This window comes from Notothenia coriiceps, unplaced genomic scaffold (genome assembly GCF_000735185.1).
Source record: "Notothenia coriiceps isolate Sejong01 unplaced genomic scaffold, NC01 NC01_scaffold00013000, whole genome shotgun sequence".
Taxonomy (NCBI): Eukaryota; Metazoa; Chordata; class Actinopteri; order Perciformes; family Nototheniidae; genus Notothenia; species Notothenia coriiceps.
Genome location: NW_011345701.1, coordinates 1 through 54,912, shown reverse-complemented (window position 1 = coordinate 54,912; position 54,912 = coordinate 1). Strand labels below are relative to the sequence as shown.

The 54,912-nt window shown below is 40.0% G+C and overlaps 5 protein-coding genes across 11 annotated transcripts; 3 read left to right on the top strand and 2 right to left on the bottom strand.

Moving 5' to 3' along the window:
- Positions 1-11,343: 11,343 nt before the first annotated feature.
- LOC104947761 (endothelin-3) lies at positions 11,344-19,377 on the bottom strand. 2 transcript variants are annotated; one of them, XM_010773850.1, is made up of 4 exons: positions 18,950-19,377; positions 18,603-18,819; positions 15,024-15,182; positions 11,344-13,628 (listed from the first exon to the last, which is right to left on the bottom strand). In XM_010773850.1, the coding sequence occupies exons 1-4, from the start codon at positions 19,014-19,016 to the stop codon at positions 13,574-13,576; spliced, it is 498 nt and encodes a 165-aa protein (XP_010772152.1). In that variant the 5' UTR covers positions 19,017-19,377; the 3' UTR covers positions 11,344-13,573. The 2 variants fall into 2 exon arrangements, with proteins under 2 accessions (XP_010772152.1, XP_010772154.1); XM_010773852.1 differs by lacking the exon at positions 11,344-13,628 and adding an exon at positions 13,851-14,309.
- A 6,964-nt stretch (positions 19,378-26,341) lies between these two features.
- Positions 26,342-31,342, top strand: ttll9 (tubulin tyrosine ligase-like family, member 9). 3 transcript variants are annotated; one of them, XM_010773846.1, is made up of 14 exons: positions 26,342-26,448; positions 26,816-26,862; positions 27,165-27,257; positions 27,340-27,451; positions 27,579-27,764; positions 27,856-27,924; positions 28,011-28,101; positions 28,237-28,277; positions 28,363-28,450; positions 28,832-28,890; positions 29,096-29,292; positions 29,682-29,795; positions 30,082-30,206; positions 30,386-31,342. In XM_010773846.1, exons 1-14 carry the CDS (start codon positions 26,434-26,436, stop codon positions 30,454-30,456), a joined length of 1,308 nt encoding a protein of 435 aa, XP_010772148.1. In that variant the 5' UTR covers positions 26,342-26,433; the 3' UTR covers positions 30,457-31,342. The 3 variants fall into 3 exon arrangements, with proteins under 3 accessions (XP_010772148.1, XP_010772149.1, XP_010772150.1); XM_010773847.1 differs by having other exon boundaries at positions 26,420-26,448; positions 26,987-27,257; XM_010773848.1 differs by having other exon boundaries at positions 26,427-26,448; positions 27,217-27,257.
- fam217ba (family with sequence similarity 217 member Ba) lies at positions 30,679-34,528 on the bottom strand. The gene is made up of 4 exons (XM_010773849.1): positions 34,057-34,528; positions 33,844-33,943; positions 33,647-33,711; positions 30,679-33,544 (listed from the first exon to the last, which is right to left on the bottom strand). The coding sequence occupies exons 1-4, from the start codon at positions 34,161-34,163 to the stop codon at positions 32,089-32,091; spliced, it is 1,728 nt and encodes a 575-aa protein (XP_010772151.1). The 5' UTR covers positions 34,164-34,528; the 3' UTR covers positions 30,679-32,088.
- Positions 34,529-34,722: 194 nt separating this feature from the next.
- On the top strand, positions 34,723-36,927 carry ppp1r3da (protein phosphatase 1, regulatory subunit 3Da). 4 transcript variants are annotated; one of them, XM_010773845.1, is made up of 2 exons: positions 34,723-34,903; positions 35,360-36,927. In XM_010773845.1, the coding sequence occupies exon 2, from the start codon at positions 35,374-35,376 to the stop codon at positions 36,295-36,297; it is 924 nt and encodes a 307-aa protein (XP_010772147.1). In that variant the 5' UTR covers positions 34,723-34,903; positions 35,360-35,373; the 3' UTR covers positions 36,298-36,927. The 4 variants fall into 4 exon arrangements, with proteins under 4 accessions (XP_010772147.1, XP_010772146.1, XP_010772145.1 ...); XM_010773844.1 differs by having other exon boundaries at positions 35,348-36,927; XM_010773843.1 differs by having other exon boundaries at positions 34,724-35,035.
- Positions 36,928-47,572: 10,645 nt separating this feature from the next.
- Positions 47,573-54,661, top strand: LOC104947762 (uncharacterized; the record flags this gene model as incomplete). Its single annotated transcript, XM_010773853.1, has 10 exons — positions 47,573-47,720; positions 48,376-48,537; positions 49,083-49,241; positions 49,556-49,709; positions 50,423-50,760; positions 51,563-51,844; positions 52,009-52,060; positions 52,871-52,999; positions 53,679-53,872; positions 54,567-54,661. Coding segments are annotated over exons 4-10 (1,169 nt in total), but the record flags the coding sequence as incomplete, so codon positions are not given.
- Between the last annotated feature and the right edge of the window lie 251 nt (positions 54,662-54,912).

Sequence of the window (54,912 nt, the reverse complement as noted above, 5' to 3'; positions counted from 1 at the left end):
CGGGTTATGGGGGGGAAAACTCTGACTGTTGTGTGTGCTTATGCACCCAACAGCAGTTCAGAGTATACGGCCTTCTTGGAGACCCTGGAAAGAGTCCTGTATGGGGCTCCTGAAGGGGACTCTTTAATCTTGCTGGGAGACTTCAACGCACATGTGGGCAATGATGGAGACACTTGGAGGGGAGTGATTGGGAGGAACGGCCCCCCTGATCTGAACCGGAGTGGTGGTTTGTTACTGGACTTCTGTGCTAGTCATGGATTGGCCATAACAAACACCATGTTCGAACATAAGGATGCTCATAAGTGTACGTGGTACCAGAGCACCCTAGGCAGAAGGTCCATGATCGATTTCGTTATCGTATCATCGGACCTGAGGCCGTATGTTTTGGACACTCGGGTAAAGAGAGGGGCGGAGTTGTCAACTGATCACCATCTGGTGGTGAGTTGGGTCGAGTGGCGGGGGAAGCCTCTGGATAGACCTGGTAAGCCCAAACGTGTAGTTCGGGTGAACTGGATCTGGAGGAGGCCCAAGTTCAGGAGGCCTTCAACTCACACCTCCGGCGGAGCTTTTCGGGCATTCCTGTGGAGGTTGGGGACATTGAACCAGAGTGGTCGGTGTTCAAAGCCTCTATTGCCGAAGCCGCGGCGGGGAGCTGTGGTCTCAAGGTCCTAGGTGCCTCAAGGGGCGGTAACCCTCGAACCTCCTGGTGGACACCGGTGGTCAGGGAAGCCGTCCGACTGAAGAAGGAGGCCTTCAGGGATTTGTTATCCCGGGGGACTCCCGAGGCAGTAGCAAGGTACCGACAGGCCCGAAGGGCAGCAGCCTCAGCCGTGGCCGAGGCAAAGCAGCGGGTGTGGGAGAAGTTCGGAGAAGACATGGAAAAGGACTTTCGGGCGGCACCAAAGTTGTTCTGGAAAACTGTCCGACACCTCAGGAGGGGGAAGCAGGGAACCATCCAAGCTGTGTACAGTAAGGATGGAACGTTGTTGACCTCAACTGATGGAGTGTTAGGGCGTTGGAAGGAGCACTTTGAGGAACTCCTGAACCCGACAACTCCGCCCTCTATGTTAGAGGCAGAGCTGGAGTATGACGGGGGATCAACACCAAACAACTTCACAGTGGCAAAGCCCCGGGGGTGGATGAGATCCGCCCAGAAACGCTGAAGGCTCTGGGTGTTGAGGGACTGTTGTTTTAGGATTGTGTTAGAGATAAAGGAGCCATTTGAATTGTAAACAACCCAACTATTTATGATATTAAAATCACTAAAAGGTACATATTTAGTTGACTGTAGTATCCAAAAGGTGTTCAATATAAGAGAGTCAACCTGATCTGAGAGGAATGTGTATTTTCAGAAACAATAGGTGAGGACTAATGCAAAAAACAACATTGTAATACAGTCAAAGGTGTGAACTCATAAAACTGCATTGAACAAATCACATTGAATGGATATGAGATGGATCAATTGATCCTGCGGTTTTCTGACATGAAATACATAATAATGTTGTTTATTAACAGTTTGTTGTATAGGTTTTGGCATTATTATATGCATTTTTATGTTAATGTTTTGACGGTAACTATACTTTTACTATATGCTTACGGGAAAAATGATAAGAGACCGAAAAGATAAGACAGAGGGTTATGACAGGCAGCCAGGTTTGTCATCTGGATATAATCATCTGTTGAGCTGGAGCATCTAAGTCAGTGCAGCGTTCATTCAGTCCTCATCTGCACACTCCAGCATGGCCGCCAGCTGTGTTCCATACGTGAAGTAGATCCATATGACTATGGGTAGCAGCCTCGAACTAAAACAAATATGTCTGCGTGCTTATTTTTAAAAATGTGTTTCCAGACGCTGCTATTCCTTGCTGCTACTCCCTTGAATGGGGATGAGAGGGTATGAAACGCAACAAATCCCCTGGCACTCAGAAACAGGTGCAGAGCGAGTGTTACTGTGAGTTTATGGTTGAACTTTGGACTGTCCAAGGAAGAAGTTTTCAAGTTAAATGAGATCATTCTGCTCTATAAAAGCAAAAAAAAGAAGATTTATAAAGATTGATGTGCTGTTGTAAAGCACAAAGCTCTATAAACAAGTTGATCATAAACACACCTGCTCTCACCCTAACCCCCCATTCTCACACACACACACACACACAGACTCAGCCCCCCTTGAAGCAGTGAGATCCTAAAGTGAGGCACTGTAAAGCTTGAGTGTCGAGCCTTCCCCCTGGGCGGCCGGGCCTTTAAATCCAACCTAGTGCTCTCTTCCTCCTCCGAGGAAATGTGCTCAAAAAGGCCAGCCTACATATTGAGAGGTGTGAAACATCAAAGATATCCTCATCTTTTCTAAACGGGAGCATATGTGCAGCCCCAAGACACTCTGGGGGCCCCAGGCAGAAGGGACATGACACCTAACACATCAAGCACAACCGACAGCAAAAAACAGGAAAGACATCAACATGTGCAACATCTTTAGTACAATAATAAAAAATAACAAAGACACAAATGAACTTCAAAACACAACTCTTTCTTTTCCGTTTCCGAGTAATGGCTCAGACAGGCCCACTTTTCCCCACACTTGCTTTTACTGTAAGGTTTTTGGTATACAGCAGCAAAAGCTGGATATAGAGCTTGGCAACCATTGATAAAGCCCACAGGCCAACAAAACAGCAATTTGTGGAATCAAATTATTTTAGGAATCTTCACACATAATAGTATGTACTTGAAAAAGGAGTGGTGCTACAACTTGCACTCTAACTTTTCACTTCCCCATGGGCATATCAACGAATAGGGCTATGACAGGTGAGCTTATTCAGATAAATGAGAATGTATTCTTCATCCAACACACACTGATTTAAACAAGTACAAACAGTTAACCCTTTTTAATAAATGTCACTTTAAACAATGGTAACGATGCTCATCTTTGGTGTTATGGTTACATTTACTACGTGTTTTCCTTTGTTGTGTAAGCTGATATCATGTCATTTTGATCCGTCATAATGTTGAGATTATGAAGCAATAAAAGAGACAAACTTTCCAATGATGGGAAAGGTCTGCCAAAGTCATTGCTGGTGGATTTCAAAAGACACATTGTTCCTCAAGTGAAAGCGCATTCACTCTGTAAATATCATTAGTTAACTTCTCTGTCACCTTCTGTTTAAAATATCTTCACTCAAGTCTTTAACTTGACAGACATTTATATTTCCCTCCTACAGTATATTGTTATTAACTTAACATAAGGAAACAAATTCATCCAACAGCTTGATGACTCACAAACACTGCCACTGTGCTACATCAGGACTGTCTGGGTGTGGTTTGATTAGTTTTGATGGACACTAACAACTCACCTACTGTCATCAGATTCAATACTAGTTTTACTTAATCGCAATTCTACCTGGAAGTATGTGCCTCCTTACCCAACTGCGCCCCACCCACCTCAAACCTCTGACAAAATAAAAATAAAAGAGTACAACAATCTTTGAAGTGTAATAACCATAGCAGGAGATGTGTTTATAAAAGATCCCATCGCTCATAGTTAGGAGGTAACGCATTGGAGAGAGCTCTATTGTTCAACAAAGTTTGTTGAAGGTTATTTTTTGTTAATCTTTAGAGTGGCTAATACACTTTTTGAAAACAATGTAATAATACATTTGACACAGCAACAGTTTAATGTTGAGTTCACCGAGTGTGAACAACAGCTCAATTGGGAACACTCCTCACATTCCGCACCTGATTGAACCAGTGTTTGCATGTTACTCCATTCCTTGAGGTGAGATTCTCGAACAATTAACAACTCTAGTGTTTCGAAAGACTTTGCGTGTGATTTACTTCTCTGATGAATAGTTAGAAATATTCTTACCCTGGGGTGGTAATACATGTATCATGAACTTTGTGAAACAGACCTCTTCCAGGCAGGATATTTGTGCTTGAGCAAGCACAATTTGCAATGTACTGTAGATACTATATTGCATTTACTTTCAAATGAAAGGTCGTTTTCAAGTCATGCATGCGATTCAGACTCCAGAAAAGCTTTATAGAGGGTCATGTTCTTTCGTTTATTCTTTACAAAGTTGGCAGGAATGAGTCCTAAAACGCGGAAATGAATTTGCGTTTTACCACTTCTAGTTTTCTTGTCACAAAGTCAACTTTTTTAGTTGGGTGTCTGGCATAAGGCTGTGTTAACACGAGCATAAGAGATGTTCACTTTGTGTTCTACAAAACAGTAAATACTCAACTTGTGAATATCCAAAGTCCAATGTAGTTTGTAGTCTAGTTTGCGGTTTGCATTTAAGCTTCAAAAATCATAAAAGTATGAATCCACTATTCCTACATTCAATGGAAAAATCCCATTTGCGTTTTGCTTTTGACTTCCTGGTCAGCATTGCAAAACTTGATGGCATAGATTTTTGTCAGTGTATTCAGTGATGTGCTCAGCTGGGAACACCACTCCAAAATAAACAACCTACCAAACAACAATTAAAGTGATCGCATGTGACGGATGTGTGTCTGTTGGCTGTCTGCAGCAGTTACAGATGTTATTTTTTTGTTTATACGTGTGTTTTTTCAAGTCGAAACACAAACCTATCTAGAGTCAGACATCTTAACCAGCCTCTGCGCCAGAGCTCATCACTTGACAGGACATGTGATTTTCGTGAGGGGGCACAGAAGATGACAACGCTGGGTGCCTCCACTTCAAAAATGTGACATAATTTCCCCTGCTACAAAATCAACACTGTGGGTACATTCACGTAAGAAAAAGGCCTTTTTATATAAGGACAACAACATTCACACCAAACATATGTTATTAATACTGCTATTGCTATTACAATGTGTTTATTGTTGTATTTTTTATAACACTTATTTGAAACATTATCATTGTGTTTCAGTTGCCACTCTGAAAAAATAATACACACAAAGGAAAAATGTTGCCAGCACTGGCGCCCCAGGGTCCAAAGGAGGAAGGCTCACAGACTAATTAAAATGTGTTGAAAAGAGACAAAGAGCTTGTTTTACAGGTTAACAGGAGATCAAATTAGTGAGCACAGCCCAGTGTGGCCCGTAGCAAATGCCTGGCTTAATCCTAACCAAGTACCAACTGTACCTTCACTTCCAATGGCTACTTTAAAACAGTGAGCGATTGTAGAATAATTATCTTCTTTAAATTCAAGGTAAGGCAAGTCAATAAATACTTCTGCATGTAATAAATTACAGGATTTACTCAAAGTAGAAGTGTTAAGAATTGTGGCCTGGGCCTTTAAATTATGAGCATATGCCAGCAGGCACGTAGCTAGCAACACAGTAAACACAGTTACAAAAAAAACAGAAATGTACTTAAGTTTGATTTATGTTGACTTGTGTGTGTTTAACTTGTATTCAGACTGAAACAGAACTGTTGTAAACAAATTGTATGACATAACATAACTGGTTGCTATGGTTCCCACTGGCAGGCTTTCTTTGCTGATGTTATTTTACTGCCACAACAATGGCTAAAAGGGTAAACAGCTGGGACAAATTGTGTTGTTTTGTGCCAAGGTGGACATTGCTCTACGTGGACACAGCAAAAACAGATGCTCTCAATAAAGGGAATTTCATAGCACTGTTCAGGTTCATGTGCATGTTCCAAAATAGTATGCTGAGCAGAAACTGACCTTGACGAGCCCAGATGTTCAAAATGAGCCGCTGGAGTCTGCAGCCTTCTTGCTGTTGAGCAAGATCAAAGCAGAAGTCCGTGAAACACCAGGCACCTATTATGCCCTTATGGCAGAAAATAAAAGGATGATTGAAAGAGTCTCGTAGCTGTTTGTGTGAGATATGTTAAGGCAGGTAGAATAAAAGAAAATGTTCAACAACTTTAGGGACCAAGTCATAAGTAACGATTACACATTGACCCATCTCTGTGAATCGGACTCGACAATGATAACGATTATGTCAGGAAACAAAGGACACAAACTAACTTTTCCTCAAGCCTTGTAGGTTCCCTGTAATTATCAAATACAGATATACTTCTCTGCGCAGCATCAAAGTCGTCTAAACAACATACAGTTTCTTGATAGGCTGCAGCAGACTTTCAATGCTGAGGTGCTAAAAGCCTGGCTTGGAAATTAGAAAGATCCATAGATTCTGGAGCTCCAAATCTGGAGCTGGGAGCTACACACTGACGCCACTCACCATGCTATACAACACTCTTGCTCCATGGATTGTCAGACTCTGAGTGCATCGTCCTAATTGAAAAAATACATCAAGACTTTTTGGAATTGCATCCCTCAAGGACTATGAACGATGCTTTCCAAGAGTTGTGCATGATGAGGAAAGACCTTATGCAAGCTATATCATGTTTGAGTGCCGCTAATAAAGTTGTGGGTATACAGTATGTGATATCTTATCAATTCCCATCCCTGGTTTAGAGTGGGATTTTGAACATGATGAACATCAAGTGTGAAAAATGAGGATGATTTAAGACACATCTGGAACAATCTTCTTGACTGACAGTGGACGTAGCTGAACAGGAGGCAAAGTATGGAATAATAAGCAACTTCTCTCCCACAGTCCTAGACATTTGCACAGGAGCAGTCCGTCATACACAACCGCTGCATGATCACTATCACAGTTGACGAAAACTGAGATGGAAAGGAGCCAATGGGCCATAATATTAATCCCAATGGCAATAAAAGTTTGGGCATTTTACCCAAAACCCTACAAACTTATTCCAATTATCATCACCCTTTGTTGACTTCTTGTATTGTTGAGAGACTGTCAAGGACCTCTTGTGGTGCTTCCGAAGTTTTGTAAAAACTTTTAATCTAAGTATTAAATGTCCTCATTACTTACATTATGTTCTATACGTTTTATGATTGTATTTGCCTGTTTAATACAGAAAATAGTTGTACGAAAATGTCATTCCTTGATCTTGTTTACTTGGTATTACCTAAAGTAGCTAACATAATGTCTCGAGCGTGCCTACATTGACTGACAATATGTTGCAAAGAATCTGAATTTCATGTTTTTCTTAGTGTGGTTGATTTAATATAATTCTTGTAACGTCTGCCTTCAAATTTGCTGTTATTCATGAGCTGGCCATGGTACTGAAGAAACTATGGTGGAAATAAATGCACCAAGGACAAAAAGTCAGGCAACTGAGCGTATATGTCAAACAAGCTTCTTTAATTAGTAGAAAATAGTGTGTACAGTATATGACAGATAATTGGATCTGCTCCAAATTGTAATGGGTACCACCATGTTTTCACCACGTTTCATGAAAATTAAACAGTAGTTTTTTCCATAGAATAGAATATATCTTTAATGTCATCATACAAAGTGCAACGAAATTCCTTTGGCAACTCTCACTGCAGTAAAAAATAAACACAATAAATAAATAAGAGTGGTAAAAGCAGAGGTAGTAGCAATTACAGTGCAACGAGATAACATGCAATGTCAATGTGCATATTTAGACATACAGTCTAAATGTGTGTGTGTGTGTGTGTGTGTGTGTGTGTGTAAGGTTTCAACAGATGAGGATTCACACAGAGGACCCTTGGTTAACCTTTTACCTTTAACTGCTCAGGTGTATGGAGTTCACATCTGGGGTATTCATATCCTCCAAACCTTGGACGGCTGGTGTTATGTGTTTTGTCAGGATAAGAGGAGTGGCATGAACACAGGAAAGCATTCAATATTAAGAGATTAGCGTGCCTCTATACAATTAGTTGATCCTCTTAACACACACGTTTTTTGTTTGTTCTATTTGGTCTACTGTGTTATTATATTTATTTGACATACCTATTAATCCCTGAAAACTCACTTTTGTTCAGATAGTGACTGTATAGTTTGCCAATAGTACCTCATTCATTCTTTTGTTACTAGAATGGTAATTTGTCTTTTTCAATTAGAAGTACACAAAGCTGGACTGATAACCTTTGGATTCTCACCTAATTTCACTTTAAAAGATATAGGCCATTTAAAAGCATTGTTTTATGTATGTTTTCTTATCAACATGATATTGTATTTGGAAATGCTTGTGTCTGGAAGAGTGGTTTCTTTCCTCTGCAGGTTCAATTGTCAGTTAGCATCCAGAGTTCAGTGCATGGCACAAAAAGTCTAGTTATTTAACGATTCAGAATACAAACAACAAACGTTAAGCCATGGGAGAGGCCCTGAACCTGCCGTCGCATGGTCAGAATGTCTGTACAGAAATATTTCCCAGGGTAAACTGTGGGAATGAGGCCCTTCTCTCTGCGCGATATTATTGGTGTTCACTGCAGAAGGTTCATACGGAGGCTCCAGGGTAGGCTTATTTAGGGTAGCGCACATTCCAGGATGATAGGTGGAATTAGGGCCTCAAATAGTCCAGTTTGTCTCACATTCTGTCTTATGAGGAGAAAGGTGTTCATATGCAAGAAATGCATTTATATTAATCTTAAATATATAGTCTAACTTGCAACAAAATCATTGATGTATAATTTATAAAGAACAACATACACAAAAGGTTAGTTACATTTCAAATACAGAAAAAATCCTCGTGGTAAATAATCTTATGATCTAAAGAAAACAAAGTGTCTTTCTTGAAATTACTGGATAATTGTCCCCTCATTGTTTTTTTTAGTTTTACCCGTTTTCACAAGAAAACTATTTTTAGTTTTCTCCAGATAACCGTAAAATTATGCTTTTGAGGTAATATTATGATTACAACATATTTAACGAATGACCTTGTGATAAGGCCAACATCAACACCATGGGAGCAATCTATAAATAAAGTAAAGTTTCTAAAAGTACTTGATGTATACTTTGTGCAGTTGTGCACTTTTTGTAATCCTCGCGTGTAGAAAGGTTAAATAAAATGAATAAAAACCTCTGCAGGCTAGAAGAATGTGCAAGTGCTCAATATTGTTTTACCATTCAAAGTAAAACATGTATCAGATACTGTTCAATGGACAGGCCTATTTAAAAACCAGATAAACCCACAGGGAGCACAGAGAACTGTTTTATGACTGTATGTGGTGGAAGTTCACAAGTCAGCAGGAGGCCTGGAGTAAATCAGATACAAAACACATGACGTGGAGTACTGCAGTTGACCTTGGAAGCAACATAAGACATTGAAACCCCAGGTTTCTCAGCTGTGCACCTCCCCACCTGCAGCCTCCCAAGACTGAAGAAGCTTAAATATTTCCCTTGAAAGTATTTACTCCACTGGGTCTTAGTCTTTATTTTTGCTACATGAAATCTGACTGACTCTACACCAGATGGCTGTAAATTGTAGGCAAATGTTTGTTACACTTTAATGTTATCTTAATCTATGAGCATTGTACAAAAGTGACAGATAAGTAAGATTTATATTAATTGAAAACAGAAAAGTAACCCCATTAGTGATTAGTTGCTTTAACTATTTTTGATGGGAGCCTCATTGCCATTTGTTCCAAGATAACTTGTTGATAATCCCCAGCAAAGGTGTTTAGTGAGAAGTACAACAAACAGTAGTCAGTGCTAATGTTATACGTTTTTTTTTTTTTTGTATTTGTCATTCATCTGCAATCAGGACACAGGTCTGCCATTAAGAATCAAACACTTTGCACTAACAGCCATTCCCCTCCGGATCGTTGTGCCATACTTTCAGTCAGTTCCTAAACTAGTTTGTCAGTTGAGTATTTGTTCAGTGTGTCTGTTTCCCTAATAACTTACACCTGCTCTCTTTACTTCAGAAAAACCTGCCAGACTTACCTGTTTGCCAAGCCCGCCAGCCAACTTTCATTTCTAGCTTTCTTCTCCGCGCAGGATTCCCTTTCCCTCAACAACAACACACACCAACAAGCCACATCACACCTCTTCTGTTAATAAGTATTGTTTAGTAGTTGCTTATCCAGATTCTGTGGTTGGGCTCTGAATCCAACTGTGCTCCAAACCAGAGCAGGAAATTAAAGATAATTATATTTAAGTGCCGCAGGGATAATCCGTCCGTCTACCACGCCCTCTGTAAACAGCTTCTTCTTCTTGAACAAGAAGGGAAAAAAATGTAGCAAGTGTATCAACTCCTGAGAGCTTAACAACATTAAGATTGAAAAAAAGACATCCTCAGCCTCTTATGAACTCTGCTTTTGCCTCTCTCCAGGTAGCCATGGAATTCACTAGGAGGGACATCTGCAATGCTAATCCCTTGGAGATAATCCCTAATGGACACAAATATACCCCTGGGACCCTTCTAGTACCTTGTGTTGCTGTTTGATCTCAACAACACCCATGAAGCAGGTAAACTAAACCTTTAACGATATGTTAAATAGTTCAGATTTTTTACATATAGTATATGATATTCTGATCCTTTTCATAGACCTCTTTAAGAGTTTTGTGCGTATTCATCAAGTCCTCCAAAAGGTCCTGGAGGAGCCAACATCCGCCTCTTCTCTGGGCTCTGAACTACCTCAACTGTCTTGTGTTGATCAACCCATCCACCTGGGCCTGGCAACTCCATACCTGGAATTTGCCCGTATAACTTCACCCACATCTGCTATACTCGTTTATCTTTTCATTGCTTTTATGTTTATCAACCTCCTCCCTTCCAATCCCAGGAACAGGACATCCCCGTTCCATCTGTCCAAGCCCACATCCAGCAGTGCCAGGTCTTGTGGAACCGTTCTGCCCTGTTGAGAGCCTCTGACCAGTATTCACTCACAACTTCTCCCCTTGAGACAAGGTATGGCTTTCTACTCCGGATCTGCCTTCAGAAACACATTCTCAGAAACTATCCAACAGATTCAATGGACCCTCTGTAGGAATGAGTGTCATAAGTCTTTCAACTGAAACTCGTACTATGGGGGGTGGGTCCACATCTTGAATATCATCATTCATTGTGCACGTGCATAAGAGCGTTAGTTCCCATCAGCAAAAACACGTCGGTTTGCTATCCTGGCTCCAAAATGGTGGAATGAGCTCCCCATTGACATCAGGACAGCAGATAGCCTACATATCTTCCGGCGCAGACTGAAAACTCATCTCTTTCGACTCCACTTCGAGCGATAGAATTACTAACAAAGAATTGGTAACAAAGCAGTTATATACTAATAAAGGACTGGCTTATCTAAAGCCAGTTGAGTAGCACTTGAAATATTTTGTCTCTATGAAACCTGATGTACTTATATGATTCTGTTTTCTTCAAGTTTGTATCTTCCTGGTCAAATGCACGTATTGTAAGTTGCTTTGGATAAAAGCATCAGCTAAATGCAATGTAATGTAATATAAACCCCTGTCAAAATTGCCAAAATTAACCTTTTTTTCCGTTTCGTTAAGCATTGAGACAAACATTATCATGGTCAAGCTCATTGCAAATTCCTGTGAATACCGTATAATAAAAGTCAACTCGTGTTTAGCCAGTAAAAATATTTTAATGTGAAGCTGCAGCAGTAGGAAATGTTTCGCTTTGCATTAGCAGTTACTTTATACAGCATTTTATCCAGGAATGTTGCTTCAGTTTATATCATTGCAAATATATAAAAAAAATGTAATAATTTCATCATTGCGTTATCTCAATCGTTGATAGATTATTTACCACAAATATTTATTTATATAAAAATCTATTTCATAACCACTTCAATTCATTATTAAATGCACCACCTGTGATCAAAATCAAACGCACCAGCCTGGCTAACATTCTAAATACTAAAATGGTGGATCCTCCAGCCGTGACCTGTGCGTTCAATGAGGAACTTTTATCTTTAGTGAGGTATGTGAAGACTTTCTGATCTTTGTTTAAAATTATCCCTGAAATGCCTCATTCTTCTTTGATTGTTTGATGGTTTTGAAAAGTGTGCAGTGTTGTCTTTGCTTTAATATGTGTGTCTGTGAACTGCAGCTACTGTATATTGTTTATATATAATCATGTTATCTGCTGGTAATGTTTGGTGATGGTAATTTTATAATTGTTATATTCGCTTATTGCAAACACTCTAGTGTTATGTTATGTGCACAGGCTGGGAAGGGCTGTGAAATTGAAATGGAATTAAGTGTTAGCAGTCATTTTGCTCATGTTTCACTATTGTATAAATTGACATTTGTTGCCATTTATTTTTTAGCCAAATAATTACCTTTGAATTATACAGTAGTATATATTATTATAATCCCCATTTTGCATGAAAAACATAGGAAGAGCTTATAAAAGAGGTTCTGTTATAAATTAATCTACCCAACAGTATATACAAGTACATCTGAAACAAGTCGATTATTCATGAAAATAATCTGCAGATTAATCCATAATGTAAATAATCATTAGTTGCAGTCCTATAAATAGTTCAAAAGAATGTGATCTACCTCAACCAACTAAAACAGTAAAATACTGCTTTTAAATCAATGCATGAATAATAGTTATCTAATAATAAGATATAGTATAACAGTCGAGGATGGGGGCCTTGAATAATTATACTTTTAATAATTTCAGAACCTTTTCCTTAATATGCTTAATATACTGTTCATTGTGATGTTGGAACGGGTCAAAAAGTGCAAAGAATTATTGCATTTTATAGCTTAATATGCACAGACAATTCAGATATATCAGGTCTTGATTACACAGGCATTCCTTATTATTACAACCAATTCATTGCTGGTTTAGTCTGTAGACAGTTTGAGAAGAACAGAGTAATGTCTATTACTCTTTAACATACAAGTAATCACCACTTCATGCAACAGCTAAAGGATATGTCTCCCTTTGTTGTGATTTGTTACATCGGAACAAAAGGTTTTTGGACTCCTTTGGGCTGGATTCAATAATGAACGGTTGAATATACTGTAAAGGACACTACAGCTTAAGCTAAAACAGTTTCTACACAGTACACCAGTGGTAGTAAGGTAAAGCACAGTGAATATGTCTGACAGTTCAGTTGTGAAGAGCACAAATCATATATTATTGTTGAAAGATGTGTTGAGAGCAAAGTATGCAAACTGTCAGGGTGTGAATGCTTTCCAGACTGGCTGCAGATAGTTCCATAAATCAAGCTCAGTAATATGCCCCGTAGCTGTGGCTGGTCAAAAGCGCTCCTCTTATTTCCGTTGCTGTGTTTCAATATTTCAAAGGATAAGAAATCACAACATCATGTATTGCCCCTACTTGTCCAACGACGTTCCATGTGGCACTATTGTCTACCAACATTGTTGTCGAGATGTCTTTGTTGTCCCCTTATAGGTTGATACAAGCTTATCTCATTCTGTTGAAAGACAAAGAGTCAAGTGTTGTCCTCAACACTAACAGGTATGGAAACAAAGGTTTTGTCTTATCAAGCTTGACAGAAGCAAGGTCATTGGCTATTATATCAGAGTGAAAGCAATTCTCCTTCTGCTCTCAGTAGGTAACAAAGAGGGGATCGCCTCAAGGGACCAGTATTGAATATGCTGAAGAGAACTTGAAACCACTTTAACCTGATGGAACTTGCTCCAAGAGTTGTGATTCTTAGGAATGAATGTCTGCATTGTTAAACTCTAAAGTGTTTTCCTTAAGTGTTAACCTGTGGAGGCAAGAGTGGCAAATGGAGAGTGAAGGGTGTGAAGATAAGGGAAGGGTCCATTCCTCCAAGAAGAAGAATGACGATGGAGAGGCCTCATGCTGTTATCCGGCACCAGGGACTCTGTGGAGACTCTTGACGGGCACTGTCTGCATGCGGCTTTGAAGGGAACATTTCACATTGTTTATTAGCAGAAGCCCTTATTCTGGGTAATTCATTTATGTCTTTATTTATAATTAGCTTGATGTAATAAAATACCTACGGAGCCCCCTAGGGGACTTGGAGAAGAAAAAATTAATTATTTGAAAAAATAAATAAATAAGATGTTTTGCGAGATCTCGCAAAACTTTTGCGAGATCTCGCAAAGGTTTTGCGATTGTCACCATAGATATATATAAACACTAGATGACTCACCCGCGCTGCTGGCCAATGGAGGCCGACGTTGCCACATGGCGGCCATCTTGCCACAGGCAGCTCGCTCATTCATAACATTATGTCTATGGTGCACTATTGAAATAACCGTAGATTGCTCAATTTTCAACCAATTTTCAACCAATTTTCAAACGGTTTGGTTTGTTATAAACATCAAATATGTAGTTATGATACTGCATACTTATAATTATAATCATGAACCTTTTTTTCAACATGTCTTGTCTCCTGTATCATAGTCATGCTAATAACGTTTATAATAAACCAAACCGTTTGTAAATCAGTCAAGATTTCAGCGAGTTAAGAGTATTTTTGTGAAGATCACTCACCTTACAACAGCTGTAGCAGTAGTTGTTGACTGTGGCAAGATGGTCGCCGGTGAGCTACGCTGGCGACTCCCCCTTCAGCCATCTAGTGTTTATATATATATATCTATGATTGTCACTACTCGATCTGCAGCTCTACCCGATCTGCAGTGTGCATGTGCGAGATGGTCCGCCATATTGGAGAACTCCGGACGGCAACCCAAGAAGGACACTTGACACAGTGGCTTTTGGCAAAGCTGTACAATAAAACTCGAGAGATGAGTTATTGTTATTACAACGTGACTTCACTATTATTTAATAACTCTTTTTATTGGGTTCTTTTATTTGGGGTTAAGTACATTGTCAGTATAAGTGAGAAATGAATTTAACTTCTGTTAAACAGCCATATGCCATAGATTTTTGCAAACATTCACAGTAAATATTTATTCAGTATGATAGCTGTCGAACAGAAGTTATATTAATTTCTCACTTATTCTGACAATGTACTTTTTTTTATTTTTCAGCTTTGCCAAAAGCCACTGTGTCAAGTGTCCTTCTTGGGTTGCCGTCCGGAGTTCTCCAATATGGCGGACCATCTCGCACATGCGCACTGCAGATCGGGCAGAGCTGCAGATCGGGTAGTGACAGCGATATCTCGCAAAAGTATTGCGAGATCTCGCAAAGGTTTTGCGAGATCTCGCAAAGGTTTTGCGATACCTCGCAAAACTTTTTTGTTTTGTTTTTTTGTTCAAATACATTTTTTTTCTTCTCCATGTCCCCTAGGGGGCTCCGTAGATACCTAATGAGATAGCCTACTAACCTTGGAAGGCAGAAATCTTGGCACTCAGGGTCTGCATCAAGCACAGCACAAATGCAGCGCTGAGTCTTTGCCCCCTCACGCTCAGTTGCTTGTCCAGTGACAGCCCGTCTGACTCGCTGAGATCCTCTGTAGCTCGACATTCCATAGGGCACAGTGCGTCTGACGAGGTAAAGAAGACAGAGGTATTTAAGTAACACGAAAAAAAACAGATGTTGAATATTGGTAGCTATTGTTTCCGCTGTATGTATTCCCTGTTTCTGTTTCCCTCTAGTTCCTCTACACAGGTGTGCTGTGTTGCTGCAACAAGGTTAAGACAAGGTGCACCTGGAGAAGGAAGAGGTTAAAAGCTCCAGTTCAGCAGCAGAAGAGTCTGTGTTCTATTTGGGTCAGTGCTGGAATTGTGTTAGTTCATTTTGAGTTAATGTGTGGTTGTTGCTGTTTGTTTAGTCGGGCATTTGATTAGTTTACCAGCTTGCAATTTCAGTTTTGAGCACCCTGACTAGTGAGTCACCGGGCAGGTTTGAACATCTTGCCACTTTTTTTTGCCTCTCTTATTTTTGGTGGTAATCCTGAGTGGGGGTACGCTTCAGTGTATCGCTGTAGGCAATATCTATGGTCTTCGGTGAGTTCAGCGTTTAAAGTCGCTTCAAGCTCGACAAGCCACTAGCTAAGTTAAGCAAGCCATCTCCATCAGCAGCTCATGGTTGGGGTGCCTCTCACTACTGTTTTTTTTCCAGTTTTTGCACAGCAACTCATGCCTCTACTTTTTGTTTGGCCATTCTGTGAAGCTGTAATAAATGAGGGACTTCTCAAATGTGGACCCAACTTTAGTAGCCATCAAACAGGCATGTATACTCTTTTTTTTCCAACTATAGAGTGAGAGTTCTGACTGCCGGGGAAGTTAAGATTTCAATTAAAAGCATGCAGATGATAGTACCCTCAGTAAAACATATCCTATGTTGTACATACTGAGGGCCCAGCATTTAAAACCTCTAGAACTGATAGACTATTGATGAAACACTTTGCCTGTGAACATGTGTTTTTTGTTAAGTGACCATTGGGTAGTGGTGATGTAAAAGATGGCCAGAGAGTCGGCTAAAGTGCTTGAAAAACTTGAAAGATATCTTCTATAGATCAAATCAAATGTCAAAATGTCTGTTCCTGCCCCCCAAATCTAGGATGCCACTGTGAATGATTGGTGTCAAGTTGGCATCATTTCGTTCTTTTTTCCACTCATCTATTTTTTAACAATCTGTAATAGATTGAGTAACAAAAAATATGCTTTACGATCTATAAGGTTTTAAGGGATAAAGAGGAAGAAGAATGTGTTGTATAATAAACCAATCAAAGCATCAGAATAGCAGGGGTAGATAAATGTATTTTCCTTGTACATTTGCCAGATTTTCCGACTGCGGCCTCTATATGATTGAATACCTGCTGCTACCGCTGTGTGAGCCCAATCACGCAGCCTGTCTATTTATGACTGTATACCTGACTGACCTCAGGGTAAAAGCCTTTACAGCTAGAAACGGCACTAGTGTTTCAATATTGTGTCTCAACGTGTCACAATAGGGTCTGGAAATACTGATATCAGCTTTGGCTATTATCTGAAGTGGAAGAAGGACTTCTTAATGGAAACCTGCCTTTAAAACAATATGGAAAGCAGAGTAAAAGCATGTTAATTATAATTGCATTGTGGAGAAGAGTTCACAAGACAAGAAGGAGCCATACAGTATACATACACACACACTGACGCTTGCAAGCTATAAGCTTGTGAGCCAATAATAAATAGCTCCTCCGGAGAATTAGAGCTTTACGGGAGGTAGGTAATACCCTTCCTTTTTCTACTTTTAATGCAGTGACTTTATGAAACATTAGCTCAAAGGAACGTTTTTTAGGAGGTTAATCTTCTATCACGGAGGCAGAGCACCCCACAATGTGAGCACACATGTGAAAACAGACTTACCGCTTTATACAATAATATCAGTCTTAAAACTATTTCAATTTGTTTTAACTTGCTAAGAAGCGATTTTGATGTGTTGCCGACAGCAAAGTTGGCACACGACGAAAGAGAATGAAAGAATTCTTTCCTACTGTCTTGCCAGAGATTGTAATATGTGGTAAGAAGGTGGCAAAACAAAGTCCTCTAAAGAAAAAGGTGTTGGAAATTAAATTGTAAGGTTTTGCTACTAATCTGCGGTAGGCAGGCCACATGTTGAAAACACCCTGTAAGCACATGTGTGGTAAGAAAGTCTTCTGGCTGTTACTATGCCAACTGGTAATGTAATATTTCATGGTTCCGCTTCACCCGCAGAGTCAACATAACTCACGGTGGGCAGTTGGCATGCCTCTGGCCTGGACAGACTCTTGGTGAGCAGAACCAATTAACATTGTAGTTATTGCCTGTACAGCACTTTGGTCAACTGAAGGTTGTTTTAAATGTGCTATATAAATAAATAAAGATTGAGATTGTGTTGGTTCTCCCAGGTTCAATCCACCGAATTGTGTTCCTTCCTCAGTGTTTGTCCATACTGTATACACGAAAGAATACGGTGTCTGTGCCACAGGCCAAATATGCCTCTCTCTAATAAAAAGTTAATTGATCTACAATTTAAATGGGTTTTCTTCTTTAATGATTTCATTTGGTTTTGTTTAAAAGCTTACTCAAGGCACAAACAACTACCGTGGCAGAAAACTACTACTAAACAAATGCAGCTCTATTGAGTGATTACTTCAACAGCTCTATTCAGTTTGCACAACAGATTTCTCTGATCTCTGTCCACTCAGCCTCACAACCTCCACACGGCAGATTGACAGTATTTCAACTGCTCAGCTCATGGCAGGGGAGTTAAACAGTAGCTACATCTGTTACCACCTCTGCACAGATATCCTGATGAATTTGTCATCAGATGAATACAACTTCACCAGTGATTTTTCATAATGTTTGCCTCAAACTTGAGATCACTTAAACTCATATAGAAATCGACTGTTATTTCTGAATGCATGGATTCCGGATCTCCTGTATCATGGATTTTTGTTTTATTTTGCCTTGTCTAGTTTTGCAGGGACGCAATACGTTGATATTTTAGTCAACTTCATATCTTAATTCTTATTATTGTCATTAGTAGAATACATTTGTTTTAATTGAGCCTGAAACACAGCAGCATTCACATGAACAATCCATTATTAAATTAGCCATGGGTTATTGCTCATCTGTTAGTCTACTGAAAGGAGCAAAAGGTGAACAGGAGTAACTGGAGACAAGAACAGTAACAATAATAACCTCCACCTCACTGACTTTAAACTTTGACCTTGGGCCAATTTGTTTCTGCTGGGCTTGCCATCACTTGAACCACTGCGCCTGAAGCCCAAGGGAAGCGTTTACCGGGCGTGACTTGCTACAAGCAGACTTCACAAAACCGCCACATGTCAATCCGTTTTATATAACCAATTACCGATCTTAACCCCCCCTCCCCCCAAATGTATTGTGCAAGCCCGGAGATACTTGCACAATAGCGCGTCTGGGTGGATCATGCGGAATGAAAGGTCTTTTTCAGCACTTCACAAAGCATGTCTTACTGGGGAGTGTTTATCCAGATTATATCCAAGTGGCAGTAGTAGACGCACTCTTTATCCTTGTAAGAATAGCAGGTACAGCGCTTAGGTCTCGACTTTGCCTCCGCTGCTTCAGACAGCGGTGAACCTGAAGACCTCCCGGAGCCAAACGCACTGCTGGAGGCTGGCAGAGACCCGGGGATGACCTCGGATGTGAGGGAGGCGTGGGATGACAACACAGCTTGTATAGAGCAAGAAACGAGAAAAAAAGTTAGAAATAAGCTATATAGAGGTAATAATTAAGAATTTTTTTAGGAATGAATGATTGAAATACAATCAAAGTGTTTTGAGCTTAACGACTCCAAACGTACCTTGGAGGAGAATTAACACCAGCATGTTGAAAAGCATGATTTCTGTGAGGATGGTTGTCCTTGCCATGTCAGATATTCCCAAATTGAATCATAGCCCGGTGAGGATGCAGCGCACTTGTCAAATGATTCTCCTAGCAGCACCGAGTGAAAATCCATTAACTTCAGTGTACATGTCCATGTTCAACTCATCTTATACGGTCCAGATGTAAACAAAAATGCGAGGATGCTGGTCGCGCGGTTCCTCTCATATTTATAGATTCGCGTCGTAAATCATACCTGTAGCATACACTTTGAAGAGAGAGGAAACTGCGTTAATTCCAAACAAATTGCTCTGCAATCACACAGCAAAAGGTTGCTTTGAAGTGGGGACCTGTGGAGCAAAGAGAGCACCGGTTCTCCTCTCAGTCACTTCGCATTCTAAAAGCCCAAAATCAAAGGTAAAGGGCTTTGGGGAGTTTTGGGTACACGCCCACGCTTGCCATAGGCCCAACACCCTCTCTGTCAAACGCAGCAACATAACCGTGTGTGTGCACTGAAATGAACTACTCCACTGAAGTTCCTGCACAACATGTAAAATATAATCATTGTATTTAAAGATGATAAAAGAGATTGTAGATAACCCAAGTTGTGTTATTTGAGACTGAAGGGGATGTTGCATTGTTTTTGTTGCTTTCGTTGCAGTTTTATATATATCTTATAATGTAATTTAGGTGAACTTCCTGTTTCATTTGTATGCTTTTATTTTGAAGGCGAGTTAACAAGGCTGACAGGAAGTGGCTGTAGCTTTTGAAAACAACGTGACTCAGAAAGTAATATCTTCTATGTAACGGCGGAGAAATAGAAGAACGGACTGTATATTTAAATGTTAGCACCCCCCGGGCTCAAGCTCTTACGTTGGGTCTGGAGTTTGAATAAATTCTGGTTCATCAGTAAAGCCTACGACCATTATTCGGAGGGAAATGCTCCAAGATTGTTCATCCAAGTGGGACATTAATGATATTGTAATCCAACTGTAATGAAGGCTTTCCCTTTTTATGTTGTAATTTACCTATAAATCAGAACCACTAACACCTCACAAAATTATCAATCTGGATTCTCCAAAAGGAAAATATTAATCACAAGGTAATAGTAAATGTATTTTTCCTTAACATTTCTTACAGTGGAGAGTAAATTGAAATATGCATGTAATTCATGCAGTTTCCTGGCCTATGGTATGATGTATTAGTACTATGAGCAGGAGAGTTAGCTAACTGTTTGTGAGAGTATAACCCCACTGATCTGAACACACTAACCCCAAGAACACCTGGCTGCGCCACACAGAGATATTGTTTTCCCTCTGCAGTCCATCTGCAGTATTACTGTGTCTGTTGTCATGGAGAGCTATAGGCTTTGTCAAGTGGTTAGGTGTACATAAATATACCATATTTGTCAATTTCAAACAATTTGCATAGAATTACAGCTCATGAATTTGCATTGAGATTGACTATTTGTGCTTTATGTTAATATGACTAAGGGATGCGTCATATTGTAAAAGTGTATTTGTCTTGAAATGGATCACAAATAATGAAATGTAGTCGATGTAACACTCGTGGTTTGTTGTAGGTCTCAATGAGGGGGGCACTGTTTTGATAGTAAATTGCTGTTGACTTTTAGTGTGATTGTCTAAAATGAAGAATGACCACAAGTTTCAAAACCAGTACACCTTGAATGAAGTGAGTGGCCTAATTGGACCTTCTGTTCTGTCCCATAGATCAAGAACACCCTCCATGTTCTAGTTTCAGTGTGCCAATGACACCAGCATAGTTTCAGAAGGTTAACAAGAACCCTCTGAAGAATAAAGACGAGGTAGGCTAACGCTTTGCGTCTGCACAGTATTGAAAGTAATTGTTGTGGACAGACATGTCAAATTGTTTCAGTATGGTGGAAAAGACCAGCTCATAATCCAAGGTAAACCACCTCATCTGTCAGACATAGAGAGGATAATATAGCAGGACGATGACCCTAAACGTGCAGCCAAACTTCTATTGTGTTTTATTGGTCCAAACAGTGGAATGCTGTTGACTGATCGAGCCAATCACCAAACTTCAGTCACATTTTGTGTGTTTCTCTTACTGAAGAGCAGACTGAAAGTGAAACCTGGGGTCAGCTTCGCCAGAAGATGTATCTGGGGATGTATGTGAGACGTTGACGTCAAGCAGTCTGTGACAGATTTACAATCAAATATAAAATGCTTATCACATTTATGTGAGGACCACGCCCAGCCTTGCTCCTGGCACTGAAGCCCCTGTGAGCAATTCAACTCAATGTAATTGATCAAACCATTGTGGGGCTTGGGGGTAAATGTGGATCACATGTAAGATAGCTGAAGTAAAAGGGAAGCTGATTGAGAATATCTTTGGGTTTTTGCAGGAGATATTGTGTCCACATAGCAGAACTGAAAAAAACACGGCAGATTTTATGAGGGTGTACCGAGCTGTCGGATAACTGTTATGAAAGCAAACTTACCTTACTGAGCCTCCAACTCCAATTTCCTTTCACTTAGTGTTGCCTCCTTGGGCGATTATTACTATCAAACAGTAGACAGCCATTAAAGACTGGAACAGAGGAGAGTACATCTGCAATAATCCAGTCTGACTGTACTACTGTATTGTAGTTCTCCTTCACATGTTGAAATAATTATAAAATGAACAAATGCATCTAGGATGCAAATTGATTTAAAACATACAGTATTTGAAATAAAAGATTGAGTCTTTCCTGCTTGGCATTATAATCACACATATCCCGAGAATATCCAAACAGAAATCCCAAATGCACAAGCAATTGCATGGGAAAATTGGGGCTTTTATTTTTGATGCTTTGACATTATGATCCAAAATATCCCAAACTGTTCACCTTCTCGCTCTCTTAGTATACACTAAGTGTCTTAGATTTGTACTTTGCCACTGAGGCATCCAGTAAAACCTAAATCTGTCTGACTCATGATTGCCCTCTGGTTTCTTCCCAAATACCCCAAGGCCATGGTTTTGTGCCATACCCCAATTCTCTGGCACATTCCCCAAGCTGGGAAAAAGAGAATTCCAGATAAATGAAGAACATATTTTGTTTTCTTTCCCCTAACCAGAGTTGTGGAGACAGAATGCTATCTGAAATGTGACTGTGTGTGGTTTAGCGGTCACATGATGCATGCATGCTTTCAAGGTATCACCTTGTTTTTTTACTGCTAAGGAGGTCTGGTGAATCTGATGTTGCATTGAGAGCCTAAATGATCATGAAGGCTGTTCATGCTAATATAGATGTTGATGTATAAATATAAAGTATAGGTGCACAATCTCCGTGGTACGTTGGTTTGGCCTAATAACGGATCAAGGCAATAAAAATGGATGAGGCATGAAACCTTATAGCCAGCTTCATTTCATTAGGTTTCCCTCACTTGAGCCTCATTGAATTATGTAACGCATTCAACTAATTAAATTGTTTAACTCTTGTTTATTATCAATGCCCTAAAAACCCATTCTTGAACCACCGTGTTCCCCAGCAGGAAACTTCCAAAATCCCTGTAATAATTTCACAGAATTATATTTAATTTTCTTTGGTATTCTCCCTGTTTTACCTCAAGAAGTCAGACATATGGTACACATTTTAGCATACAGTATCCACTGTACAGTACAGTATGTCTACTTTCTGCCTGCCAACATGTGCTTGTGTAGCATTGATTATAGAGCAGCAGTGGTAAACTAATCACGGTGGATTCTCAGCTTATTTGTGAGACATGAGGGAATGTAATACATTTCAGGAGGATTCCAGCTGCCACTCTGTCCTGTTTTTGTTGGCCTCCTCATGTTTTATTAGAAAAGTTTCGGGGTGCGCAAAGCCTTGGGATTTGCAGCGTCATTACCCCTGTAGTGCTGGGAAGCAACAGAGGTAGCGAGCGTGGAAACAATAAACAGGTGGCATTAACATCTCAGAGGCTGCAGATATGTAAGCCTGTTAAAATGAACAAGAGGAATGTAACATCGTTCTTCAAATCTGATAACGGTAAAAAAGGAAGTGAAATTTAAATGGGATGCAAAGCCACTGATACACAAAGAAACATAGACTTAAGTCACACTACCTGCTCTTTATTTGTGTCCTAAAGTCTTAAAACCAGGTAGACATGTTTTACCCTCTGTATAAGTGGGAAAGATCTAATTAGTTATGGCAATACTGTATATGACAGGTCACCATTGCCCAAACTTAAAAAAGCCAGCCATGAGGGCAATCATTCCCTGACAGATTTTCAGTTTCTTCTACTATTTCACCATTCAAAGCTTAACCCTTACTAACCTTTGCTTCCTGGACCTGAATATGTAACATACCAGACGCGTTTCTTCTGTATGTGAAGAGGAGCAACAGGGGAGACTCTGGTGAAACTATCTATGGCTGAGCTCAACTTTCCACATTTAAGAATATCATCCTTGATTAGGATTATTGTTCTAAAGTCAGCGAGATGCCTCCATTATGAGTAACAGCTGATGCCACAGATTTCCTGCTCTGTGGTTGCTGTTGAGGAGCAATTGGTTTAGCAGGACTGATGATTACCATCCACTGGGAAAAGTATGACCTGTGGGATGCCTAACAGTGAGTGGTATTGAGATGTATGCAAGATCCCCACTGTGCCAGCATGAAGGCCTTCCAAAGAAAAATCTAGATGTAAAATGACAATCCAAATTGGATTATAGGGTTGGAATTTAATTTCAGATCCATACAAAATATGGGCTACGTGTTTAAAAGAGTCAAACCCATGATCTTCAAAAAAAATATCCATTCCAAGATACTGGTGATCATGGAGTTGTTTTTTCATGTTGCATAAGGACAAAAGTATATGTGGTTCGCCAAAATGATATGCATAAGGTCCAGCTACTTATGATATAAATGCTCTGCAGGAATGGCTGCTAAACCATAAACCATTGCAAAAACACAAATGCTAGAAATCGACCTCAAAATAAAAGCTTGCTGAAAGGTTGACCCCTGATCGGCACATATGGTTTAATCGATTATTAAGGCTTCAGAAACAGAGTTTTGGGTGGGCAGGGAGTGAAAACATTTGTAATGCTTTGATGGTGATGTAAATGGAAACTACTGGCAATGAAAGCAACAGCAAATTATAAAGGTTAATGCTGTAATTGTATGCTATATTCTGTTAAATGAGATCTGATAGTTTTTTAAAGTGGTTTGCTGCAATGTTTTTATCTGCAAATTAAAAAAATATTGAAATACTATCAGCAAATTAGTCACGTCTTACATTGCATTTTCAAGCTCAAAATGTTCTGGGCTTGTCACATTGTATTTTTTGTGAGCTGAAGATAATTGGGTTTGGGCAAATATCAATCTCAGTTATAAATCCCTAACTTACCACAGTTTGATATTTTGAATGACTGCTACAATCACATTCTTGTTTTTCCCAACAGGCAATCATTAGACATGTACAGCTAATCTGGAGGAGATGGAAACATTTATTAACAATTTTCTGGAGACTGAATTAACACATGTACATCTCATCTGCAGAAAACATCGTCAAAGAAAAGATGCCAGAGTATGCTTTTCTTGTCTGAGGCCCGCCCAAGCAGATGCTGATGAAGTTTGAAAGAAACTGTGCCATTTTACAGCCAGCTGTTTTCGATATGAAACATTATTAGCGTTGCCATAATTCACTAGATTTTCTTGTCTGTTCTTAATCTTTGTTAGAGTTCGAAATAATACTAAAATTCCTATTTGACAGCAGATAGAAAGTCAGTTCTTCTAACCATATGTTATGTTTTGTAACTGGTGCAATTTGTGAAATGACACAACTTAATTACTTGATTTTATAGTTTATATTCATCACAGGGACGTTTCGAGACTAGGTTTTGACTCAGCTACAGTAGTAGAGCGATCCCACACACTGCTGAGAAGCCTGGCCTATGTTCTTTCTAACTGACCCAAACAAATTCAATTGAAAGCCCCTTTACCTCAAAACTGTCCTGATTATTTATGTCAGAGTCTAAAGTATGGTTGATTGTTTGAATAGTGGAGGAGTGCTGAGGATGTTAAAAAGGCAATAGGTACATAGGAAACGATAATATAACCCATTTATTTGGCTTTGCACAGGAATCTGACTCGGGTGCAAGCTCCTTTTACAGAATTTACATCAAGGGGTTAAAAGCAATAAATGTACGTTTTTTTGGATAGGCCTATATATTGAGCTGTAATTGTGCTTTATCATTCAGAAATATGGCCTTTATCTTCAGCGCATGAAGATTTGATCACATAACAATAACCAAAGGATCATTGCGATAATTTACCATTTAATTTCCTTCATTAAAGTAAAGAAACACAAACATTCAATACAATCTATCAACCATTAGGTAATAGGTAGGGTTTGGTATGCAGGGCAGTGTGGTCCTCAATACGTCGTTGAGGGTCTTATATAACCCTCAGAGATCAAAGGTATCATGATCCATCTCTCAAGAATGTTTGTTCCATAATCCTCTTGTCTATGTAAATTGCTGGGGGCATTAACTGGACCAAAAGTTCAATGTTTGCAACATGAAACCAAAAATATTTCATTGTGTTCTTTTATTTGTGGATCACATTTAGATTTAAATATTTCAAAACTATAATAGTTCGATAATTGTACCATTTGTGTTGATTTGATGTTTACCATTTGTTTATTTTGGTCAAATGGTAAATGTGTCACATATCACATAAGCCAGTGGGAATTAGCATTTGCAAAGTGATGATAGATAAAAAAACAAAAAGGATTGGCAATCAACAAGTTTTAGCTGATTTTGACCTACAGTAAGGCCCATTTAGCAACCAATTCACATATCAAACAAACAAACAAACAAACAATCAATCAATCAATCAATCTGATTGCTGATATCTGTTGACATGAATAATATATGAGTAAATAAGTAGATGTGATAATTGTGTTTATTAAGCATATACAATGTAATGCTCAAATCATAACCTAATACAATTTTTTAGACATTATAATGAATCAACATTATGCTACACATAAAGTTTTGGCGCCACTAAGTGGTGGATTTATTGTAAAGTTGAGGGAAGATAATATGTTTGCCAGTGGTCTTACTGTTAACGCAATACTTTCGCTCTAACGGCAAACTTCCGGGAATTGTAATTTCTGACGGAAGACAAACTTATTTATTTTTAAAATATGATTACTTTGTGTGATGTGTGTTTGCTATGAATTTAGCAGGTCACCCGTTGGCTTTCTACGGTAAGCACATGAAGACGTGGACCCTCTGTCAGAGCCCTAGAGAGTCCAGACTAGAGTCTAGACTAGAGACTCTGCCCTCTGTCATTTGGTGATGGTTGCCATGACAACAATTGCCAAACAACGCATTGAGACGAGCTAGCTTCATTGCTAGATGTTACTTATCATTAATTACGCATATTCTTGTAATATAAACCTAGTCTTCTAATATTTCATAGAGTGCGCCTCCATGTCAAAGTGTAAGGTAAGCAGAAAGAACTATGTGTACGCTTTGTTGTGTTGTAGGCTTTTATTTAACTGATGTTAACTTATTATTGTTAGCTATTTGTGTGATTGACTTAGCTAAGTTCCAACTAGCGTTACAGAGCGTTACAGAGAGTTACTGCTTATCCATAAATTATTTAAGCGTTAAAGTAGTGATAGGACTTAAGACTATAGCCTACTTGTATTAAAAAATTAGAAAGTAAGTAGGTTAGTAAGTTATAAGCAAACCAGGAGTTGCTTTTTGGAGTGTAGTTTGCAGCTTAAAATTGTAAAATCGTTTTTTTACAAGTTACCCAAAACAACCTGGATGAAAGCTAAATATGTTTTTGCTTTTTTCATTCTTGCAGACATCTGGATTCAAAGGGACAAATGATTATGGCAAAAGTGAGGAGCGGTGAGTGTTGTTCTTAAGTTGGCTGTCAATGAACAGTTGTTCAGTGTATTTTGTTGTACAGTATAAAGAAATCTGAATATACTCAAAATCCTGATTTTAGAATACCTTTATTTGTCCCACATAGGGAAAATTTTGTTGAAGAAGTAAATGGCACGGAAAGGAAAGACTGAAGGAAAATAAAAGTATTTAGAAATCAAACTTACTTAAAGTACATGAGTAAATGTGCCTAATCACATTCCTCTGGTGCATAACACTAACCAAACCTCGAAAGTACTGGTAACAGTGGCAATGTTACACTTCAGGGAGGGAAGGAGTTGTGTACGTTACAAGTGTGGCCTACTCAACACCATACAGGTTGTCCTGCGCCAAAGACCCGGTTGGGTTGAAGTCAAAGAGTAAGTAGTGTTATTTTAACTGTCATTTGACTTATTCAGTCATATTTGTGGTTCGAACATGGCATCACGTTTTTTCTCACAGTGAAGGTGAGTGGGACTTCAACTGGTGTGATGTGGGCTGGCTAAGGGAGAATTTTGATCATTCATACATGGAGGAACATGTGAGGATAAACCACTTTCGCAATCATTATGAGGTGAGCCAGCTTCAGTCGAGCATGCTTTGAGACTATACGTTTTAGATTTCAACATTAATATTCTTTATCATTCATATTATCAAATGCCATGACGTCTTTTTCTGAGTTTTCTGAGCTTTTGTTACAGCTGACTCGCAAAAACCTCATGGTGAAAAATCTCAAAAGATATAGGAAAAATCTTGAAAGAGATGTTGGCTGCATGGAGGCATCCAAATGTGAATTCTTCCCCTGCACTTTTGCACTGCCAAGCGAATATCATCTGTTTGTAGAGGAATTCAAAAGAAGCCCTGGTAGCACCTGGATCATGAAGCCGGTAAGCTAGGCAACAGATTAAATCTAGTGCAATAAATATGATCTTTATTATCATCAATTCACCATCAAAATTAACTAGCAATGTTATTTAGGTGGCAAAATCGCAAGGGAAAGGAATTTTTCTGTTCAGGAAACTGAAAGACATAATGGATTGGAAGAAGGTACTGTTTATTTATTACATAAAGGCATTTGCTGTAAATTAAATTACATCCACATAATTCAGATTGATAATTTTGTGTTAACACAGGATGGCACCCGCTCAGAGGAACAGAAGGATGCAGCTCAAGTGGAAAGCTATGTGGCACAACGCTATATAGAGAACCCTTACCTAATAAATGGTAATAAACTTAATGAGAAATGCACTTTTATTCTAAAAATAAATGAATGTTAATTAACGACGACTAAAAAATGGACAAGGAAAGGGGAATTTAGATTTATATCCCTGCTTACTTTTTTTGCTTTTGTCCCAACAGGCCGGAAATTTGATCTGAGGGTCTATGTGCTGGTCACGTCAGTAAGTACTGAACCTTGTAAATCATAATGTTTTATACAAAATATAAATGTTGCTACATACATGAAACAGTATGCATGTGTTTTAGTACGTTCCCTTGAAAGCCTGGCTGTATCGAGATGGCTTTGGCCGCTTTTCAAGCACCCGCTTCTCCCTCAGCAGTATTGATGACAAGTGTATCCTTTTTTAATAACATTTATGAATCCTTCATGTGAATGTTGTTTTTTTATGATCAATTATTTATTTCTAAATGTACGTGTAAGGGAGGAGAAGCACAATGACAGTCATAAAATGAACATAAGAAGGAGCGTCATGCTACCGTTCAATTTGCATTTCATTTAAATGTATATACACTTGTGTGATATTATTAGTCAACCCTTAACTAGTTTTGAGCTTTTGTCTGATGAAATATTTAAGCAAAGTCAGCTTTAAATAGCCTGGGTTTGACCCAATTTCTAAGGCAGTTGTTCCTAATTGTGTCGCTTTAATCCACGTCCCCATGGAAAGTGTTACTAAGTCATAAAAGTTCCCAAATTCTTCTTAGCGCCTCTCTTCAGATATGCACCTCACCAATGTGGCTGTACAGAAAACAGCACCAGATTATGATCCTGAAAAGGTTTGTGATTCAAGAAGCTCAGAAAATATGTAACAGATTGTGTTTTCATGGTATGTGTATCCATATGTTTTAACTTTGCTAGATATTTTTGTGGTTCAGCAGGAATGCATGCGTTTGGTACCGTGGTTAATAAAAGATTCTAGCTGCATATTTATGTATTCAATATCCTGTTTATTCTGGCATTTCTTTGTCAATCTCTAAATAGGGATGCAAGTGGCAGTTGCAACAGCTTCGAAGATACCTCACTGCAAAACATGGCAGAGAGACAATAGAAACCCTGTTCAAAGAGATTGATAACATCTTTGTCCGCAGTCTTCAGAGTGTTCAGAAAGTCATTATAAATGACAAACACTGCTTTGAGCTCTATGGGTATGACATTCTACTGGATCAGAACCTCAAACCGTAAGTGCTCCTTTGGTCTTACAAAGTGAACCTCCACATCATCACCTACACAGATCCCCTTAACAAACATGCACAAAGGGATTCATTATTGGAAAGTTAAAGCACAGACAAGCAAATACAGCACACGTTGCTTTGTTTTTCTTGATACTCAAAAACAAAGCAGTAAATCTTCTAGTGTTATATAAAATACCTCGTAAATCTGTAGAGCGTATCAAAAAAAAAAGAAGTATGCAATTATCCTGCTGTGAATTATAAAACGCACCAGTGGCAGTATCCCTCTCCAGTGGAAATAAGGATACATACATTCATATGAGTTCTCGTGGAATGAGGTAATGTCTGCTCGAAAGTCTATGTTTTGGTGAATAATATCATCCTCTATCTTTTTGCAGGTGGTTAATAGAGGTGAATGCTTCTCCGTCACACACACCCAGTAGTCAAGAGGATTATGAGATGAAGTGCAGTCTGCTGGAAGACACTTTAAATGTTGTTGATATGGAGGGAAGGTAAAGGCCACCTTCCCATTCTGTGTTTGCCTTTTTGTCATTAACATGTAACCCTGGGTTCTCTTTCTCTGCATGCATTATAGACATCACTTTCTATTTTGTTATTCAACTGTCTATAAACCTTTGGAAGGGTAATCTTGGTAGGGTGTTGTATATAAAAGTAAAGAATGTGGGTGCAAAAAAAACTTCCCTCAGATCACAAGATACTGCACAACACACGATAAGATATGTTTCTTTTAACACACTGGTGCTGCTTTCTAATCAATTCGTTTTTTTCCCCCTTCAGGCTCACTGGCAAGGAGAAAAGGGTGGGAGGCTACGATCTGATGTGGAATGATGGGCCTGTCTATAGAGAGGACGTCAATCTAGGAACATTTGGCAGTGCATGTTTCTCTGCCAACACACACCTAGGTAACCTGCCAAAGCAAATGTTACAGGCAACAAATGTCTCAATTTCTTCAGATTATAAAAAAATGTACAAAGCATTCTGCAATTAGGACATTTGGCATTGGATCATGTTGGAAAGCCTCTGTTGCGCTATGATAACATACATATTCATGCTGCCAATATATACCTGTTGTTTGTTGCAGGGTGTGTGAATGACAGGGAGAAGCAGCTGCGGCGGCTCCTTAAACCATTTCCAGGCCAGAAAAGGATGTAACACACTCATCATTTTTATGTCCCACCACTTTACCAACTTTAGTCATATTCATAAAAAGTTAACTCTCTGTGATGAACTGATCAGAATCCATCCAACAAGGTTGACATTTAAATATGAAAATAAATTAAACTTGCCATCATTTAAGTTAAACTAAGCCCTATTAAGTTTGGGATTTTAACAGTGTGCATGTGTTCCAAAGAATGGCCAGTGAATGAAAATCCCTTGAGTGCAAAACATTTATTTCTATGCCTTACAAATAATTGCATTCAACATTGAGAAAATACATACCACAATCTTTCTGCGTGCGTGTCAGCATAATGTACACATTTATAATAACATCGCCCCTTGTAGCCTCTTATCTATGGCTTTGATACTTTACATGAATATTAAGTAAAGAGGTGCAATCTGAATACATATTGTGTTATTTACATTGATGTGGTGTTCCCATGGATCAAGTGCACGTGGTAAATCACAATGAACAGATAAGAGAATCTAATGTAAACACAGTGACATACAGACTTCAAGTATGCAGTGTGATATAACATTACCATGTTACAGCATAACAGCTATGATGTGTTGAAATCACATTGAATCTCAGGGATGAGCAATGGTACGGCACAGTAGACATTAAGTATACATTCAGCTCTTTGACTACATCTTTTTTTTCTTTATGTGCATGACAATGTAAACATAACAATGCTAATGATGAATACAAGTCAGCCACAACACTTTTCATAAATATAACTATGGTATATAAAATTTGGAAAAATAGGCATTTACATTCGTAGCAAACATTACACTTTCTGTCAGAGAGAGCTCAGCTCAATGCAAAATACACTTTATCATCATGGACTACAATTCAAGCTGTTGAACATGAGAAGCCCTTGTAACAAAAAAATCAAACCATTGCACAAATATTTCTGAAACAAATAACAGCACGGCATTACACCACCACTCAATGTTCGTCCTTCTTTTCAGCCAAAGATGCTTTAACCGTCTTGTAACATGAGGCTCCAAAAAAACGAAATAAATGCCACATCAAGTAAAGTAAAAGCCTTACAAACAAATACATCCCTACATCACAGACTCCACTAGTTACCGCTATGGTTGCATTTGATGACTTGAATGTAATGATGTGTTAAACTTCACTATGGAATATTTATGCTGAGAGTTATCCTATGGTAGAGTAGTTGCTTATTTGATGCCTATTGAACATGAGTAGTATACTTAGAGATGATGATGTGCAGTGCAGCAGAGCTCAATTTACATAAAAGCTGTTATTTAGGAATCATAGTAGTGCTTTGAGTCATAATGAGCCTTCTGTCAAAACACAGTAAAACATTATGATTGTATACTTACTGTACATTTTGAATGAAATACAGCGTGTATATTCTGTTCTATTTGAGTATTTTTCTTTGAAATAAATGCTGTTTTTATCTCTTTTTATAGCAGCTGAACCTCTTGTTAGTTTTGACCTTTATAAGGCTGTACACCACTGACTGGTTGAGACTGCTGTTCAACAGTTACAACATGTTAGTATAATACAGATCACACAGAAAGCAAGCATAGGTTCAAGCTCCTGTACCAAGTAACCTCTAGTAAATAAAGCACTATGCTGTAGATGTATAGGGGTTACTTTGCAACAAAGTGCACATTTTTTGTTTTGCCATTCTGCTTACTACTAGCGGAGGATTTGGAGAGGGACTGCGGCTCTTTAGCAGCTCTTTTCATGGCGGTTTTAGAGGCTTGACCTACAGCCTCTGTCCTCTGCCAGTCCTTCTCCACTCTCTTGGAGGTTGTGACCTCTCTCTTACTTGGAGCACCAACCTGTTTCTCTGCACCAGCTGCTTTGCTGCCACCCGGCTCTTTTTTCAAATCTGTCTCAGAGTTAGCTCTGACACGGCTTTTCCTCACTTGACCTTTGCTGTTCGGGTTAGTTCCAGATTCCTGGGGTTGCTTACGAGCATTGCCTGCGGCCTGCATGTTTCGGAGATGACTCCTTCCACCTGAGGGGCTAACTGGGGTCTGGGCTCCTCCCCCACCATTTCCTCCCCCACCATTTCCTCCACCTTGTGCTCCAGGGCTCCTCCCTTCCGTTGAGGTTGCTCTGGTCTCACTGCTGCTTCTTTTAGCTGGTGCTCCAGGTCTGGCTTTACGCTCAAGCAGTGGACTGAGCCTTGAGTGGCGTTGGTAGGCATAGGCCGAGCAGCTTCCATTGCACAACGGGTAGCGGATATTACAGTGAGGGCAAACTGGAAAGCGGGAGTGCGGTTGCTGGGCTGAGGCAGGTGAGGGGGGGTTGTTGACAGGTGTAAATGGAAAGGATCGCTGGCTTTGCCGCAGCCCTTTAGGGGAGTTGAGTCGGGATGGTGGAGCCGTGTGAGGCCTAGCCGGATGAGCAGTGGTGGCAGAGGGGAAGCTCTGTGGCCTTGGGCGACTCCCTGGGACACGGCTGCTCTCTGCTTGCCCTGTTTGGATCTGGAGCCACTCCAGCTGCAGCAGCCTCTCCAAGTACTTCTCGAGGGTCCCTACAGGCTTAGGTCGAGGGGCACCCCGGCCATCCGTATGAAGAAATACTGCCAGCTGTCTCAGGCTCCAGCTGTTAAAGGGAGGAGGCAGAAAGTCTGGGTAACTGTAGCTGGGTTCATCAATCTCATCTTCATCACCCATTGCGCCATGAGGTCCTGGGAAGTCCGGGGGAAAGTCATTACTGTTGATGACCTCAGCCCGGAGGTTAAGATGAGGAGGGGTGCACGGGGTACAGGGAGAGGGCAGCACTGGCAGCCTCTCAGAGTCTGACAGATCACTCGCACTGTCAGTGTCTACATCTTTCTGGTTGTAGTGTCGCTGTAGTGCCTCTGGGGTGGGGGCCGGGGAGTGAGTTAGGGGGTGTGCTGGCATGTGTCGAAGCCCTGATATTGGGGATAGAGGCAGCGAGAGAGCTCGGCGACTCTTCCCCATCCCCCCACGATTCTGGTGTAGGTCATTGCTGCACTGTGACATCCGTTGATTTTCACGTTGCTCCTCTTTTCTGTGCACAGATAAATGTTTGCGGAGGAGAGGTTTCACATCTCCTTCTGCTTCAGGGCTGTAACGAGACAAGCGAGTGTTAGAGAAAGCTGTTGGGGATTTAGAGATGTGTACTTGAGACAAAGCATGCAGTATGAACCAAAACCCTCGCCACACGTACCTGGAGAGTTTGGTTGTATTGCGTGTAGTGCCAGATTTGACCCTGCCACCTTTTGACTGTGTGCCCTATAAAACAATCATTATAGAAATATGTTTTTGCCTTGAAATATATGAGTACATATCCCAGAACACATCTTATACAAGGACATTCATTTAGACATGATCTCTTTTTAATGTACAAGGATGCTGAACACTCACCTTCTGCAGTGTTGTCACTGTGTCCTTATCCTGACCTGGCCCTGGGAGGCCATTTTTCATCTGGCCCACTGCTTTCTTCATCTTGTTACCTTTCTTTGAACTGTGGAAACATGATAGCGGTTAGTCAGGTTCCCCTCTAACGTACGTATGTCTGAGAAATTACACAACACCTTTAGTTTAATCGTAAATGTGTTACTGTAAAATTAGGCTCACCTGGTTACTGGTTCGCTGTTTTCAGTATGTTTTACTCGAATCTTCTCTTTGGAGACGACGCGTTTCAGTGTCGTGGATGCTGTGCGCTCCTGCATGATGGGCCCCATGTTGCAGGTCGCCAGTAGGAATGTTGTTTTGAATCCAGCACTAGCAAATGACACGGTAGCTAAAGAACCCAACCGACATTTCGGATCATACACTCATTTCTGAGGATGGGGCTAAAAACACCCATTTTCTCGAAAGTGCTGCAATGCATCATGCGCAGACAGCCGATGCAGGTTAAAGTCGTCCTTCTATTTGCCGTCGACTCGCCTCTCTGTTGAATTACAATGCAGCGACTGTTTTTAACGACGTGTTGTCAGCAGACGTGCCTCTTTTAAGACTGTCATCCTCCTTGCTATTACAAATGTAAGGCGGTCCGTCTAACAGCACATACGCTTTGTTTGGCTCTCTGTCCCAGTCTCAGATTGGTTTGTTTACCTGCTGCTGACTGGCTCGCTGCTTGGGTCCAACTGGGCAATACAGATGCATTGTGGGAGTTGGAGTGAAGTCAAACTAGCCGCTTTTCCAAACGAAATATCCAAACGCTCTCTGAGGATACTAGTTACTTTTGGAAAATAATGCACAAGACAGGAGCGACAGAGTCAACGCTAGATTTTGGGGGAAAAGAGTTAAACCACTGCACAAAAACGTTCCTTCTGATCTGAAATTACTCAATGTCCCATAACAGTCTGTGACGTTTTGGTCCGTGTGAAGCTTCCTGATAACTGCGCGCATATTAGCTGATCGCCATGGAGGACATGCATATGTGTCTCAGAGTTGGGAAAATGTAAAGCACTTAGATCAGGTAATGTGACTACAGCCAACAGCGGGCACTCTGTGACTCACGGGAACGCGCAGTTCTAACACATACTAATTTTAATGGAGGATCTGACGCTTCACCCTGCAGCTTAGATGTAGCTAACGCTTCATGTATATGGTGAGTTGAGGTTGAGTCTTGTTTTATTAAACCACGTTGTTAAAGGCAGATTGAGTAAAGCGTCAATTTACTGCTCAAAGACAGAAATGGGCTGTAGGTATTCATGCACGTACTCCCAGAGTACACGCCCACTATCTTCCTGACTGTTTCTGTCATATCATGTTAACACAACTGTTCTTTTCATATTTGCAGCACAACAACATATACCTTCATTATTCAATATTGTTACAACTCTGTCATTAGATCATGCTTTGGATAAGAGTGTGTTTTAGGGATGATTGTGACATAATACTAATAAATAATGCTTGACAGTTTTTCTTTCAGGTGAGCAGGACAACATGAAACAGAACATGAAAAGAGGGTGGTTTATTGGACATGAGAGGATTCCCCTTTCCCAGGATGAGACTCCCAGCTCTTCCAGCAGTGTCTCAAGGCCCTGCATTACTATCAAAGTGACTGAAATGCTTCAAGCTGACAAACCTGGTGCTGCAAAGAAGACAATTCCAATCCGCCCCCCGACTCCCAGAGTATCTCTGACAAAAGCACCAGAGCTTCATCGCAGTCTATCCTGCGAACCCACGCCTAAACCCATCATCAGACAGCGATCCCACTCTCTGCCTTCCACCGCAGAGAAGAAGAAGCAATTCAGAAATGTTGGCGTACGGTTTGTTGACTCTTTGGGGCTCGACCTGGAGGACATAAAGCTTTTCAAATCTGCCGATCATCCATCTGTACCGCATCATGTTGCCTTTAGATTGTTGATGGGTGCAGAGTTGGCAGATGGAAAGCATCTTGAGATATCTCTGCCATACTTAAAGCCAGTTTTTGCCCAGCAACCTGGTGACCAGCAAGGATTCCTGCATCGCCTCCATGAGCAAAAAGTGTGCCTGGAGAGAGTCTTGTGTTTTGAACTTTGTGTTATCGGAATCACCCAGGTCCTCAATATGGACTTTGAGAAAGATGTCATAGCTCGTTATTCATTTACAGAGTGGAAGAGCAGCTCAGAAACTAAAGCCCATTGGGTGTCCACCAAAGCCTGGGAAGGAGGAGAGGGTCAACTCACTTGTGATACCTTTCGTTTCCACCTGCCTGTTCCTCCATTCCTGCATCCGGGAGCAGTGTTACAGTTTGCCATTCAATACAAAGTCTGTGGGACTGAATATTGGGACAACAATAATGGAGAGAATTATAAGTTAGTGTGCCATAACTACAAGCTTATTGTGCCCAAAGAATGTGAGGATAGCATGGTGCACTTCATTTAGGGTGGTGACTAAAGGTACAACTTACATTTAGAGCACTTTATGACTTTACTTTTGCCAGATAAACCTATTGTATATGAGTAACCGCTTTTGACATATAATATTAATTTTGGAGACTGCAGGTGATATCTTTGAATCGAATGAGATTCAATAAGAACTGACAACTCTGGACAAACCAAGTCAGGTTGCACACTCATGCACCTGAAACTAACTTAAGTGCCACTGTTATACTTTTGGGGTTCCTTTTTAAAAATTGCACTCTATTATTTGATCTTTGCAGCTGATTTTTAGCCAATAGAAGTGAAACCCACTTAGCAATATTAAATGAATGCATGTCAGTCCACCATTATCTAGCTGGATGTCTGACTTGGATTATCAGTTTATACATTGCAGGAATTTTGTCTGCAAAACAAATTGCTCTGTATTCAGAGTTTATTTTTGTCAAACCAAATGCCATAACCATGCAATAGATTAATCAGAAATGAACGCATATTTTGTTTAACAATAAAGCACAATTCCACATAATGTTCAGCTTGTGTTGATATGTGTAGGGTCTATTATTTCCTGTAGCTTATTTAATAGTCTCGAACATATTTTCCATGTATGCAGGTATGCCATTTAAATTGAAGAGTAAGCATACATAGTGTTGTTTATGTTTTTATTACAGGTTTTAAATGTTATAGGTGTTGACAACGCTGATAAATGATTGTTTAAATTAAATATAAGTTTAGTCATTTCAAAAATTAAATCGTATCAATTTAAAATTAGGGGTAAAATAATAAATAATATTGTTTATTGATGGATCAATACAAAATGTTTGAATATTATAAATAAACAGTGTCATTTAATTTTGAGTACACTTTCCCTACCAAAATACCGTTATGTTTTATGAAAGTCATCCTCGACACACAAGGTACACACACAACTTGACGAACTGTAGAGGTGACTGCTGGGCGACCTTTCTCGCGCATGCGCGACAAATGTAAAAATATTCGCGCGTTTTGCGATGGAGCTATCAAAACTGTCAAACAAATAAAGATAAATAGTCATTAAGTTATGTTACTTGGCGACATTTGACATAACGGTAGGTTACGTTACGAGATAAATCAAATAACTTAATTATTCAATGCCCGCAGAACGTTAACGATGGCAACGAGCGTTAGCTAGGAGATGTTATATTAGCTAGTAGCATTAGCCGCAGGTATCTTTAGATTATACTTTCCCAGAGCAAACTATTGAGTCGTGTAGCCACCATTAGGACAGTATGGTAAACGTCATAGTGGTATAGCTTATGGAAAACGTCTGTAAACAGTAGTTAAATAGCTTGTGTAGGTTTACGTTACTTACTAGCATTGAACAACTGTAAATAATGTAAGCTAGTCAACCTTTAGCTAACTGTTCACTTTCATATCAGCTCGGTTGAGTTTCCAAAGTCACTCGTTCTTAGCTGGTAATAGATTGTTATTACTGTCCATGGAGTTTCATAGATACGACTTACTAGTTCAAAAATTACAGTTATGTACAATAAGTACAATCCTGGCGTTATTATTGACAGCTTGATGCTGATGGTGTATCTTTACAGTGTTTCTGAAGACAGCAGAGGTCAGGTTGCAGTAGCTCTATCTCGGAAGACAACATGGCACCGGCGCAGGACACTCAGGTGGGAATGGAAAACTTTAAAAAAGCTTGTCAACATCCATATCACTTCACGCAATGTCACTTAAATAGTTGTTGTTGCACGTAGTGGTGTAAAGTAATCGTTGATGAACCCTTTTCATGTGCAGTTAGAGAAAGTCGTTGATGAGGTGTTGAAGAGTGGGCAAGTCCAAGCCCTGAATTTATTCTTGCAAAGGAACATTGGTGAGGGGACCACCATAAAATGTTCCCAACAGTTTCTCACCAAGTTGGATAAGCTTGTCAGCAGGGTAAGATGTAGCCCAGCACACTCACTAACATGCCATGGTGATATGTTGTCTGTTTGTTTAATGTAACCACATCTATATTGTTTATGTAGAGTTTGGATGAAAACGATTCAAAGTCAGCCAGTTTGGGTCTCACTATCCTCTACAAGTGTGGGAAAAACCTAAAACGACCTGGTGGTCGTCAGGGACTGTCAGGAATAATCGCTCAAGGCCTGATCAAAAAGATAAGTGAACGATAAAATACAGACTCACACTGTTAGTGCTGTATGAGCTATTGCTTTAGTCAGGTGTATATTAAACCTGTTTTGTGCACATGGTGCAGTGGTTTGAGAAATGCAGGCAACTATGGATCCAGTGTGGCCCAAAGTGGGATGAGACCTTGTTCAACCTCTCTGAGGACTTCTTTGATGCCTTGTTGGTGAGCTGATTTGTTACAGTAAAACATACTTTGTATTACAGAACAATATACCACTCATGTTAGTGTCCATAATGTTAAACTGATTTATTTTTTCTCTGTTACAGGTTGTTCATGAAGCCTGCAAAGAGGGTACGTTTGTACATTTGTAAAATATCTTGTTTTGTCAGTTCAATGAGCCATGTGTAGTATATTCTACTTGTATTATTAAATGTTTAAAAGGTTTATTATTCATTAGTTTAATATTGAAGTCATTGTATTCTATAGTATACCCAACAACGTTCATGATGACAGTTAGTAAGTAACATATTTAGCTGTATCTCTATTCACAGTATGGCTGTCCCCCCTTGTTTTTTTGCAGGAACACATCAAATCACAGAGTCCTTTCTGTATCCTGTTGGTGAATTGGCAGTAGACCCCAGAATCTACATCCTGATCCAAAAAGAGGTTTGAAATGTTTTCCAATAACCAGGTATTTGGAAGAGCATTACAACTGTGGGTCATGTATTTGCTCGTAAATCAACTTGCTTACAATGTTCTGACAGGCAATCCGCAAATTCAACTTAATTCTGGACAAGATCCCTGTGGAGTTTAAGAAAGAGAGGAAGATCCTTACGTCTCAGGATGCCTCAGATATCATGTATGTATTGGGAGTATCATTCATTTTTGCTCTTTTTTCACTATAACACTCAAATGTTTACTTGTTCATTATATTTTGACAGGACCAAGCTGGCTGGTCAGATATTGAAGGGAGGTGGTAAGTAGGAGTTATGCATAGTATCATCGCTCGAAACTCTGGACCATACATAGACACAACAAATGTACAACGCAGTTTGTTTTTGTCAGATTACGACCTGCAGACAGCCCTGATGGAGTCATTGTGCAGAATGGCTACTCCTGGCCAGAGGAAGGAGCTGACTAATCGATGGTTCAGCATGGAGCATGTTGCCAGTGCTTTTGTCAAAATCCAGGATTCTGAGTTTGAGACGGTAAAAGCAATTTATCACCTTTGACTCTCATTTGCATTTACAATCATGAGTGGGAATTATTTCGTATAATATTACAACAGGAGTTCAGCTACACAGAATTTTAATATAAGATTGTGTGATTTCAGGATTGTCGCAAGTTTCTGAACTTGGTGAATGGGATGCAGGGAGACAGGAGAAGGTATAGGAATCCCAGAGCTCAGTAACTCCAAAGACCATTAGAGATAGGAATAATGTAATTGATCTGTTATTTCATACCCTTTACTCTAGCACAGTGAGAGAATGAAAAAGATGTCTTCCTCTTAACTCAGTGATATCATTTACCCATAGAATAAGCCATTTTCTAATTCTGTTCCTTTTTAACTTTATCATTAACCTCTAAATACAAACAGTATTTGGTGAACCTTGACAGAACGAAGTTAGGGAAGACATGCAGTGTCAGATTCACATTTGAATAATATTTGTCTCTTTCTACTACAGAGTGTATTCCTATCCCTGTTTGGAGGTCTATTTGGACAAGAATGAGGTAAGTATCACCAGAATCAGAAAAATAATAGAAAACAATAACAGAATTTGTCTGTCCACGTTTGCCTTCTTGGTGTCATTAACCTTTCTTTTACAATGTAGTCCTAAGTGTATTCACAGATGTGTTGATAGGGTTGTGTTTATGTTGTCAGCTAATGATGCCTGCTGATGAGAAGCTTGAAGAATTTTGGATCGACTTCAACCTGGACAGCCACAGCATTTCCTTCTACTTCTCTTTGGGTGATGAAGAAGCACAGGTACCTCACAAGAATTCCTGAAAGTGATGATCAAAAACGGCAACATTTACAGAATCAACACTAAATGGACAGTGTACGTAGGGCTGCTCGATTATGGCAAAAATCATAATCTAGATTATTTGGGTCAATAATTGTAATTGCGATTATTAAATGCGATTATTCATTGACTTTGAAAACATCAATTTATTGGAGAAAAAAAATGTGAACCGTATGTTTTTAACAGTTGATTACCCTGAACTTCAAGTATAATTCAACTGAAAAAAAAATATATATATATACCGTATATATATTATAACAACCAAAAACAAAGTAATAATAAAAAAAAAAATCGTTTTATTTCGATTACATTGTTTTCGTAATCGTTGCAAGCCATAGTCGTAATCGGGATTAAAATATGATTAATTGAGCAGCCCTAAGTATACGTGTTAAAGCCTAACAGGAACATATGTCCTCTTCATGCAGGAGAGCCAGTGGGAAACAATATGTATCAATGAGAATGAAGTCCAAAGCTACACTGTTAAAGGTAATCAAAGCACAAACTCTACATATTTATTTACTTACCCAGATAGTCAATACATCTGATTTGTATTATGATATTCAATGATTCCTAGATTCTTAAACCATAGTATTTTCATTCATGAAGTAAATTGATAGAAACTAAATAAGCTTAATAGATTATTTAAAAGCACAAAACTTTAGGAAGATGACATCACCTTTTGATTTTGATTTGACTGCAAATGTCTTACATATGTGTGTGTGTGAGAGTTGAGTATGTCTGTGTGTATTTTTATTCCAGAGGAGGGCAAGAGAAAAGTCCTGCATTTGAAGTTGTCGGAGGTGGTGGTCGTGGGTGCGGTGGAGGGCTCCAGCCTCACCATCCACTTCAGCTCCTCCCTGGACATCCTGCAGGCTGCTCGTACGGTTTATGGACACAGCAAGAGCGCAGTAAGTCACGGCTTGTTTACTCCATCTCATTGGCCACAATGTGAATAGGAATATTCTGCTTTCTTTGACACCAAAACACAAAACAGTAAAAGTGTAGTGTGTTGGCAGTATGTATTAACAACCGTGTTTCCCTTGCAGGGATTTGTGGGGAAGTCAGGCATATCTGTAGTCAACACTACGGTTAAAATACAAATGGAAGATAGCATCTCCCAGGTAAACAGTCGTCTGTTATCATAATGCTGTGGACATACAGAAGTCACGATGTATTTAACTGGAGACAGCTGGGGCGACTGCTTATGTGGTCTAAACTATATTCTGCATATTATGTGTTTTTTGTGATCAATGTCGATCAAATTGTCGTTATACAATGTGCAAAGCAGCATGACAGCTTTGATGCATTTGTGTGTGTCTGCATGCTGCTCTCCATGCAGGTTGTTCCAGAGAGTCAGATGTCTCTTGGTGAAAGTGAGAAAAACACTGCTCCTTACTTACCGACCCCAGCTGCACCTTTACAGGTGAAACAGTTTTTTACTTTTTTTGGTACTTAAAAACATAGAGGTTTGTCCAAGACAATCACATTCAGTTCACTGAGCTCATAAAGATAGAAAACAGGCTTTCCAGGTTCTGAAAATAGTTACTATTATATTATCTTCTGATTGGCCCAGGAAAATTAAACTGATGTTTAGATGAAACTGTATTTTTCCAGTTATTACACTTTTTTGTATAGAAGGATTTAATTTTATGTCAAAGTACACAAAATAACACCGCTATGTTCTTCTGCCTTCAGAAGATTACTCACCATTTGTTTTTTTTGGAAAATAAATATAAGGATACTTAAGATGACAAATAGGATGGTAGAGTAGTTACAAATTACATTTGGACCACATTTCTACCATCCTTTACTATAAAGCCACATAAAAAGAAGGCATATTACCAAAAGTGTAATTATTGGTTGAGGTTCTGTGGATCTTCAGCCTTAAAAACTATCAGTCAAGGCCAGTAGGGGGCGTAGAAAGCAAGGGAACCAATCCTTTGGCTGGCCGCTATCCTAGACCTTCTATTCATATTGATGGCAGTATTTCCTTATTTTCATTCTTTTAGTATTCCTGTTATCTTTCATGTGTTTTATTTTAATATTCTTTTATTTTTTTCTTCCAGCTTGTGACTCCTACCAGGAGGAGGTTTTCAGAGTCGACCACCTTCATCTGCAGTGGTGCAGGAGGAAGTGTGCATGATGCTAAGTCCCTCTCTGCGGTCCTGTCATCAAGTATGTGTCAACAAATATTGTCCTGAATTGCTTTCACACCAGTTGATGGAATGGTCCTGAAATGTCTTGAAAGTTAAAAGTTGACATACTTTAAAACGATTCAAATGGAATTGTAAATTGTTGATATACATTTTTTTGTTTTTGATGAAAGTAGAGTTAATAGTACAACATGTAAACATTTATTTTGCATTATATATCCAATCCTAAACTTTGTCATCACATGTTTCTTATTACAGGGCCTTTTGAGCTTTTTCATGTCAAAGACGAATTAGCAGTGACATGTGATCAAGGTTGTAAGATTTAACAGCTATGCATGAGACAGTCATAAAAGATCCTCTTAGGTCACATCTAGTGATAGGTGATGTTAAATCAAAGAAAGATGCTTTCATTCTCTATTTCTTACGTTGTGTTTGTCCACAAAATGTTAAAGCAAGGTTTGTCAATTCAGCTCCAGGACATTGATCTTTTCCCCCCCTACCTTTTAGACACTTCCGTCAAGGGTAAAGGGAAGCCGTCTCTGGAGATGGTTCGTTCGTGTGACAGGAAAGGTGACTCTTACCTCGGAGAGCTCTGGACAACTGCTAAGACCTCCAGTAATGGCACAACACCTAACAGTACAATAACAGCAACAGGTGGCATGACAAAGCAGGTATGGCACGTCCTGAATATTCTCCATGCAAGCCCAAAATGTGATTTTCTTTTTAATTTCCTCTGGTCTGTTTCAGAGTGAATCATCTCAACAGAGCAGAGCTTCCAAACTTTCCATGAAGAACAATGTTGGATTGGATTTACACAAAAAGGTAAAATACCAAATGAATGTTTAAGAGTATTAGTGCTAACCTGCTTTTCAAACATAATCCCTCTTCTGATATGGTGCAAACTATTATCACTCTCCTACATTTGTTGTCTTTCCTTGTCCTACAGAACATACCACTGGCAAAAGCAGTTGAAATGGTTCTAGCTGGACAGGGAGAAGAGCAGTCTCTTGGTATGAAATGCTATACTGACCTAGACGTTAGCTTAGCCAGGAAATACAAATATTGTTGTTCTACCAAGATTCTTGAACCCACCATTGATCTTTTTGCTTACAGATCCTAATTTTGTTCCTGACAGCCAACCCAAAACTGGGAAAAACCTGTAAGAACTGTAAAAGTCCTCCATACTGTTATTTTAATTATATTTATACTGCTATCAGAGAATGTGATGCTCTGAATGGTAATGTTGTTTATATGTGGGCTTTATACAGTATGTTTGTATAGAGTGTACATTAACATTTATTTGTTCAAATTGCAGATCCCTTAACTGGAGCAAACTCTCCGTTTCTGAAATGCTAATGATGCCAACACAGAAAATAAATTATCTGCCAAGAAGTGGTAAGTCCTGAAATATCTTGACTATCTACAAGAAACCAAATGTTTTGCATATCTAGTTACACACATATTAGCAAGTACACAAAAAGTCATCAAATGTTTTTTTTGTTTTTGAAGCAATTATATTAAATGATTTCTTCTCTTTAGAGCCTCGTTCAAGTTTGGCACAGCAGCAGGACCGCCCCTCCTCAGCTCAGAGGTTTTCGGTTTCAGACAAACACAGCCAAAAGCAGCTCCATAGTGAACTTACCCAGCGCCTGCAGCAGGTCCTCGGGGAGAGTAACCAGGACCCTGCACCACAGGAGCCTGCACAGAGGAAGATGTCTGATATTAAAGACCATGCCAAAGGCAGACGCACTGCAGACCCGAGTGCTTCAACGCTGTGTGGTCCCAAAGAGCAGCAGGCCCACAAAAATAGCCTGGCCAAAGGGAAGAGCAAACACCAGATGTCCTTGCAGGAAGATGCCGCTCCAGTCAAAGCTCCAGCCAAGGCTCCGATCAAGGCCTCCACAGCCAAAGCTGTGCAGAAGAGAGATCCATCGAATGTTAAGGATAAAACCAGTAACGCCCTTTCAAGCAAAGAGAAGGTATACATTCTGTGTAAGTTTGCTGTTTGTTCTAATGTAGTGTATTGTGATCTCACACCTACTGTTTCCATGCAGAGGGATGCAGAGGTCACAGGCAGCATGGTGAAGCTCATCTCTAGCCGTTATGAGATGACCCCCAAATCTTCAGTAAAAGAAACTGCAGCAACAATCCCTAAGAGCTGGATCCCTTCTGTTGTCAACAGGTACATTTCATTTTTTTAAATTACTTTACATTACATTACATTACATTATCACAAAACATAAAATATATATATATATTTTTTTATTATTATTAAACTGTGAATAATGTATTCACTCAAATAAATACAAAATATAATAAAATAAACATTAAGGTGCAGCATTTCGATGAACTGAAATAATCTGTATTTGAACTGGACTGTACTAGTACCTAAGCAGCCAGTTTGACATTATGACTTGCTTGTCATTGTATTTTCATGTTTTTAAATTTTTTTTTTTAACTTGTCCACATTGCTTGCTGAAAGGGCAGATCTGCTGGCACTAATGTCTCCTGCTGTGGAGAACACCCTCTCGCTAGGGACAGAGGTAGCAGATACAGCCAAGTAGCGCTTTGCTAATATGGCAACATAAGGATATTTGGCGTTTGTAATAGCTTTGGCTCGGTCTGAACTTTTTGCGAGTGATGGAGGCTTAAATACTAGCGGGAGTTGGGTTTGCACTTCAGTCTTTTTTCTTTTGGTACCGGTGATATTCACGTTCGGGTGATGCCTTTTCAAATGAGTGTGCAAATTTGATGTATTGCCAGCCGTTTAACCAATTTTAGTTGAACAATGCCGACAAACAGCTTTGGTTCGGTCCACCTGTCTTTGTCAGTCATCCTTGTAAGTAACTGCGAAACCAAAATGTTCCCAAACCGGAGACTTCAATGATGCTGGAGGATTTTCGAGCTCAACTTTCTCTGCGTTCGCCATTTCAACAGTTCCTCAAATTACTGACTACATTTGAACGCATCCCTGTGACCAGCTCTCATAGTATGCCTCTTGTCCAATGAAATGACTTGGTCGCTCTATGACGCGTTGAACCCAATGTGAGCAAATTACTCTGAATGCTGCGACGCAGCACCTGAGATTACTTCCAAAAAGTTGTTCACTTTCTCAATTTTTTACGTTTAACGTTATATTCGTTATATCTGCCCTTCACTTCAGTACACACGTGTACCGAACCGAAGGGCAGATACCGTTACACCCCTAGTATCCTCCTGATGTTGTAAAGCGTGTATCTGCAGCAGCGATGTTTGCAGTGAAGGACAGTTTGTTATCTAGGGTTAATTAAATGAACAAATCACTGTCATAACTTTGCTGCTTATGGAATGTGTTTTTGTTACAGGCCTATCTTCAATATGAGCTGGTTATTGACTGCTAAAGTAAGGGATCATTACTTCATCAATGGTGAGGAGTTCCATTAAGTGCTGCTTGATTGAATAAAGATGATCTTTATCTACTATAGAAGGACGAGTCTGGAACTGTAAGCCTCATGAAGTCCCACAGCAAAACCACAACAAATACTACTCGGTAATTTGATTCAATACTTTAGATACATTAAGTCATTTCTGTGGCTTTCAGTGCATTTAAGAATGTAATAATGCCTTTTTTTGTGTTGCACAGAAAGGATGTTTTTGCATTCAACACTGATGCACCATTGAGTGCTGGGGTAAACAAATGATTCATGTTAATTATTTGATATCTTGAAAAACCTGCATCAACCGTCAGTTGAACCCAGATATAATGCATCCAGTATATCTGGGTACTTGTCACTTTAATGCTTAAAGTCCTTGTTATTGTTCTTTAGGGAAATAACAAAACCCTCTCCAGCACGTCTTTCATATCAAGGAGGTAGGTCTGCCAGATGAGAATGGACTCGTGCTACAGTTAAGATTTGTTATTAACAACTGTCTCATTTATATTCCCAATATCTATTGACAGTGGCATCCAGGACTCATCAGCACTGCCCAGTACAACCAAGAAAGCAGAACCTGTGGCAAAAGTATACTTTCATTTTACTGTAGTATTAGTATATTATATTAGCTATAAAAAGTTGATGGTAGAGACACGACATGCTTGGTTTATTTGTGATTGTATACCTTTACACTTCTTTTTAGGCAAATATTTCTGCGGTAATCACAAAATTGAAATACACCGTGGGCTTGCCAACAAACGTTCTTCCTCCCTGTCTCTCTCTCTCTATTTCTATCATTCTCCCTGTCTTCCACCACCTTGTGTGTTGCAGCAGAAGCGCCATGTTAAGAAGCATCTGTTCAGTGACACCGACACTGACTATGCCACGACAGATGTTAGCTGGCTAAAGGAATCAAACCGGAAACCCAAACCCAAAGTTACCACATACTCCAGGCAGGCGCCGGTCAAACCTAAAGCGGTGTCTCTTCATACTCCATGTAGGCCTTTACAGCCACACATTCACGCTGCTCTTAACTTGGAATTTATTACATTAAGACTAACTTTTAATATTTGAAGACTTTGTATATGTTTTCCACTTTTTAGAATGAGTATTTTCATATAAAAAGGGTTTTCTTTCATTACAGATGAATCACCAGGTTTACCCCTACCCTCTAAACAACCTGTCAAGGGCACTTCCAAACTGAAAAAGGTAAGCCAGTATTGTTTTTGATTCGGTTTTCAAAGGTACATTGTGTAGGATTTGGCAGCAACTAGCATTCAATCAAGTCATGCACTATCCCTTTCAGCCACAGTATGCCATTGTTGTTTAATCAGCAGAAGCCTGAGGTTATCAAGAGAGTGGAGCAGCGGAAAAAGACATCGAAGCCTCTAGCAGCAGCAGCAGCACCCAAAGCAGCAGCAGCAGCACCCAAAGCAGCAGCAGCAGCACCCAAAGCAGCAGCAGCACCCAAAGCAGCAGCAGCAGCACCCAAAGCAGCAGCAGCACCCAAAGCAGCAGCAGCAGCACCCAAAGCATCAGCAGCAGCACCTGAAGCAGTAGCAGCAGCACCCGAAGCAGCAGTAGCAGCAGCAGCACCCAGCAGAGCTCAAGCAGCAGGCAGGAGGCCCAGGAGAACTGCAGCCATCTCTACCAAGAGCTACAGGGATCCAGACACTGATGACAGCCAGTCAGAGGCAGAGAAACCTCTGTCTCCCGAGGCAAACACATTTCCATATATATTACTTTCATTTCCATTTTCACATTTAGTACATTTCATCCTCTTTTGAAATATTACTGAACAAATAACATCATTTGTGTTCTAATAGAGTAATGCGTGTGACTAGGTTTGACCTGATCAGAACATTTGATTTCCAAGTATTGTGGATCTGCCAAAATCAATTGCCAGTTTGGAATCTTGTTAATTAAAGGAATGCAACAGACCAGTAGTATTAAACTCGTTAGGCATTACAATGAAGCCTACGTCTTAACTCCAAATAATACATCCATTAATGAGCCCATCTTTGATCCAGTCTAAGCAGTTACATCCCTTGTTACCCAGTAACATTGATAAGACATTTGTTTCAATATTTGGTGTTTTATCCTTAACAAACACATGCTAGGTGTTACTTTTTTAAAGGAAAATATGTGAAAATACTAACAAACATTTTGTAGTTGTAGTAGTAGAAGTAGTAGTAATAGATGCATAAAGTTGTTCCTCATCCCACGCACACAAGCAAAACCACCAGGAGCCATTGGGAGCACACAGTCGACTGTTTTGCACCTAATGTAAATGTATTTTAGAAAGAAGGCAGTTAATTAGAGTGCTGTTGCAAATAGACTGAAATCATACTGTCTTTGTTCCCATAATAATAGTACTCCTCCACTAATCATCTGGAGAAAGCTGAGAAAACCCACAACGCTGCCCAAGTGAAGAAGAAAAGGACTGCCAGCAAACAACCAACCAAAAGCTACAGGAAGCCAGAAAGCAGCGAATCAGAGTCGGAGCTCTTGGCACTGCAGCCACCCAATTCCAAGGTAGAGGTCGTTGGGTTGATGTGTCATGTTGTGATCAAGCTATATCTATTTTGCATGGCATAAAGCACCTGTCTGAATATACAGTATATATATGAAATCATATTTGTATTACCACATGGTAACTCTTTGCTTTATGTGACTTTAATTTGTATTTGATTAAAGCCCTAGCAAATATATCTAGTGGACATGTGTAAGGAGGCATCTATCTTTCTAGAATGATTCAAGAGTCACGTTAGCACTCAAAGTGAACGCAGACGGATGTAGCTGTTCTCCAGGCATCTTAAAGTTAGAGCTTGTGTTTTTGAAAGAAAGTAATACACTGGCAGGAAAATAAAAAGGGCCTGAACACAATTAGTATATTGGCAGACAATGACCAAGAAAGGTTCGGCCACGGGCAATCTTTTTTTTCAGAAATCCACACAGACGTACTCTCACACTACTCTGAGATCTGTAGGCTTAACAAATCTGTTTAGCCTGATGGCGCTGCATTAATAGTAGACTGTTGCAGAATATTTCCCATCCCTTTTTGGGTTTTCTGCCAACAGAAACATATTGAAGGCCAGCAGGGGAAGGTGGAGAAGAGCCGTTTAGAGGTTCCAGAGGTGAAGAAGAGAAAAAACACCTCCTCTGAGCAATCCACAGATACACACCAGAGACTGGACAGCAACAAGCAGTCAGATCTGAAAAAGCCATCTGGTTCGAAGGTGGGAGCCCAGCTCTATTTGAGTAATTTCAGCGTGCTTTTTGAAAAGTATAAGGCTATATAAATAAAAACATGCTTTACATTTTTCATCAATTGCTAGTAAAAGCATTAAAAACATTCCAAAAGCTGTTTCAACTCAAATGTAAGCACATAGCTGTATATTTTTATGTATAGCAAATGGTGAAAAATATCAAGATGTTACTTTTTAACTCTGAAGCTGCGAATAAGCCACAGTCTTGAACTTGAACATTCACATTGTGGTTCAGAATGGCTTTCATGCTTGTTGACATATAACAGAGACACTTTGCTTTTCAGGAGTTGCGGCCTAAGAATGTTCTTCCGGAAACTCCGAAGTTTAACAAGAAAGATTACGCCCATGCCAAAGATCAGATGAATGGAGTGAAGGATTCCTGGGCGGCCCGCCAGACCTCTTTCTGTCCGTCCCCTCCTCTGATCGAGAGGATGAGATGTAAGAGTGGAAAGTTACTCACCAAAAGTTAGATAACAGTCATTTGACATCAGCCTGTGTCATAGTGATTCAAATGATAAGCTAACTCCATCACAGTAGCCATATATTACTGATACTTCTGGAACTAGTTTCCCTTTATTTAAGTATTGTATAGCTATATAGTGTTTGGTTTTCACTCAGTGTAGCCATGCTGCATGTTTCCTTAACCAGCTCAAACCTTTGGAGATGATTCACCTGGTGGGGGGGGGGCTGACTTCGTCTCAGTTAAGTCCCCATGTGGCCTTAAAGTTAAGCCCTGTGGTCAAAAAAGAAAAGAAAAATCAGTTTACATTTTAAGACAAGAAGACAGATTTGAATTTCTGAAGGTCCGAACACATATTTAAAAATATTTCTGACCCAAAACCCCAACGTTTTGCACCTATTGTATTTAAGAGATTTGCTTTGCCTGTTTCAGTCATGAGATATTTTGTGTTAAGCTCTGAAAAATGTGCAAAACATAATGTGTGTACTGGAAGATGTTCCCACTAGAGGAATTTGTACTTTTATCTTTATAGAGAAAGATTTAAAACAGTTACATAAATGACCGTATTGCTCTCCAACCTTTTAACTGTAAATTGATATGAAGAAAAGCATGTATATATTGACCTTATACTCTCTGTCCAACTTCTGAGGCCAGCTGCTTGAACATCTGTGTTTACTTTGGTCCCTCACAGCTGCCGAGAGGTCAGCCCCAACCTTCGGTTTGACCTGCTCCCCTCTCCTCACCCCGTTGGGATCCCCACTCCCTGCCTCCCCTGAGCCTCCCTGCGAGGACACCCCCTCGCCAATCCTGCTGCTTCCCAAACCTCGCTCTACACTCAGCAGTAAAGGGACCTTCAGGCTCTCCTCTTTCTGCAGCGTGGATAAGAAGCACAGATCATCCAAGACTCACTCGGTCCAGTCTGTACGCTCTCTCTCTTCACTCAGCCGCAAAGGTCAAACAACCAAAGGTCAAACAACCAAAGGTCAAACCCCCGCTGCAGGTTTCCCCATTGGACCTCGTGCAGCAGAGGTAAAACAGCACCTCTCTGACACCTTATGGAGGTCACATGGCCGTATATGTATTTCGTGTTCAAGTTGACAATTACATTTTTAACGTGGCATAATACCACATTCTCACTTTCACCCAAATGATATAAACAGTAGCTGCGCAGTGTAGCAAAGAAAATGTACTATAAGTCATTCTCAACTGGACTTATTATCTTTTCAGAATTTCAACTACAAACGTCTTATTCATCAGTTGCGATGACTGCTGGGTTTTCTTGGTAGTTAACATCTTGGAGTGATTCAAAGACACACCTTTACACTACATAGAAGTTATTTACGTTATGCCACAGTCACGTGAGATTCACGAGAGTGACTTGAATGGAGGTGTGAATTATTACATAGCTTGAGGCCTTCAAAACCAAGAATTCAAGTGAGTATGACTATGACCTAAGCATTGCTTAGAGAACTGACAGCCGCTCTCAGGGGGTGGATGTGTGTAACCATTAGTCTGAAGTGGCTATTTAAGAGTTTCAACTTCCCCAGATAAATACATTAAGTAATTAAGGATCAAATGGTGGAATTGCACATGATGATCCGAATGATTAAGTTGCATGATTAAAAGGACCTATTTAACTCCAGACAGAGCGGATAATAGCACTGCAACACTTCATCTGTGCCTCTTAATGCGTTGCTGGAAATGTCTGTTCTGTCCCTGATCTCTGACAGCCATGGTGATTAGACACCCACTAAGTGAGTGTCCATACTCCTTCTTGTCCATCATTTTCTCATCACTTTCTGTCCCTCTTCATTCTTTTATTTGTTTCCAGATAAGTTCAATCCAGCAGAGTCTGCACTCAGCGCCTCCATCGCCTTTGTCTCCGTCCGCTCGGCCCCTGTTGACATCCACCTTCCTCGAGCAGGAGAAGCCCCCCATGTCTTCTCCTCCTCAGTCTACGATCCCTGAAGTCACCGTCAGCAGCCGTTATGGCTTCAGTAAAATGTCTTCAGTATCCTGGGTTTCCAGCCAGTCGTCCACTAAGTCATCAGTACTCACCAGCCGAGTTAAGGAGAGCCCCGATGACAGCCTGGCTGTGTCTCATAAAAGAGAGGTATTGCTTTACCACACTTCATGTTTTATGATCGCTTGATTCTAATTAGATGGATACATGGACTCACTGATAACAGCAATGAAAGTCCACTGACTGCTATTGTGATTTTGAATAGTTTTAACCAGTTTAACAAATGGCTTTTGCATTACTGTCCATCCTGACAGAAAACACCATCTTCAGACCGAGAACGAAACTCTGAGCAGCTTCGTATCTCAGGTAAAATACCATTTGTGTTTAACTTTTTGTTGTATTATCCAGTTGCTACATACTAACCTCTCAGCTAGGTCCCCCCCACGCGTAAACGCCAACGTTTTAATTCAGTATAAAATGACATCTTATTAAATAGAGGATACGTCCCCTCCTGACCCAGAAAGCGATGCAGCTTCAGGTCCAGGTCATCTCACGCCTAGACTATCTGGCTGGTCTACCTGCATGTGCCCTCCGACCTCTGCAGCTTATCCAGAATGCAGCAGCTCGTCTGGTCTTCAACCTTCCTAAATTCTCCCACACCACACCGCTCCTCCGCTCCCTTCACTGGCTTCCACTAACTGCTCCACTTCAAGACACTGGTACTTGTGTACCATGCTGTGAATGGTTCTGGCCCTTCCTACATCCAGGATATGGTTAAACCATACACCCCAGTATGTGCACTCTGCTCTGCATCAGCCAAACGGCTCGCTGCACCCTCACTGCGAGGGGGACCCAAGTTTCCATCAACAAAAACACATCGGTTTGCTATCCTGGCTCCAAAATGTTGGAATGAGCTCCCCATTGACATCAGGACAGCAGACTCAACTTCGAGCAATTTCTGTTTTCTTCTAGTTTGTATCTTCTTGGTCGAATGCACTTATTGTAAGTCGCTTTGGATAAAAGTGTCAGCTAAATGCAATGTAATAGTCGTTATGGTAATGTGTTCCCTCTAATGAGGCTCCACGGTCAAATGAGAGTCTGCTTAAGAGGAAACCCCTGTGTTCTGAAACAGTTGTATACCGGGTCATTGGTTATAACAGATGGTTCTTTTTACAGGACCAGGTCGCAAGCGCCACATCTCATCGTCGAGTGATTCTGAGGAAGATGAGAAGGAAGAGAAGAAAAAAAGCAGGATCAGAGGGCAGCGTTCTCCTCGGATGAAACCGAGGAAGTTGTTCAAGTCCTGTAAGACGTATTCTTGACTGCCAGTGAGCCGCTGTAAAGTACATTTATTTTTTATTTCAGGCAGGAATAACATTTCCTACATTTCCTGGTAGAGGAACTTTTATTAAGGAATCAGTGCGTCTTGTCTGTCGAATATAAGTGCACATGCAAACCTGAAAAACATGAGTCACTCAAAGTTATTTTTGTGAAACTTAGTTATTAAGTTAAGGCCTCTTGATGGTACACATATTTCCTCATCGTTTCAACCAGACCTCATGGTCAGGTAATTTAGACGAAAGGGAATGTAGTCAAAGGATAATGCTTTCAAAGGTATCAAGGAAAGAATACAGAAGTGTATCAGAGAGAATAGGACTGTGAATAAAAGCACTCATGGCACAGGTACCCTAAATACTTCTGGGCGTGTTGTCCTGTGTTCTCTGAGACTGCCAGAAATCACAAAGCTGTTTTAAAATAAGATGTAATACTTACATTTAAAATACAATTTTAGATGTTACATTATACAACATATAACAATAGTAGAGTAGACAAAAAAAGCTCTTTGAAAATAGTTGTGTTTTCCTGGCCTTCTTTTTTGGTTTTAGAAGAACACACCGATTGCAACCTGTATATTTAAAATCATATATATTTATTTTGTTGGGATGTTCACTCTAACCGATCAGTGTCTGCCTGTTACCTTTAGTCACTGGGATGTCTGCTGACGCTGAGGTGAGCCACGTGATGTCTTCTTCCCACACAATGAGCTCCAGTCACTGCTGGGAGGCCGAGAGGGGAGACGGAGACATGGAGGAGGAGGACTGCGACTTACCAAACCTGGCTGTGAACCAGAGCAGCATGTTCCAGCAGTTCAGCAACGACCTGAAGAATAAGTTCAAGGTTGGACACACACACACACACACACACACACACACACACACACACACACACACACACACACACACACACACACACACACACAGGACAAACGTATAAATAGTCCAGAGGGGAGAAAGAATATGCCACAGTAACTGCACTACTGACGTCTGCATTATGTAGTTCCCCTTTTCCTGGAGGAATTTCAGAAGGTACTTAACACCACTAATTCAAATATTTAACCAGGTAAGGCCCATTGAAATTAACTTTACAAGAGAGAACTGGCTGACAAAAACACACAGATAAAGAGACAGAATACACAAAAGGAGAGATGAAATGAAAGCATAAAGAAAGCCTGAGAATGCAAAACTAAAAGGTATTGTGTGGGACAAAGACCAACAGAACAAGAGTAATCTTATAGTAATGAGACAGAACTTAACAATTGGAATGAACCTCAGGGAGGCATAATAAGCTGTGTGATCCGTATTAAAACTCTGAGCTATGCATATACAAAAGATCTCCATAGTCCAACACAGGTTAAACAAAAACTGGCAGCAACAAGTAACTTTTTACCTTGAAAGAAAAACCAATTTAACATAAATAAAAGAAGATGACTGTGTGTGTTTTAGAAAGCAGTGACTGAGCTTGAAATATATCCCAGCACTTGTTATCTCTTGTCAGCTCTGCTTTCTTAATCCTGAAATATGTTTGTTTTCAGAACCGTCACAACATGGTGGAGATTTACAACAAGCAGACTCTGAAGACCGTCCAGCAGCACGTCTCCTCCCTCAACACGCAGGTCACCAAGCACAGGTCAGTTAGTATGTGGTTACTGTTGAATAACTAACATTTGCCTGTACTGTTCATATTGGCTAATCAGGGCCGGCCCTAGACTTTTGGGGGCCCTAAGCGAGCTTTGGCTTGGGCCACTCTAGCGCGTTCTCACTACACACAACACGGAACCAACTTTTGTCTTATGATGTTAGCATAAGCACACATATTGTATAAATAAACATGTAAACACCGTGGACCTAACCTCCTCTAGGGGGGTCCCGGGGCAAGCT

What these genes read in the sequence shown, in the direction of transcription:
- LOC104947761 (XM_010773850.1), bottom strand. Translation starts at nt 19,016, where the DNA reads ATGGCAAGGACAACCATCCTCACAGAAATCATGCTTTTCAACATGCTG. An exon ending in ATCTGGATAAACACTCCCCA is followed by an intron (nt 15,183 to 18,602) that starts GTAAGACATGCT and finishes TTACCTCGTCAG; the next exon opens with ACGCACTGTGCCCTATGGAA. An exon ending in CAAGATTTCTGCCTTCCAAG is followed by an intron (nt 13,629 to 15,023) that starts GTTAGTAGGCTA and finishes TTCCCTTCAAAG; the next exon opens with CCGCATGCAGACAGTGCCCG.
- ttll9 (XM_010773846.1), top strand. An exon ending in GGTTGGGTTGAAGTCAAAGA is followed by an intron (nt 27,258 to 27,339) that starts GTAAGTAGTGTT and finishes TTTTTCTCACAG; the next exon opens with TGAAGGTGAGTGGGACTTCA. An exon ending in TCTATGTGCTGGTCACGTCA is followed by an intron (nt 28,278 to 28,362) that starts GTAAGTACTGAA and finishes CATGTGTTTTAG; the next exon opens with TACGTTCCCTTGAAAGCCTG.
- fam217ba (XM_010773849.1), bottom strand. Translation starts at nt 34,163, where the DNA reads ATGGGGCCCATCATGCAGGAGCGCACAGCATCCACGACACTGAAACGC. An exon ending in AACAGCGAACCAGTAACCAG is followed by an intron (nt 33,944 to 34,056) that starts GTGAGCCTAATT and finishes ATGTTTCCACAG; the next exon opens with TTCAAAGAAAGGTAACAAGA. An exon ending in CAGTGACAACACTGCAGAAG is followed by an intron (nt 33,712 to 33,843) that starts GTGAGTGTTCAG and finishes ATTGTTTTATAG; the next exon opens with GGCACACAGTCAAAAGGTGG.
- ppp1r3da (XM_010773845.1), top strand. Translation starts at nt 35,374, where the DNA reads ATGAAACAGAACATGAAAAGAGGGTGGTTTATTGGACATGAGAGGATT.